The following is a 72,089-nucleotide window of genomic DNA, read 5'->3' as shown; positions in this document are numbered from 1 at the left end:
AGAGAAGAAAAGGTGAGTGGCACTACTATCAGTCCTGTGTCAGGCCAACAGTAACGCATCCTGAGACCATTCATGTCACGTGAGGTTGCTTCTCAGCCAAGGCGGTGCAGGGCTCACTCACAATTTGACCTAAGAACTCAGCCATGAATAAAGAATGGGACCAAAACATCCTCCGAGAGCAACTTCTCCCCACCATCCAACACCAGTTTGGTGACCAACAATGATGACCATAAGGCAAAAGTGAGAACATAACGTTGAAATTTGGGGTCCATGGCCAGGAAGCTCCCCATTGAGAAGTTGTGGTCAATCGTCAAGAGGCGGGTGGACAAACAAAAACCCACCAATTCTGATTCTGCAAGAATGGGCAGCTGCCATCAGTCAGGATTTGGCCCAGAAGTTGATTGCCAGCCTGCCAGGGTGAATTGCAGAGGTCTTAAAAAAGAAAGAAGGGCCAACACTACAAATATGGACTCTGAGCATAAACATAATGGAGTTGTCAATATTGAGAAGTCAAGTCAAATGACACCTTTTATTGGCTAACTAAAAAGTTTACAATTAAAGGTGCCACTTTGCTTGACGTCTCACTACATTCATAATGGCTAACATGGTACAACACCCTTGTCATTGTCAATAAAAACCTTTGAAACTTGAGAATTGCTTGTAATTCTGCTTCAGTACACCACAGAAACGCCTGAGAAAAAGATCTAAAAGCGCTGAAGCAGCAAACTTCGTGAAAACCAACACTTGGGTCATTCTCAAAACGTCTGGCCTACGACTGTAGAAGACAGTAGCCAACTTTGGATGGGGTGCTAGTTCATTACAGTGCCCCATTCACACACACTCAGTGAAATACCCACACAGGGCCAAAATAGCATCAACAAATAGTCTGTTATGGATTAAACAGATTTACTGAGTTCCACCACAATTTTAATTGGACTTGGACAAGCGGGCAGGTCAAAAGGAAGACTGATGACCGGTTCAGGCCCCATATGACCACAAAACAGCAATAACATCCATCCATCCATTATTCAACCCGCTACATCCTAACTACAGGGTAACGGGGGTCTGCTGGAGCCAGTCCCAGCCAACACAGGGCGCATGGCAGGAGAAAAACCCCGGGCAGGGTGCCAGCCCACCGCAGGGCACACACACACACACACACACATTCACACACCAAGCACACACTTGGGACAATTTAGGTTCGTCAATGCACCTAACCTGCATGTCTTTGGACTGTGGGAGGAAACCCACACAGACACGGGAAGAACATGCAAACTCCACGCAGGGAAGCAAACCCAGGTCTCCTAACTGCGAGGCAGCAGCGCTACCCACTGCGCCACCGTGCTGCCCCACAGCAATAACATAACAGTAAAAAAAAAAAAATGATGAGAACAGTCCATTCAGCCCAACAAAGATTGCCAGGTGTCACACACATGCACATAGGAGGCAGCTAAAGGGCCTAAATGGGGGTAATTCCACGCCAGACCAGGGGGTGGCGCAGTGTGCTGATCCTTTCTCTCTTTCCACTGCAGACCAGTTACAAGATATTCCGCCTGGTCCCGATGACGTTACTTCTGATGACATCACTTTGTGGTCCCGCCCCCAAGAGCAGCGTTTAGGGGTGGCAACTGGGTGTGACCGCTCCAGGCCCCGTGCCTTATGGCACCCCGTTTTTGAAGTCTGCATGTCCCATTTGAGCGGATTTGCCAAGTTATATTCTCCAGTTATATTTTGATAAAGTTCATGTGTTATCTTGCAAAAATGTAGCTGAATACTGTAATGAGAAAATCCAGTGTATGTTAGCATTATTTTTATTAAATTCAGACGCAAGTTTATACAGTCCACACATACCGGTACCAGCGTTTGATGAAACCAGCCTTGTGTGCGGTTGGTCAGCCCTAGGCCCCAACCACCCCTAAGACCTCTGCCCGGCCCAGTGATGACACTTATGGTCCTGGCCCTGATGACGCCACTCTCATTTCCAGACCCACTGACGTCACTTCCTCTACTCTCCCTCAAAACCGCCATCTCACCTCATCAATTCAGTTCTATTTTGGACTCCAACCAAGGAACAATTATATTGATGGCTACCCTGGATCTTTTTGTGGCTCCTAATCTCTCATCTTCTGAGGTGGGTTGGCACCTTGCCCGGGGTTTGTTTTCCTGCCTTGCACCCTGTGTTGGCTGGGATTGGCACCAGCAGACCCCCATGACCCTGTAGTTAGGATAAAGCAGTTTGGATAATGGATGGATGGATAATCTCTCATCTTTGACACAGTCCTATCCACTTAATCTCTGAGCTGAGTTTTGACGATTCCTAAAGTCCTGCTCTCTACCGTACTACTTGTCCCCCTAACTCTGTGTGGTTTTGATTCTCTATGTGAAGTTAAACATCCTAATGTTTGTGCAAAACTGACCCTTCACAGGTTTCCAACTGTGTCCACCGTGTTCTTGTGGAACTGATTTTAAGGTAAGAGCTGCGATCCACAGGACTAATATCTCAAATCAGTTGGTAGTCCATGATGGAGCGTTAGATAACCCATGGAGTGCGGTGTGGATGGAACAATTTGGAAGAAGGTATCAGGATTGTCGTATGATCGAAAAATTAAGGGTGGGTGTTAAAAGTAAGATTTTTAAGACTGGCAATGGTGTATGGACCTAAGACACGGGCAGTAAAGGGAGCACAGAAGAAGAATTTAGATGTGGCCGGAATAAGAATGTTGAGATGGATGTGTGGGGCAACAAAAAAAGGACAAAATAAAAAAAAATGAGAAAATCAGAGGTACAACAAACGTGAAAGAAAGACAGAATGTACAAGAAAGTAGGTTGAAGTAGTACGGACATGTGATGAGGAGCAACCATGAATATACGGGCAAAGAGTACGGGTGGAGGGAAAGCGAGGGACCCCAAAATGGAGGTGGATGAATAAAGTAAAAGAAGACCTGAAGGAAAAAAGGGTCTTCCTGGGGAAGAAGTGCAGGACTGAGTTATATAGAGCAGGATGATCAAGCCCATCAACCCCACCTAGAAGTGGGAAAAGATGAAGAAGAAGACTCATATCACCCCTAAATGTTCTTCTGCTTAAACTGAACTCCTTTAATCTTTCATAACTCATCCGCGGTACTCCCGGAATCAGCCAAGTTGATCTCCTCTGGACTCTCTCTAACACTGCTATGTCTTTTTTTATAGCTTGAAGAAAGTATAGTGAAATTTGGAAGTGCATGTCTGACCAACATGGAGAGCAAAACAGCATGCAGTACTCCAAGTGTGGCCTAACTAATGAATTATGAAGCTTAAGTAGAACCTCCTTGAACTTGCGCTCCACAAATCAGGGGGCCATATAACCCATCGCTCTGTTAGTCATCTTAACAGCTTCTGAACGCTGTCAGGATGTAATTTAGTGACAAGTCCACTAGGCCCATCTCACAAGCTGCGCTTTTCACGTTTCAGACCTTCCATTGTGCATTCAAATCTAACATTTCCACTTCCTACATGTAGTTCCCATTTACTTACATTAAATTTCACCTGGCACAGAGCCCCACCGGGAAATACCAGCCTAACACTTACCAAATACAGTATGTGCTCTTTGAGTTTCGATAAAAGAAAACATGCCTTCCGTGTTTCCAACACATTTTGTGACAACAAAAGGGATCTGGAAATAATCATTTTTTATCGCATTTTCCTGGTACTTTTTCTCTCGAGGTAAGGAGATGTTTTCGATTTCGTTTCTGTGAGCTCTCCTAGAAATACAAAAAGGAAATCAAAACACAACCCACCGCGTCCCTTAGGAAAATGTTACTGCTCAGAGGTTGAGCTCTGATGGCTCATGAGACTATAAAGAGATTCTCGTTTATGTTTCATTTCAGAATCGACTTTGTCACAGATGTTTCTCCTAAAACGCCTTTGGAGGAAAAGCTTTAGACAAAAAACAAAGGAGACATGAAGTGCAACTGAGGTAATAGGAATCAAAATCGAGAATTTGGTTTGTAAAGCACGTGCGATTCTGTGAAATCTCTTTCTAGTTTTGTTGTAATGTCTTTCAAGAAATTCATATTGTTTACTTATTTTTGGATTGACGCCTTCATCTAAGGTGACCTACAACGTCTGAGATATGGTTGGTGACATTTCCTTTATTTTTCTAATCATAGTAGAGGCAGATTAAGTGACTTGTTCATAGTCAGATGGTGTCAGCGGTGGGATTGAAACTCATAACCTCAGGGCTTGAAGTCCAATGTCAAACTGCCTGCCTTATCTTCCAGAATGACTGTGATCTTATTGGAGCACAACAAAATAAATAAGAGCAACTAATCGTTTTTTAATTGCAGTGTGAAGTGTTTTATTACCACAAAAAAAAGTAAATACATTTCACCATATACTGTATTACTGAGCATGCAATGCAAATACGTTCAAATTGTAAAATAAATGTCAAGACACGACTGAAAATCTGACCCCCTTGTGTGACTTGGCCGAAATTCAAGAGAGACCACCAAGGTATTTTTTCTTCAGGAGAAAAATCTTCGAAGTATGAGACAAAAGAACAGGTCTCGCTTTTATTTCCTTTGGATCTCATTGTTGTTTAGGTCAGGTCAGGTGAAGTTGGGGAGTATGCACTGGTACAACGCGTTGCAGCACCCACCACATGACAAAACAGCACGGCATCCTGATGGTAACCAGCCCAGGCAGACACACGGCCCAGTGCCACCCTCCAGAAATACAATACAACACAATACAATTTATTTTTGTACTGCCCAAAATCACACAAGAAGTGCCACAATGGGCTTTAACAGGTCCTGCTTTTTGACATCCCCACCAGCCTTGACTCTCTAAGAAGAGAAGGAAAAACTCCCAAAAAAAAAAAAACCATTGGAAGAAACCTTAGGAAAGGCAATTCAAAGAGAGATCCCTTTCCAGCTAAGTTGGGTGTCAAAAAAAGGGGGGCAAATACAACAAAAAACATAGAATGACCCTCTGTCTGCCGCAGTCAGGTGTTATGTGGGTGTCACCTTGGCCTGGTCCAGTCACTTGGGTCCTCAACAATGAGGATCTTGCAAGCCAGATCACCCTCTGGGAATCGCGCCACATGGTCGTTGTGCCGTAACTGACGCTCCCTCACAATGCAGGCCTCATTCGGGACTCCATGAGCAACACAAAGTCAAACCAGCGGGACCCAAGGATTCTCTGATGAGACACAGTACTGAAGGAGTCCAGTCTTCTTCTCAGGTCACTGGATTGCGTCCATGTCTCACAAACAGGAAGCACCAGGACTCTAAAGAGTTGGACCTTTGTCCTTTAGCAGAGACATCAAGAGCGCCACACACCCCTTTCCATGTGACCTCATGACCCCCCATGCTCTCCCAATCTGACAGGAAGAGTCACCAGAGTCATGAATGTCACTGCTGAGGTAAGTAAACCACTCGATGAGGTCAACACTCTCTTCACAGACAGACACACTGCTGATGGTTGTGCCCAAGACAACAACAACAACAACATTTATTTCTATAGCACATTTTCATACAAACAGTAGCTCAAAGTGCTTTACATAATAAAGAATAGAAAAATAAAAGACACAATTATAAAACAAAATAAATCAACATTAACATCGAATAAGAGTAAGTTTCAATGGCCAGGGGGGACAGAAAAAACAAAAAAACTCCAGAATATAATAAAATCTGTAGGGATTCCAGACCTTGAGACCACCCAGTCCCCTCTGGGCATAAAGAGGTCATTAAAGACCTGGCACTTTGATTTTTATCAGGACACTCGCAAACCCAGACACTCAGACTCCTCACTCAGTCTCTCGAGACCCCTGATCAGAGCCTCCATTGACTCCATGAAGATCACATCATCAACAGCAAAGTGAGGCCTCATCTGGAGTCCTGGGTGCAGTTTTGGTCTCCATTGAGAAGGACCTGGCAGTCATAGTGGCCTGCTAACTGTCTATGTGTAGGCAAAGGATGGAAGTGGTCAAAATGCTAATAGGATATTGGGTTATATAGCGCCATGATGTGTGGAGTACAAGTCAAGGGAGTTTAACTTTAAGTAAATGTAAAGTACTACATATAGGGGCTAAAAATGTTAAGTTGGAATACACAATGGGAGGTCTGAAAATCGAGAGTACGCCTTCTGAGGAGGACTTAGAAGTCACAGTGGACTCGACACTATCAACTGCCAGACAGTGTTCAGAACCCATTAAGAAGGCTAACAGAATGTCAGGTTATATAGCGCCTTGATGTGTGGAGTCCAAGTCACAGGAGGTTCTGCTGAAGCTTTATAACAAACTGGTGAGGCCTCATCTGGAGTCCTGGGTGCAGTTTGGGTCTCCCGGCTACAAAAAGGACATAACAGCACTAGAGAAGGTCCAGAGAAGAGCGACTCCAGGGCTACATGGAGGAAAGATTAAAAGAGCTGAGCCTTAAAAATTTAAGCAAAACAAGATTAAGAGGACACCTGACTGACGTGTTTAAAATTACGAAGGAAATCAGTCCAGTGGATCGAGGCGATGACTTTAAAGTGAGGTCCCCAAGGAAATGGGGACGCAGTACATTTCACACAAACACAAGGAATTTTTTCTTCACACAGAGAGCCACAGAAACATGGAGTAAGTGACCAAGTCTTGTGGTGGACAGGAGGACTTCATGGACTTTCAAAGCTCGACTTGATGTTACTTTGGAAGAGTTAAGTGGACAGGACTGGTGAACTTTGTGGGGCTGAATGGCCTGTTCTCGTCCCGATTGTTCTCATGTTCTAACGTCAAGGGCTACAACAACAACATTTATTTTTATAGCACATTTTCATACAAACAGTAGCTCAAAGTGCTTTACATAATAAAGAATAGAAAAATGAAAGACACAATAAGAAAACAAAATAAATCAACATTAATTAACAGCGAATAAGAGTAAGGTCCAATGGCCAGGGGGGACAGAAAAAACAAAAAAACTCCAGACGGCTGGAGAAAAAATAAACTCTGTAGGGATTCCAGACCATGAGACCACCCAGTGCCCTCTGGGAAATCTACCTAACATAAATGAAACAGTCCTCTTTGGATTTAGGGTTCTCATGGAAGGGCTTGATGATGATGATGGTCACGTAGACTTCTGCCTTTTAATCCATCCATCATTGTTGGAGCATCATGAAGCTTTGAGTAGGTGGAGGTGGCGCAGGGCTGCCATTTGGTGTAATGGACATGGTGTTACCTTGAGAAAAAAAAAAAGAAAGATGGTGACATCAGTTAGCTGAATGATGTGCTCAGTTCAGTCCAAACAGGCCAAGGAGACTCATGAGAAAATAAAAAGATTTGCGACTAGGAACATTAATGCATTAGGCGTTCCATCAAAGCTAATTTCCACAGACTCCTTTTCAATACTTCTGCTAATAGACATGTTCAGTGAAAAGAGTCAACTCTTGGCAGACCCTCTGATGCGGTTTTAACTGTCAAAATTATTTCAAAGTAGCTCTGTGCACACTTTTATTACAACCATATTTCTCAACACCCCACTCTATTGGCTCTTTTTGTTTTTTTTTAATCTAAATCTGGGAGTGATTACCATGAGAATTTTACTTCAATTAAATGCGTATAATAAGGCATCTGTTTCAAGCAAGTTAGTCAAATTTTAAAATGGTGGTACCCTCGGTCCTATCAGTCTGACCATCTAGCGAGATAATAAAGAAGAAAACTTCATTCATCTTCACAGATTTCTAATTTAGGGTCATTAGACGAGGACAGGCCATGCAGCCCAGCAAAATTGACCAGTCCTGTCCACTTAATTCTTCTGAAATAACATCACGTTGAGTTTTGAAAGTTCATAAAGTCCACTTGTCCACCACACTACTTGGTCACTTATTCTAGTTGTCTGTGGTTCTCTGTGTAAAGAAAAACTTCCTAATGTTTGTGCAAAATTCACCCTTGTAAATGTTAATATTGTTTTTATGAAATTCACGCACAAGTTTATACAATCCACTGTCATAGACGCCCAGGGACATTGCCCTGCCAGGACGCCAGAAGAAACAGGGGACCGGAAATGGGACAAAATTTTCCCTGGAGCGCAGATGGGTGGCCTTACTGGAATGCATGGGGATCACGGAGCTGTGAAGCTCAACCCTCTGCAAAGACGGAGTCACCGCCAGGGGGCGCCCGGACATGGTTGGAACTTTGGACGGCACCACTTCCGCCACACCAGGAAGTGCTGCTGGAAGAAATTCCATGAACAACCTGGAGTGCTTCCAGGTGCTCTCTTCACACTTCCGCCACACCCGGAAGTGACGTGAAATGGAGCACCTGGAGCCTATCCGTGTCGTTATAAAAGGGCCCACCTCCCTCAAGAAGCTGAGCCGGAGTTGGGAGGAAGGAGACGAAGCAAGTGAGGAGGGGAATGGTGATCATTTAGAAGAAGAGAAAGACAAAGGACTGAGATTGTTGGCGCAGTGCTACTGAGTGTTCAATAAACATGTGCATTTTGGACATTCTGGTGTCTGTCTGTCTGTGTCTGGGGGCATGCTTTTCACACCACACATAACAATAACAGCGTTTGACGAAACCAGCCTTGTGTGTGGTTGGTCAGCCCTAGGACCCACACACCCCTAAGGCCACCTCTGCCCGGCCCGATGACGTCACTTTTTGGTCCCAGCCCGATGGCATCACTTCCACTACTCTTAAAACCGCCATCTTTGCCTCATCAAGTCAGTTCTATTTTGGACTCCAAGCTGTACACAACTGCCCACAATTTTAAATGATTTTGCAGCCAGGAACAATTATATAGGTGGCTGCCCCAGATCTTTCTGTGGCTCCTTGTCTCTCATCTTTGACACAGTCCTAGCCACTTAATCTCCTCAAAATAACATCAAGTTGAGTTTTGATGAGTCCTAAAGGCCTGGGGCTTCAAGTATAATCGGTGTGTATGCACAAAAATGTTGCGTACTCCCATTTCCACACTCAAATCGCGATGTATAAAACCTAAACCTAAACCTAAAGCCACACACATTTCCACGGTAGCTCCAACCCTGGCGTACGCAAATTCTCCACTCAGTTTTGTAAACTGGTGGCACAGAGCGTCAAAACAGTGCTTTTGTTCCAGTGTGGACTTTAGGAGGCCCAGGCCCCTCATGGACCCTGCGATCATCAGAGGCGACTGTGTGCAGACCTATAAATACCTGGGAGTCCAGCTGGATGATAAACTGGCCTGGACTGCCAATACTGATGCTCTGTGTAAGAGAGGACAGAGCCGACTATACTTCCTTAGAAGGATGGAGTCCTTAAACATCTGCAATAAGATGCTGCAGATGTTCTACCAGACAGTTGTGGCAAGCGCCCTCTTTTACGCGGTGGTGTGCTGGGGAGGCAGCATGAAGAAGAGGGACGCCTCACACCTGAACAAACTGGAGAGGAAGGCAGGCTCTATTGTAGGCACGGAGCTGGACAGTTTGACATCCGTGGCAGAGCGATGGGCGCTGAGCAGACTCCTGTCAGTCATGGAGAATCCACTGCATCCACTGAACAGGATCATCTCCAGACAGAGGAGCAGCTTCAGCGACAGACAGCTGTCACCATCCTGCTCCACTGACAGACTGAGGAGACCCCACACTATGTGACTCTTCAATTCCACCATAGGGGGGTAAACATTAATATTATACAAAGCTATTGTCTGTTATACCTGCATTGTTATCACTCTTTAATTTAATATTGTTTTTTATCAGTTTGCTGCTGCTGGAGTATTGGAATCTCCCTTGGGATTAATAAAGTATCTATCTATCTATCTATCTATCTATCTATCTATCTATCTATCTATCTATCTATCTATCTATCTATCTATCTATCTATCTACAAGGTTAGCTTGAGTACATTTGTATAAGTAAAGTATTCCAGATTGTATGATTTTAGTGGACTCAGAAAGTCTTCAGACCTCGTCACTTTTTTATACGTGTAAAAGCCATTTGTCAGGTTACGTTAAATTCACAGAACGACAACAACATTTATTTCTGTGGCACATTTTCATACAACAACGTCGCCTAAAGTGCTTTATAAGATGACAAAAAGAAATTTACAAGCAATAATACTAAAGAATAAATGAGAAGACAGCAAGGGAAGGTCAGATGGCCAGGAGGACATAAAAAAAAAAAAAAACAACAAAAACATTTCGGCTGGAGAAAAAAAAAACAAAATCTGTAGGGGTCCCAATGGCAAAAGTCCATCCAGCCCCCATTGGGCATTCTACCTAACATAAATATTCTTAAATCAAACCTCATAGATGGGATTTGATGGAATTGGTCTCGTGGACAGCTGAGACCCCCACCTTCATTCCATCGTCACAGGGGGCTGTGTGGTGCTTTGATCAGATGGTGGAGAATAGTGGAGATTATTAGTAGAGATTAGCACAGATTACAGATCTCTGAAGAATATGATATGATATCTATGCCCATATAGTCTATCTGGTAACATAACTAAAATGTAGGTATGAAAAAGCCACATTAAAATAATGAGTTTTCAGCAGATTTTTAAAATGTTCCACAGAGTTAGTATGCGACTGGTAAATTTTCCAGATTTTAGTTGCATAACAGCAGAAGGCCGCCTCACCGCCTCTTTGATGCTCGGCTCTACGACTAATAAGCAGACCACCATTCGAGGATCTGAGGTGACGACTTGGGGTGTAGGAAGACAGGCATTCCAAAATATAGGACGGGGCGAAATGATTTAAGGCTTTATAAACCGTTAGTAGTGTTTTAACCCTTAAACTGCCACATACTTGGGGGGGTTAATGCACCCCCCGGAACGCCAAATACTTTTGGCTGCCCTTTTTAAGGAAACGTCACAATTCACCAAGAAAAAGTGAAATGTTAATGGAACACATGTTTTTATTCATGCAAAGAGCATCACAATTACTGAAACACAGATCATTTTACACACTGCCAATGAACTGTAAAAACTATAAAAACTACTGGACCAATCTCTTCTGATATGTACAAGGGGCAACTGACACCATTGATGAAATTCAGTAAATCAGCTGCGCTTGAATTGGCTGCACGCATGCACACAGAGGCCAACGCTAATACCAGCAGACCAGTCTAGTGCAGCGGCTCAATCTCAGGGACAGTGATACTGATTCACTAGGGGGCGCCAGTGGTCATGAGCTGGCTGCTCAACAAATGTACAGTGGAACCTCAGTTTACGAGTAACTTGGTTTACGAGTGTTTTGCAAGACGAGCCAAAATTTTTAATAAATTTTGACTTGATAAACGAGTGATGTCTTGCAATATGAGTAGTATGGTTACACTTTGTCTGCTGAGCGTCATGTGATCACAACTGAGCTGATGGTTCTTCTCTCTCTCTCCTTATCTCACTCGCTCACCCGCCCAGTGTCTCTCTCTCTCTCTCTCCTTATCTCGCTCGCCTGTCTCTCTCTCTCTCTCCTTATCTCGCCCAGCGCGTCTCTCTCTCTCTCCTTATCTCGCCTCTCTCTCTCTCCGTCTCTCTCTCCCGTCTCTCTCTCTCTCTCCTTATCTCGCCCAGCGCGTCTCTCTCTCTCTCTCTCTCCTTATCTCGCTCCGTCTCTCTCTCTCTCTCCTTATCTCGCTCGCCCGTCTCTCTCTCTCTCTCTCTCTCTCTCTCCTTATCTCTCTCTCTCTCTCTCTCTCTCTCTCTCCTTATCTCGCTCGCCCGTCTCTCTCTCTCTTCTCTCTCTCTTCCCTTATCTCGCTCGCCCGTCTCTCTCTCTCTCTCTCTCTCTCCCCTTATCTCGCTCGCCCGTCTCTCTATCTTCTCTCTCTCTCCTTATCTCGCTTGCCCGTCTCTCTCTCTCCTTATCTCGCCCAGCGTGTCTCTCTCTCTGGCAATCGTCTCCTATTCTCCGTCTGAGTCTGTGTGCCTCACTCATATAGTCAACATCTGTTTACGACAGCATTGTGACTGTGTGTGTGTGCTGTGAAGTGCGAGTCCCCATCTTGCTCCCCAAAACACAAAGCTGAGTCTCAGTACTTTAACATCACCAGTTTTATTCAGCTTGAAACAGCAACAGCGCTGCTATTTATTGTAGCGGGATCTTTATAATGGTCCTTGTATGACCCATTGACGACAGGCGCTTATAGCATGTCTGCGATCTTTTTGGATGCTCTTATGCGGTGAACTGCTACAGCGCTGGGAGACTGTGATTTGCTTTGGGACGCTCTTCCGTGTGTCGTCCCGTTGGGTGGAATCTCACATGAGTTTAGAAACTCACACCAGCCATGATTCTTTATAAAGGTAAAGTGCAGGTTAATTTGTTTTATGTATTTTACTTTATATTTTGTATTAATCATTTTTATATGAATAGTTTTGGGTTGTGGAACGAATCATCTGAGTTGCCATTATTTCTTATGGGGAAATTCGCTGTGATATACGCGTGCTTTGGATTACCATAGCGTTTCCGGAACGAATTATGCTCGCAAACCGAGGTTCCATTGTATAGCACGAACTGATTAGCTTCGGCCTACTGGCAAATTGCACTGGGAACCGACTAGAGCCGGTTTTGCGGTGGTTTAAGGGTTAAAGCAGTGGTTCTCAAACTGTGGGGTGGGCCACCCTAGGGGGGGGGCACAAAGTAACAAAAAGGGGGGTGCGAAGATATGAAAAAAAAGAAAACAAGAATCGAAAATATGAAAAATACATCTGTTGAAACCAAAACAAATTAACTTAAACTACATTCTGATACTAGAAAAATAAACCTAGAGTTAGATAAATGTCGACAAAAGTTAAGGAGGTATAATAAAATGTGCATCTATGATATATCATTAATTAAAAAGAACAAATTGGTATTAGTGGGCTCCTTTCAAAAATAATGAAAACTGGGGCTGCAAATACTTAAAGGTTGAGAAATGCTGGATTAAAGTCAGTTCTAAATGACATGGGTAACCAGTGTAATGACGCTAAGACTGGTGTGATGTGATCAGATTTTCTTTTTCTAGTTAAGCTTCTGTATTCTGCACTAACCGCATGGGTAACCAGTGTAATGACGCTAAGACTGGTGTGATGTGATCAGATTTTCTTTTTCTAGTTAAGCTTCTGTATTCTGCACTAACCGTATCTGTTTGATGTCTTTCCTCATCGGTAAATGGCCTGTATTTGATATAGCGCCTACTAGAGTTCAAGAACCCCCCTAGGCGCTTTACAACACAACAGTCATTCACCCATACATTCATACGCTGGTGATGATAAGCTACTTTGTAGCCACAGCTGCCCTGGGGCACACTGACAGAGGCGAGGCTGCCGAACACTGGCACCACCGATCCTTCCGAACACCACCAGCAGGCAAGGTTGGTTAAGAGTCTTGCCCAAGGACACAACAGCTGCATTCTCATGCCGGGAGCCAGGATCGAACCTGCGACCCTCCGATTGCTGGACAACCCGCTCTACCCACTGAGCTACTGCTGCCCCTCATTCTCCGAGAGCAACTTCTCCCCACCATCCAAGAACAGTTTGGTGACCCACAATGCCTTTCCCAGCGTGATGGAGCACCGGGCCATAAGGCAAAAGTGAGAACTGAGTGGCTGAGGGAACAAAACATCGAAATTTGGGGTCCATGTGTTATATATCTGCACTGTGATATTAATTGCAGGGTTCGATTATGCAGCCATGTGCGGTAGGTCTGCTGTTTGGTGAGATGAGCTTGATTGCTTTGGTCTGAAAGAGGAGAAGGAGAGAGGACAATAAAAAAGGTTTTGAAGTTGTTGCACTTACCAGCTGTCAGCGTCTCTCTTTCCTAGACATAAAACCACGGCCGGGAAACTCTCCATTGAGAACTTTTGGTCAATCCTCAAGAGGCGGGTGGACAAACAAAAACTCCACCAATTCTGACAAAATCCTAGCATTGATTCTGCAAGAAAGGATGGTCAGGATTTGGCCCAGAAGTTGATTGCCAGCCTGCCAGGGTGAATTGCAGAGGTCTTGAAAAAGAAAGAAGGGCCTTCACTGCAAATACGGACTCTGAGCATAAACATAATGGAGTTGTCAATATTGAGAAGTCAAGTCAAATGACACCTTTTATTGGCTAACTAAAAAGTTTACAATTAAAGGTGCCACTTTGCTTGACGTCTCACTACATTCATAATGGCTAACATGGTACAACACCCTTGTCATTGTCAATAAAAACCTTTGAAACTTGACAAATGCTTGTAATTCTGCTTCAGTACACCACAGAAACAACTGAGAAAAAGATCTAAAAGCGCTGAAGCAGCAAGCATAAATTTCATGTCATCATCCTCTTTAATAAAAGCCCTGTGTGCGTCCAGGTGTCCGCGTGTGTGTGTCTTCTGGTGAAGTGCGCATACGCGGGCCGCGCCGCACATTGTACTGTGCCCTGCCCATGCGCTCGGCACGTGGACGCACACACACTGGAAGCTGGGCACGCAGTGAATGGCCTAGCCGCCGCGCCGGGCACGATGAGCAAATAAGGCTCACACACTGGAAGCTGGGCACACAGTGATAAGATATAAAGGACACCATTGGGTAGTCGCGGCAGCGCACATAAAATCCGTCGTTGGGGAGACGCCACACAAAATAATCAGTTGCACATCCCCACAGATTAAAATACTTGCTGGGGTACTGCACAGTACCTGCTGGGGAGACGCCACAGGCACGATTATAAGCAGCACGCCACACATTACATCAGTTGCTGGGGACACTCTGCTGATTGCCCACTGTTGTGACAGAAAATTAAAGTCATATTACGGACATCAAAGCCAGTATTACTGTCAGAGAAAATTACAGGCATTTCATGGAAATACAAACCAGTATTACTGCGAGAGAAAATTAAAGACATATTAAAGGATGCATATAACAGCCACATACAAGCCAGTATTACTGTAGGAGAAAATATTACGAACGTATCTACTAACAACATGCCACCCAAACAAAGGACACGTCAAGTAGGACAAAAGACACAGACAATCCAATCCTATATAAGGAACATCTCCTGGAAGAACAGTCAGCTCAACAAGAATAGAAAAATATGAGCAAATAGATCGATTGAAGAAAAAGAAAATGACTGTCAGAAAAACGCTAAAAGAGTGTAAAAGGCGCTATATAGCGCCCGACTCGGCACAGACCACGCAGAGGCACGTGTACAAAACACACAGGCTTTTTTCTTTTTCTTCCCCGTGGGCGCACGTCTTACCCGTGGCCCCCAGAGCAACCAGGAAGGCGGCCCCCACGTGATCCAGGGTGGGCCTTGACCCATATCCAGTCCCTCACGGCGTCCCGGCCGGGTTGTTGCCCCTGGCATCCCTGACAAGAGAAAGACTCAGAAGAGCAAACCTTAGAAAAGGTCGGCATTTACTTGCCAGAGCCAGTATTCAGCCACGGTCAGTTTTATGTTGCATTATCAAGAGTCAGAAGTTTTCCAGATGTTCTTGTCAAGGTTGTACAGATTCCTGAACAAGGCAAACTCTTGCCAAACTCCGACAGAATATTTACACGTAATGTTGTCTGTAATGAAATTGTACAGAAAAAAGGTAAAAAAATAGAAAATGTCAGATATTGTGTCTTACAGATTGTTTTACACTAAGGCAATATTAATTATACTTACTGTATTGTCATGTACGTTTCTATTTTATTTTTATTATTATTTTACTTTAGGCTTCTTGAAAAAATATTTTTGACAAAAAAAAAAAATGAAGACAGGAAACAGAATGAGGTCAAGGTCCCTTGCCATTTAATATAGACTGTTCCTACTAATGTTCATGCACTACTGTTCTAGCGCCCGTTATTGTAGCAGGCTTAATGTCTAGTTGTCAATAAAAGCCTTTGAATCTTCTGAACTGCTTGGAATTCTACTTCAGTCTACCAGAGAAACATCTGACAGAAAGATCTAAAAACACTGAGGCAGCAGACTTTGTGAAAACCAACTCTTGGGCCACTCTCAGAACTTTTGGCCACGACTGTTCGGCACCCTTAGGACAACGTTACCGCTAAAAGGTTGATCTTTGATGGCTCACGAGACTTTAAGAAGATTCTCATTGATGTTTCATTTAAGGATCAACTTGGTCACAGAAGTTTCTTCTAAAGTTCCTTTGGAGAAAGAGCTTTAGAAAAAAAGGTGACATGAGATACAATTGTGCGATACAAATGTCACACTACCTGCCTTATCTTCAAGAATGAGTGTGGCCTACCTACAGCACAGAAGTATAATTTAGACCAACTGATTGTATTATGGATCAGACCGCCAAGGTCCCCGCCTTTGGCCACCACCAAACTTCTGGGTTTGGTGGACTCAGGATTGGGTCACTGCTTTTTGCAGATGATGTTGTCCTGTTTGCTTCATCAGGCCGTGATCTTCAGCTCTCTCTGGATCGGTTCGCAGCTGAGTGTGAAGCGGCTGGGATGAGAATCAGCACCTCCAAATCCGAGAGCATGGTCCTCAGCCGGAAAAGGGTGGAGTGCCCTCTCAGGGTTGGGGGAGAGGTCCTGCCCCAAGTGGAGGAGTTCAAGTATCTCGGGGTCTTGTTCACGAGTGAGGGAAGAATGGAGCGTGAGATCGACAGGCAGATCGGTGCGGCATCCGCAGTGATGCGGGCTCTGCATCGGTCTGTCGTGGTGAAAAAGGAGCTGAGCCGTAAGGCAAAGCTCTCAATTTACCAGTCGATCTACCTTCCTACCCTCACCTATGGTCATGAGCTATGGGTAGTGACTGAAAGAACGAGATCGTGAATACAACCGGCTGAAATGAGTTTCCTCCACAGGGTGTCTGGGCTTTCCCTTAAAGATAAGGTGAGGGGCTCAGAGTAGAGCCGCTGCTCCTCCGCATCGAGAGGAGTCAGATGAGGTGATCAGGATGCCTCCTGGGCGCCTCCCTGGTGAGGTGTTCCGGGCACGTCCAACCGGGAGGAGGCCCCGGGGAAGACCCAGGACACGCTGGAGGGACTATGTCTCCCGGCTGGCCTGGGAACGCCTTGGGATTCTCCCGGAAGAGCTGGAAGAAGTGGCCGGGAGGGGAAGTCTGGGCCTCTCTGCTTAAGCTGCTGCCCCCGCAACCCGACATCGGATAAGCGGAAGAGAATGGATGAATGGATGGATGATTGTATTATTCAGAAACAATGCCTACAGTTGTGTAATCGTATTAAAGTGTTTTATTACCACAAGAAACTGTCCATACATTTCATCAGATGTTACTGAGCAAACAATGCAAATACGTTCAGATTGCAAAAAAAATGTCAAGACACTAATTGAGCCCTTTGAGTGACTTTGCTGCGATCGCTGCTGAAACCCAATAAGAGACCCCTGTGAGACCACTGAGGTATTTTTTTCTTAGTTTTTACAATCGGAGGAATCCGTTCCCACCACACCTGAAACTCGACTCCTATAAGGCTTCTGGTCTTCTGCAGTTCCCCTCCAGAGGGTCCAGAGTGTGACAACATGTAAATATAAACGGCAAGTGTTTGCTGCAGGGGGGCTCAACAATCATCTGACAGCCCCTCAGCACTTTGACTCTCGGTGGCCAGAATTTGCATTTTAAACACTGGGTGTATCACACTGTAGATCTTCCATGTATTTTGGGGGGATGATTGTGCTCCGTTGTCATTGTGAAACAGAAATCCTTTGTCAGAAAACCAAAATATTCATTTTTGCCATTTCTGGAAAAAAATCGTCCGCAAAATAATATCCTTAATGCGATTCTTATTGCAGTAAATATTTTGCTAATTAAAACCATTGCATTTGCTGCTGAGGAATGGCAGGGCGCTGAATGCTCTTCACTCTGGGTTGGTGGTTTGCAGAAACTACTTAGTGGCTCGTGAAATTACTGACTGATACTCCACATCAAGCAGAAGATCATTCTTCTTCAGGGAAAGTCCACACCAGTTTGGTCTCAGGGTGTTCCACATGTCAGCTAAATAATCCAGACCACCACCCCGTGTTCCACTCAAGTTGAAAGATGCCTATGTCTACTTTTACAATAAGGATATATACAGTGGTGTGAAAAACTATTTGCCCCCTTCCTGATTTCTTATTCTTTTGCATGTTTGTCACACAAAATGTTTCTGATCATCAAACACATTTAACCATTAGTCAAATATAACACAAGTAAACACAAAATGCAGTTTTTAAATGATGGTTTTATTATTTAGGGAGAAAAAAAATCCAAACCTACATGGCCCTGTGTGAAAAAGTAATTGCCCCCTTGTTCAAAAATCACCTAACTGTGGTGTATCACACCTGAGTTCAATTTCCTGATTACTGCCACACCTGTTTCAATCAAGAAATCACTTCAATAGGAGCTGCCTGACACAGAGAAGTAGACCAAAAGCACCTCAAAAGCTAGACATCATGCCAAGATCCAAAGAAATTCAGGAACAAATGAGAACAGAAGTCATTGAGATCTATCAGTCTGGTAAAGGTTATAAAGCCATTTCTAAAGCTTTGGGACTCCAGCGAACCACAGTGAGAGCCATTATCCACAAATGGCAAAAACATGGAACAGTGGTGAACCTTCCCAGGAGTGGCCGGCCCACCAAAATTACCCCAAGAGTGCAGAGACGACTCATCCAAGAGGTCACAAAAGACCCCAGGACAACGTCTAAAGAACTGCAGGCCTCACTTGCCTCAATTAAGGTCAGTGTTCACGACTCCACCATAAGAAAGAGACTGGGCAAAACGGCCTGCATGGCAGATTTCCAAGACGCAAACCACTGTTAAGCAAAAGAACATTAGGGCTCGTCTCAATTTTGCTAAGAAACATCTCAATGATTGCCAAGACTTTTGGGAAAATACCTTGTGGACTGATGAGACAAAAGTTGAACTTTTGGAAGGCAAATGTCCCGTTACATCTGGCGTAAAAGGAACACAGCATTTCAAAAAAGAACATCATACCAACAGTAAAATATGGTGGTGGTAGTGTGATTGTCTGGGGTTGTTTTGCTGCTTCAGGACCTGGAAGGCTTGCTGTGATAGATGGAACCATGAATTCTACTGTCTACCAAAAAATCCTGAAGGAGAATGTCCGGCCATCTGTTCGTCAACTCAAGCTGAAGTGATCTTGGGTGCTGCAACAGGACAATGACCCAAAACACACCAGCAAATCCACCTCTGAATGGCTGAAGAAAAACAAAATGAAGACTTTGGAGTGGCCTAGTCAAAGTCCTGACCTGAATCCAATTGAGATGCTATGGCATGACCTTAAAAAGGCGGTTCATGCTAGAAAACCCTCAAATAAAGCTGAATTACAACAATTCTGCAAAGATGAGTGGGCCAAAATTCCTCCAGAGCTGTAAAGACTCACTGCAAGTTATCGCAGCGCTTGATTGCAGTTATTGCTGCTAAGGGTGGCCCAACCAGTTATTAGGTTCAGGGGGCAATTACTTTTTCACACAGGGCCATGTAGGTTTGGATTTTTTTTCTCCCTAAATAATAAAACCATCATTTAAAACTGCATTTTGTGTTTACTTGTGTTATATTTGACTAATGGTTAAATGTGTTTGATGATCAGAAACATTTTGTGTGACAAACATGCAAAAGAATAAGAAATCAGGAAGGGGGCAAATAGTTTTTCACACCACTGTATATATATATATATTTGGGGGACCCAAAAATAATGAGATTTTTTTGTAAATCATATTTCTCAGAACATTTCCAAAATCTAATCACCCATCAAAATACTCTCCCCGAGATGCAATACACTTGTCCCAACACTTTTCCGGTTGTTCAAAACTGTTCATAAACTCTTGCAAAGTGATAGCCTTCAGTGCCTCCGTCGTTTGCTTCTTGACCTCCTCTACATCCTGAAAGTACTCTCCTTTAAGGTCCCTCTTCATTCTTGGAAATAAGAAAAAAAACGCAAGGCGCAAAGTCCAGGGAGTGGGGGGGGACTGGGAAACAGTTATCATTGCGTTTTTCCTGAGAAACTGCCACACACTCGATGCTGTGCGGGCGGAAGCCACTCGCCTGATCACCACAACTCAGGTCGTTTTCTCCACACTGCATCACGCAATCGCTTCAAACATGCCACTGGGTCAAATGATGCAGAGGACAGTCTAGTACAGGCACCTGGTGACAAACTTAGGAACTAACACCCCTCCAGCCTCGTTATTTTTGGGTCCCCTCTCGTATATATATATATATATATATATATATATATATATATATATATATATATATTGTGGAGGATGGCCAGCCATTTATCCCGGCCAATACCCCCAAGCCGCCAGGTAGAGACCTCCTTGCAGCATGGAGGTCCCCAGAAGACCAGCAGGGCATCATGGACAATGGAGTTTTTATGCACCGTCCTGCTGGATGCCATGGGGGCCACAAGAGGGAGCTGCAGGAGGACCGAAGATTTCTTTGTGCCCTATGACCCGGAAGTTCATCATAGGAAGAGTAACGGGCTTCCAGGTTGAAGAAAAGAGCTTTTACCTGACCCGGAAGTGATTGAGAATGACATGGACTGGGGATTGGGAACACTTCCGGGTCAGGTAATATAAAAGGACTGTGGGAGCTCCCAGACGACGAGCTGAGCTGGGTGGAAGGGTGGCAACGCTTCTGGGAGTGGAGGATTGATTTATTGTGTAGTATTTGTGATGTATGAGTATTGTGGAGGAGAGTGTTCTTTGTACACTGTGGAAATTGAATAAAGTCGATTTGAGGACTTTTACCTGGTGTTTGGAGTCGTGGACAAGGGTTCAAGGGAGCAAGAGCGCCCCTATCTACCACTATATATATATATATATATATAAATATATATATATATATATTATGAAGAAAACACAGAGACACATTTTAAGGGTTGGGGATTCAATTCCCCATATACTTTAAAGCACTTCTTGTTAGAGAAAAATGGTCAGTCATCGAGTTCATAAAAGACAATCAGTAGGGTGAACACGAACACATTTATGAGGTGGGAACGGAAGTGGGAATGCTGGGAAAGGAAACGCTGAGGATCTTGGGACGGAGGTGATGTCATCAGAACAGGACCAGAGGAAACAAAGGAACCAGGAAGCGGCTTGGACATCTGGCTAGGGTTCTGGAGACAAACTCAAGGTGGTGTTTTCTCGTCTTTCCTGCCTTATGGTTTCGCGCTGCTCATCGGGTCCTGTAGTTGCTCCCTAATCGCTTGTGTGTGACTATATATATATATATATATAAATGCAATGCAGGAAAACAATACAAGTTTGAAATATCTTGCAATAAATGAAAATGGACTTACATTGAATTAATTCACTGATTTTTTGCGAATTCTCTATGTAAATAAACTTAATAAGTTATAGTGTAGTGAAAATTGCATAATTAGATCTGGACCACCCTATATATATATATATATATATAGTGTAATAGAAAAAAGAACTTTCACAACTGGAAAAGAGGAGGACCATCCCTGTATAATGTCCACAGGACAAACAGTTGAAAAGTGGTGATCAAAATACTTTTAGCAGCAGATGACAATGGCTTTTACAAATGGTGACTTTTTATACAAAACAAAGATGGTGGGTAGAAATGAGCTGGCAGGAAACAACGTTGAAACTGGCAGATGGATGTGACATCATCAAAATAACTGGAAGGGATGTCATCGTTGGGAGACCGGAAGTGTCATCATAGGTTGGAGTGGAAAACAACCTCATCAGATGATGTGCCGTTTCGGCGGCCATCTTGTAACCTGGAAGTAAGGTAGGTGTTCTAATTTTCTTCTTTTTGTCTGAAGAGAGAGGAGAGAAGATTTAATACCGCAGATTAACCCTTTGTCTCGCGATATTTCACTCACCTCCGGGCTTATTGACTGCCTATAGTGACGTATGAGTCACTGCTTTGCACCCAAAGGACGAGGCTAAGTCTAAGGATTTCAGGAGAACCAACTTGAAACAGGAACAGCAAGGTTATTTAATGCAGCGGGAGCTTCCTCTCAACTACACACAGACACAGCAAATGAGCAGCCCAGGTCAGTGGACAAGTTATAGTGTTCCCCACATCACCCATCGGGCAACAGACACGTTGTGGGTGGAAGCAGAGAGTTTGCCATTGTCATGGTGGCTCTGTGAACGTGCGGTTGCCTCAGTGGTAGACAAGTAGCCCTTGACAGAGGCATCAATCAGAATGTCACCTCATAGGGGAAGGCTTCCAAAGAGGTAAAAAATTTCACTATATATATATTGTGGAAGCCAGCCCCGGACACAGACAGACAGACAGACACTGGAACTTCTACAAAAAGCACACATTTATTCATTTAAAGTCCACACAGCACACCGTGCCACGGCACCACACACCCTCTCATGGGCCTTCAAATGTTCTTCACCGCCTCCAGTCCTCTCCACCAAGTCACTTCTTCCTCCTGACTGCAGCTGACGACTGGAGGGAGGTGCCACACTGATGTCCCCTGGTGGTGTCCCTGGTAATACGTCCACCAGCACCTCCGGATGTGGCAGAAGTGCTGACGTCCAGGGCTTCAGAGTCTTAAGGACAACCCCTGGGCCCCTATAGGGTTCCTAGAGTTTCCATGCTAAATTCCCGTGGCCCCCACACAAACCAGGGCGGCTGCCCTCTCCTGGTCCTTCTCGGCATCCCGGCCGGGCACAGCCCCCAGACACCCCTTACAATTTATATATATATATATATATATATATATATATATATATATATATATATATATATATATATATATATATATATAGCTTAGCCTATCCTACCTTATTTTATTTTACCTTTTGTCTTATTTGACTTTGTCATTTCTTTTTTTCTTATCTTGTCTTATTTTATGCTATCTTGTCTTGTGCTGCCTTGCCTTGTCTTGTCTTTCCATCTCATCTTTATCTTAGCTTAATGTTTCATGCCTTGTCTTACCTCATCTTTTCTTATCTTATCGTATCTTGTCTTTGTCTCGTCTTTTCTGATCTTATCTTGTATTGTCTTATCTTTTCTCGTCTTTCCTCTCCTTATCTTATCTGGTCTTGTCTTTGTCTTATCTTGCCTCATCTTCCTTATTTTATCTTGTCTTTGTCTTTTTGTCTTACCTTGTCTTGTCTTATGTTATCTGATCGTTCCTTTATCTTGAGTAATAGTGCCTTATCTTATCTTGCCTTGTCTTATCTTGTCTTGTCTCATCTTTTCTTGCCTTTGCTTACCTTTTCTCGACTTATCTTGTCATCTCGTGCCTTTGCCTTGTCGTATCTTATCTTGTCCTGCCTTTCCTTGCCAGATCTTATCTGATCTGATCTTATCTTGTCTTGTCGTATCTTTCCTTGTCTTTCCTCTCCTTATCTTATCTGGTCTTGTCTTGGTCTTATCTTGCCTAATCTTCCATACCTTATTTTGTCTTGTCTTATCTTATCTGGTCTTACCTTTCTATTGACTAATCTTGCCGTATCTTTTCTTATCCTATCTTATTTTATCTTATCTTGCCGTATCTTTTCTTACCTTGTCTTTTCTTGTGTTTCAGTCTGTTTTTTGAATGGCTGCTAAATTGATTTACTGGTGATTCCTGATGTTTTCATGTTGTTCACTCCTCATTCTTGTCACTAGTAACAACTGTCACGCATGTGCGCCTAGGTGTCAATTTATTGGCTCTTCTGTACAAAGTGCTATCACGATGACACAAGAGGCAGCCACACTCACATTAAGGTTTTCTCCCTTTCCACCTGCAGCCACGAGAAGCCACCAGGAGAGGGCAGTTGACCCGACCGCAGCACCCACAGTGACCCCACTGGTCACCAGAGGAGGTCATCTGTGTTTTGGACCTGAACCTTGGCTGTAGTTTGCTCCTTTGAGAAACCCAACCCTTCCTATTTTTGTGGAGTCATCCAATGTGCTGTGATTTTCCATTAACGGTGCCATCAAGCTTGGTTTTTGTTAAGTTTTATCAATTAAATGGCGATACCCTGCCTGCACCCCAGCATTTCTGCCCTCCCGGTCACACGCCCTACCATAATCATTTATTTGCTCACTGTCTAGTGCATTATTTTTGCCTTGCGTTCCTTCACTTTTGAATGTATCGGCACAATAGTCTCACTTCATTCCTTTCATTCTCAGCCTCCTAATGGACAGACAGGAGATTAAGCTGCACAAATGTTTTCACGTGAAGAGATCCAAAGTCATTTCAGTAAGAGTCAAAAACGTAAAGCGGACGGCTTAGCGCGTTGATTACCCTCACTCAGTCACACAGACGTGTTTACACAGGGGAGTGTGAACTTGAACTGCAATCATGAACATCTAACACGTGATGATGGAGATGTTGCCCTTATCGTCACACTTCAGTGGGTTTCAATCGTAAAACATATTTCATTGACATATTCAGACTAAATGAACTTTGAGTCAGTTACAAAAGTCTTTCTGAATGCACTAAAATACATAAGGCAGTGCAAATATAACTAACAATACTGAAAACAGTCAGCTGTCTCCAAACAGGACTATGGAAGGTAGGCCTGATAAACAGGAGCCATTAAAATAAATGCATAGTGTGCAGTCTGAGGACTTTTTAAAAAATATTACATTTAATATGCAACACCTTCAGAAAGTCTTCAGATGACTTCTCTTTTTCACATTTTGTTATGCTGGAGCCTTGTGCTGAATCCATTTTTGTTCCTCATTAAACAACATCCAATACCCCAGACTGGACTGACAAAGCGAAAAAGAGGATTTTAGAATTTATTAAATTATAAATAACAAATAATTTAATAAATACATAATTTAATAGATTTTAATTTAATTTATCGTCTTAGTGGGCCAGAAATAGGAGGGAGACTCCAAAAAGTTTGACGTCTTGAATCATGAGACATTAAGACGAGATAAAAGATAAATGACATGTGGAGGTTTTCTTGTACTGCTGAGTCAGGAGGTGCAGGACGACTAAAACTGAAAAGGGTGCAGAAGTAATTCAAATAAAAAAGAAAAATACACACACACACACACAACATTCTAGAGTAACGTTCTTGAAAGGAACCAACCACAAAATTAAATCCTGAAACAATTTGATAGTTGCGGTCATCCAAGGGAATAATGGGTCATGACAAAAAAAAAATGTTGGGGCATCAACCCGGCCATCTAAGTTATATTTTAAAAAATAATAAAGAAAGCAAATGCATGATGGCATCAAAACCAAACAAATTACAACCTCCTTTAAGTGTGGGGTAGACAAACTCAGTTATTCAGTAACAGAGGAGCCCCGTCTCTTTGGTTGCTCGGTCATGATGTGGTACCTCCTTCTGAGAGCTTGTGTTTTTAGGACAAAGGGACCAGAAAGGGTGGAGTCGGTTAACCTCACTGGGCGGATTCTTAGTACTGTGGGGAAAAATGAATAAAACATGATTAGCGGTAGCACCCCCTCTTGGCCCAGGGTGGGACTACATACAGTACATGGGAGGAACTCAGAGAGGACCCTCTGATGCTCATGCATGACAATAGACAGATATATATGAAAGGCACTATATAAGAGATAGATAGATAGATATGAAAGGCACTATATGATAGATAGATAGATAGATAGATAGATAGATAGATAGATAGATAGATAGATAGATAGATAGATAGATAGATAGATAGATAGATAGATAGATAGATAGATAGATAGATAGATAGATAGATAGATGAAATGCCTCATGTGATCCCCACATTACATGACTGCTGGTGACCAGTGTAACCATTATGTGGAGGTGTCTAAGCACACCCTTTGTGACCTGCTACCGTCGTCTCTTTGGCCCCTCATTCCCGGCTCCACCCTGCTTAATTCCGCTCCTTTTCCTTTTACCGTTTATTTTTAATCACTTTCATTTATACGTGTAATTCATTTAGTCCACTTTGCTGAGATTTGTTTTCACTCTGATATTAAAGAGTCTTTTATTTTGTTGATAAATTTCAAAATGCAAAATTCAATCAGCTGTGATTCACTGTTGAATAACAAGAAAATGTGAAAACTTCTAGGTTGTGAATATATATATATATATATATATATATTGTGGACTTGAACCCGGACACAGACAGGCGGACATCGTAAGTTCACCCAACTCACCATTATTTTCAATTATTTACAGTGCACTCCCCAGTGCCTCTTGCACCGTTCCCCCAAATGTCCAGGCTTCACAGTCAAAATGTCTCTCTCTCCTGGCCGCCTCCAGTCCTCTCTCCAGCTCCGTTTCTCTTCCACCCGACTTCCGCCAATGACTGGAGGGAGACAGCCCCTTACATGGGAACCCAGATGGGCTCCAGCTGCTTCCCGGCATTCGTCAGTAGCCACGCCCCAGTGTGGCGGAAGTGGTGGGCTCCCGGGATATTCAGGCACCGGGGCGCCGCCTGGCGGTGGCCACGGGTCCCTACAGGGCTGGGCTTCCAAGCCTTTTACCCGAGGCCCCCAACATAACCAGGGCGGAAGCCCCTTGCGGGCTGCCACAATATATATATATATATATATATATATATAAATATATTTTACCAAACTTGCATTGCAGCCACGAGGCTGGGGTTGAAGCCCCCATGGAGTCTGCTTGTTCTCCCTGCGTAACCATAACATGTGAATCTGTGGACTAAACGAATGGTCACAGGACCCCCTTCAAGACATTGCTGATCTCTTGCAGGGAAATAAAAAAAGAATATAAATATGTCTGGCTCAGTTCATTGGTGCACAAGTGACCCTTCCTTTCAAATCGGGTGTGTCTCAAGGCAGACGTCCAGACGGCGAGCTTCAAGAGTTTTCTAATTTATGGCTAACTTCCGTCCTCTTTTGGTAGCACATGTGTCCTGCCTCCTGAGAGACCATGTGAAAATGTCGTCCATTGGCAGAGTGCTTGTTTCTGCAGTGGGAAAAAAACATTTCTTTGTATTTTCCCTTTGAGTGAGAAGCCCGTGCGTATGTTTCTGGCCAAAAAGCAGCGCTTCCTTGTGCTGACGCAGAGCAGCGGCATCCAATACTTGAGGTAGCGTGAGCTTTAAGAAGGATGAAGGGAGGCCCAGTGGCCCGGCACCAGCAGATTAGCTTCAGATTAGAGGTTTGAGTGGTGGTCTTTACTGTCGCATACTCTGGCGCTTCTAGTATGGAACTATCTTCCTAAAGTAAATAAAACTTCATAAAAATTCTGAATGTAACTTAGATCCAAATATGGTACAATATAAAAATGTTGATTTAACAAAACATTGCAAAAAGCTTAGAAGATTAAAAAAGGAAAAGGAGTTGACCCCAAATCCTAAATTAGAAACCCTAAACAGAGCAAAGAGAGTTGATGAAACCAGCAATTCCAAAAAAATAATAAGGAAACGTTCACAGAAAAGATCCAACACTCCTCCAAACAAGCCCAGATTGAGACCCCCAGTCCACCCCTCTACAGTCCCCTGGGTGACTTAGCTGCGTTGACTCTACTTTTCATAATGCAGTACACGGGCTCCCACTCGTTTAATGCAGCGCAGTGTTTTCCCACCCTTGGCGCATGGAGACTCGATCGTTTCATCAGTCTGGAGGACGGTGTCCACTTTGCCTGCTTTGTCAGGTGGAGACCTTGCAGGGGAGAAGGAATTTTTTCCAAAAAGGCCCCTTACCTTCACGGGCCCCTGAGCACACCCTCCATGATGCTCTGATGGTAAACCCACTCCTGCCAACACAGCACATTCAATGAACCGCAAGGGACTGCACCTCCCAATATGCCTTTTAAAGGCTGAGGGCGGATCCTTGTAGTGTGGTAATTGGGGCCCCGCTTCTTGGGAGGCTCCACCCACAACATTTAAGGGACATAAGAGAACATGATAATAAACGTATAAACTAAATAACACATAGAATATGTAATTAATGTGATATCATCTACTGTTGAATTCTGTTCTGTACTTTCTATTATTATATTTCTATTGTACTATTATATTGTATTAAGGATTTCTTGTGTTCTGTTCTGTACATTGTATTGTATTGACCCCTTTCTTTTTGACATGCCCAACCTACCTGGAAAAGGGGGTCTCTCTTTGAACAGCCTTTCCCCAGGTTTCTTCCATTTTTTCCCTACAAGGGTTTTTTTGGGGAGTTTTTCTGTTGTCTTCTTAGAAAGTCAAGGCTCAGTCAAGAGGCAGGGGCCTGTTAAAGCCCATTGCGCCACTTCTTGTGTGATCTTGGGCTACACAAAAATAAATTGTATTGCATTGTTTGCCCTGGCCCCTGCATGGGGATTTGTTCCTGCATTGTGCCCTGTGTTGGCTGGGATTGGCTCCAGCAGACCCCCGTGACCCTGTGTTAGGATATAGTGAGTTAGAGAATGACTGACTCTATTGTATTGTATTGTAATTAGACTCTGACTAAATAATATTAACATAACCAATGGTTATTACAGAATTAAAAATGAACAAAAAATGTAAACGTTAACGTTAAACTTAACATTCAAACTCCCAGTAGGCAGAACGCGGGTATGGAAGTCGCAATCAGAACTCTGAAGCTTTGACGCTGCCACACAAACAATGGTGCCACCCTGTTCGAGATGCCACATTTCACGGCCATCACCAGGGCACTTTACAATTCAAACAAAGGATGTGCAGTCCTCCCAATATGATTGGCTAGCAGGGCTGGTGTGTTCTTATGCCACATAACTGTAATTTGCTCTGTGTGACAAAGCTAAGTGTGACAGGTGCTTTGTGAGTGGCTCTTTGGCGTGAAGAACGGTGCAGAAAATGCACTGCCCGTGAATCACTTTCACTTCCCCACACTGGCTTTATGTTTTGTTGCTTTTCTTTCAAGCCCTTAAGGTAATTCTCATGTCGAAATGAGGGCAATCCTTCTAATGTGTTGCCTGCGCAAGAAATCTTTCAAGCGTGTAAATACTGTGGATCAGTGACACATGTCACTTGGCCGACTCTCTGCATATTTAAAGCTGGCGTCATCCGTATCGGTCACATTCCTCATTCACGTTTGTGGTGTTTGCTAATAGCAGGATGGTTTACTAAACAGAGCGCAAAATGGATGTCAGGCGTGAATACTTTAAATAGATGAGCGTGTCATCTGAGTGTGTCTGGCTGGCATGGCTGCAGAACGCCTCCATTCCCTAAACATTACCGTAACGTTTAAAGGGAGCCATCAGTCGTTTGTGTCTCTGGCGGATGCGTCGTCACTATGTCACCCTAGTGGACGTGGAGAACAACCGGAGGGCGCACGGCAAAATCCACACGGGCGCTGGGGGAACATGCAGAGTGAAAACAGACAGGGCCTGAGTGGGGGGGATTATCAGCTGACGGAGCCGAAAAATCACTCCAGTAGCTATAAGTATATATGCCATCTCTATCTATTGTAGGCCACTAGGGGGCGAACCGCCACCTCAACCTGACACAGACGGGCGTAGGACACGAGTTTTATTTTTATTTTTCCCTTGTGGGCAACGTCTTCCCCATTCCCCACAAGCCACAGCACAGCCGCAATGCACAAGCATAACACAATTCAATTTGTTTCCTTTCCTTTTCTCTTCCTTCTTTTCTCCTCCAAGCTTTATCTCCCTCCCTCCTTCCCGACTCTGGCTTTTTGAGTGGTGGCTGCTGGCTCCTTTTATAACGCACCCAGAAGTGCTTCAGGTGTTTGATGACCTATTTCCGGCAGCCCTTCCGGGAGTTGAGGACAAAGAGCTGCACATAAGGACTCAGCAGCAGCTGCAGCAACCCCTGGTGGTGTCCCACCAGGGCTGCACCAAACTCCAACTCCCATGAAGCCCAGCGGGAGTCCGAGGCACCGCTGCAACCCAGGGTGGCTGCCAGCTAACGCTCCGGGGGGAGGCAACACTTTGGATAGGCTGGCTCTCCCAGTCTTTCCAGTGTGGAGGAGTCCTAGTCGGGCAAGGGTCCAGGCCATCCGCCACACTATATCTACAGTTGTGCTTGAAAGTTTGTGAACCCTTTAGAATTTTCTAGATTTCTGCCTAAATATGACCTAAAACATCATCAGATTTTCACTCAAGTCCTAAAAGTAGATAAAGAGAAACCAGTTAAACAAATGAGACAAAAATATTATACTTGGTCATTTATTTATTAAGGAAAATGATTGAATATTACATATTTGTGAGTGGCAAAAGTATGTGAACCTTTGCTTTCAGTATCTGGTGTGACCCCCCAATAACTGCAACTAAACGTTTCCGGTAACTTCTGATCATTCCTGCACACTGGTTTATAAGAATTTTAGCCCATTTCTCCGTACAGAACAGCTTCAACTCTGGGATGTTGGTGGGTTTCCTCACATGAACTGCTCGCTTCAGGTCCTTCCACAACATTTCCATTGGATTAAGGTCAGGACTTTGACTTGGCCATTCCAGAACATTCACTTCATTCTTCTCTAACCATTCTTTGATAGAAGACTTGTGTGCTTAGGGTGTTGTCTTGCTGCATGATCCACCTTCTCTTGAGATTCAGTTCATGGACAGATGTCCTGACATTTTCCTTTAGAATTCTCTGATATAATTCAGAATTCATTGTTCCATCAATGAAGGCAAGCCGTCCTGGCCTAGATGCAGCAAAACAGGGCCAAACCATGATACTACCACCACCATGTTTCACAGATAAGGTTCTTATGCTGGAATGCAGTGTTTTCCTGTCTCCAAACATAACGCTTTTCATTTAAACCAAAAAGTTCTATTTTGGTCTCATCCGTCCACAAAACATTCTTCCAATAGCCTTCTGGTTTGTCCACGTGATCTTTAGCAAACTGCAGACGAGCAGCAATGTTGTTTTTGGAGAGCAGTGGCTTTCTCCTTGCAACCCTGCCATGCACACCATTGTTGTTCAGTGACTCATGAACATGAACATTAGCCAATGTGAGAGAGGCCTTCAGTTCCTTAGAAGTTACCCTGGGGTCCTTTGTGACCTCACCGACTATTACACGCCTTGCTCTTGGAGTGATCTTCATTGGTCGACCACTCCTGGGGAGGGTAACAATGGTCTTGAATCTCCTCCATTTGTACACAATCTGTCTGACTGTGGATTGGTGGAGTCCAAACTCTTTAGAGATGGTTTTGTAACCTTTAACAGCCTGATGAGCATCAACAACTCTTTTTGTGAGGTCCTCAGAAATCTCCTTTGTTCGTGCCATGATACACTTCCACAAACATGTGTTGTGAAGAGCAGACTTTGATAGATCCTGTTCTTTAAATAACACAGGGTGCCCACTCACACCTGATGGCATCTGATTGATTGATAACACCGGACTCGAATTTCACCTTCAAACTAACTGATCATCCGTGAGGTTCACATACTTTTGCCACTCACAAATATGTAATATTCGATCATTTTCCTCAATAAATAAATGACCAAGTATAATATTTTTGTCTCATTTGTTTAACTGGTTTCTCTTTATCTACTTTTAGGACTTGAGTGAAAATCTGATGATGTTTTAGGTCATCTTTATGCAGAAATGTAGAAAATTCTAAAGGGTTCACAAACTTTCAAGCACAACTGTATGTAAACTGCTCAAAGATAGGAACACTTTGAAAACCCATTACATCTCAATGGTAAAAAGAATCCTGCTGGCTCTCTCTACTGCTATGGCCTGATATGGTGATGTGTTAGGAATGAAAGGATGGAAATCAAAATGATCAACCGACAGAGGGCCGAATTCAAAGACACCCCGAAAATCAAAGGGAAGAAATGAGGCAGCTGGCAGGCGAGTCCATTTTGCCCAAATTTCATTGCAGCAACTCCAAATCGTACTCAGTAGTTGGTATGGCTAACCCCCCCACCCCAACATCCTAATGAGACAACGGATATTGCCCTGGGGGATCTCCTCCCAGATCTGGACCAGGGCATCACTGAGCTCCTGGACAGTCTGAGGTGTCAGATGGACCGAAACATAACGTCCCACCCAGAAGTGTTTATTATGATTGAGGTCAGGTGAGTCAGCGTGGGGGGGGGCAGTCAATGGGATCAGTTCCTTCATCCTCTTGCCGCATGGGGCCGGGCATTGTCATGTGCCAGGAGGAACCAGCTTAGGGTCTGACAATGGGTTCAAGGATTTCATCCTGATACCTAATGTTAGTCAAGGTGACATTGTCTGGCCTATAGAGGTCTGTGTGTCCCTCCATGGATATGCCTCCCCAGATATACCATCACTAACCCACCACCAGACCGTTCATGCTGAACGACGTTACAAGCAGCATAACATTCTCCATGGCTTCTCCAGACCCTTTCACATCTGTCACATGTGCTCAGGGTGAACCCGCTCTCATTTGTGAAACAAACTGGACACCCACCAGTGGTGGACCTGCCAATTCTGGTATTCTATGGCAAATGCCAATCGGGCTCCACGGTGCCCTCTAGAGGACATCAGGCCCTCTGGCCAAGCTCATGAAGTCTGTTTCTGATTGTTTGGTCAGAGACATTCACACCAGTGGCCTGCCTGCTGGAGGTCATTTTGTAGGCTCTGCCAGTGCTCATCCTGTTCCTCTTTACCCAATGGAGCAGATACCGGTGGGTCCTGTTGATGGGTTATGGATCTTCTACGGCCCTTTGAGCAATTGATATATCTATGTCTACATCTATACCAATAGCTATATAGAGAGAGATATAGATATATAGTGAAAGTATTGTGACTACAATTTATATATTAACTAGCAGAATACCCGCGCTTCGCAGCGGAGAAGTAGTGTGTTAAAGAAGTTATGAAAAAGAAAAGCAAACATTTTAAAAATAACGTAAGATGATTGTTAATGTAATTGTTTTGTCATTGATATGAGTGTTGTTGTCATATCTATCTATTTATATATATATATATATATATATATATATATATACAAAATAGCTATTATAGATAGAAGTAAAAAGAAAAGGAAACATTTTAATAATAACGTAACATATTGACAATGTAATTGTTTTGTAATTGTCATGAGTGTTGCACACACACATATATACATACTGTATATACAACATATACATATCTACATATATACTGTATATACACATATATATACAAATCTACATATATATATCTACATATATATATTAGGTGGGACTCGATTAAAAAATTAATCCAATTAATTAGAGGCTGTGTAAGAATTAATCTTGATTAATCGTATGTAATCGACACGTAAATTTGCCCCAAATCGCAAATGTTTTTTTTTTATTTAAAACGGTTTTAGTGGGCTTACAGAATCAAATAATAGACATGGACATGAATATTGTAAACTGAAGCTGTTTTAATTTCTGAAAAAAAGCTTTAAACTGCATTTGAATTCAAAACAGAAACAAAAATATCATCCCTGGTTAAAATTGGGCAGACTTAAAAATAAAGTGGTAGTTTAAGTACTTTAAGTACATTTTCAGAATAGTATTGTCTTTAAATAATAATAACCAAAATTTCACCATAAAGTGCAGTTTTTCTTCTTAAAAAAATAAGTCAGAAACATAAAAGGTAATTTGACCAGCTTACTCTTTAAACTCTGAGTAACATTAGCCAAAATTATTTTGTACATTAGGCTAAAACAGTGTGATCATTGAACATTTTGTAATTAGATGTATTTAGAATTACTAACGGTCACGGAAGTCCAATGATCCCCAGTAAGAGCCACAAAGTCCGCTTTCTGTAATGCATCTAATTTTGCTTGCTTTTCAGTGTGCACAAAACCATGCTTTTATCAAGGCTTCGCTCGGTAGTCGAAATGATCAGTCGTAGGAACGCGCTTTATTCCGACTCTAACATTTTTGTAGCTGTGATGTGTGCATCAGTGTAATGGATGTACCAGGAAATCATGCATTGACAAAAGTTCCCGTTTGCTTGGAATTGAAAGTGTGATTAAATGCGTTATTTTTAACGTGTATGGAGTACATGCATCGAAGCTTCTCAACTGTGCTTGTGCTAAGAAAGGGAAAATTTTAAAAATAACGTAACATGATTCTGCGTTAACCTAATATTTTTCATACGTCCCAAACCAAGGAGATGGGAAGGTAAAATGAATCGGTAGCGCGTACATAGTCAGTACATCCCTCTCGAATCGAACCTCGAATGTCGGCGTTAGAGGCTTAAGACTCTACAATTGCGCCACCGCTTGTCTATGCTAAAGTATGTATTGTAGATCGGGCTATAGATATACATTTATATATATACCCGTGTATCGCAGTGGAGAAGTAGAAGTTATGAAAAAGAAAAGGGAACATTTTAAAAATAACGTAACATGATTGTCAATATACAGTAATTGTTTTGTGAGTGTTATTGAATGTTGCTGTCATCAAGGATTTGATTATCATTATTTCTTTCAATCAGGCTCGTATTTGTACGATGTGTTCAAGTTACATTCCGTGTTTGTCAATCGTTGTAAAGATAAGAGGTTTCATTCATCGATTAGTTCCTTACTGCATCAATAAACAGCTCGTCTTCCTTTTTATCTGTGATGTGACAAACTGCATGCACGGGTTTTTTTTTTACGCTGTCTTCCTTTAGCGGACATTGACTTTTTCCACCGTGTGCTTTGTTTCCACAGTAGCTGCATTTATGAATATGCTTATCAGACGCTTCATATTTTTTGCTGCCTTTTCAATTGTGTAATTCGGTTTTTGTTCAGCGCTCTTTGGAACTGTTGCCTTTTATCTGTGCACTGCGTCAGTTCACGTGAGCCACTCGGTGTACTTGCATCGAAGGTTCCCAGCTGTGCTGGTGCCATCTCGCTATGTCCATAGCTTTATTTAATGTTACCTTAGTCCTGGCACTTAAAACTTTCTCTGGCAGTTTCGCTGAGTTTGTGTCAAACACCACCCTGACCATCTCATCTTCCTCTCCATAAGCACAGTCCTTCACCCGTGAATATTTACCCGTGGCAGTTTGCTATTGGATTGCCGCTGACGGATGGCCTTATATGGGCAGGCACTAAATTACAAACGCCAGCGGCAGCCTGTCTATGAACTTAATTTAAAGTGTAGGTTTACATCGTGCTTTGTTTCCGAAGTAGCAGAACTCGCTGTTGTTTTCTTCAGCGCTTTTTTGAGGTCTTCCTGGTTTTCTATGTACTGCGTGATTACGTGGGAGGCGTGATGATGTCACACGAAACTCCGCCCCCACGGCGTTGAAGCTCATCTCCATTACAGTAAATGGAGAAAACTGCTTCCAGTTATGACCATTACGCGTAGAATTTCGATATAAAACCTGTCCAACTTTTGTAAGGAAGCTGTAAGGAATGAACCTGCCAAATTTCAGCCTTCCACCCACACGGGAAGTTGGAGAATTAGTGATGAGTCAGTGAGTGAGTGAGTGAGTGAGGGCTTTGCCTTTTATTAGTATAGATCTACATTAGATGGTGGCATACAGGACCAGGAGAGAGAGCGTATCCAGAGCAATACCTACCCTGGAGCGCTAGGTGGCAGGAGCCAGGAGCTCCATGGGAGTTGGAGTGGGATATAGCCACATTGGGATCCATGGGCGCTGCCAGGGGGTTCTGCAGCAAGCTGCTGAGCCCTTATGGACAGCTCTTCTGCCACACCTGGAAGTGCTACCAGAAGGAGGTCAACAAGCACCTGGAGCACTTCCGTCGGCCTTATAAAAGGAGCCAGCAGCCATTGCTACGGGAGCCAGAGTCGGGAGGAGGAAGACGAAGCTTACCGCCAAGAGGAGGAGGAGGAGAAAAAGAGAGAGAAAGAAGAAGAGAAATGTGTGTAGCGCTGTGCTTGGGAACTGTGTTATGCTTGTGGGAAACAGGGGGAAGCGTTTCCCATGAGGGAGAAAGAAAAATAAAACAAATATGTGTGTGCCTTGAATTTGTGCCCTGCGTATGTCTGTGTCGGGTCCGGGCGGCGGTGCGCCCTCTGCAGGTCACAACATACTCAATCTATTATCATTGAGAAACAACAGGACCTCGGACGGAATGTTGAGGTGTCAATCAGGCTCCCAAGTTTACTTCTTTGATGCACAAACTAAATAGCAAGCGTGTGACGGTTCCATATACAACAGAAATCAATATATGAGTAGCTGTCGCCTATTACAAAGTATATAACATTTCGTCGTCGAAGTTGTCAGGTTTGTCATTGGACTTCCTTCCCTTAGGTGGTGTCATCTTCCAAGTAAGCCATCACAGAAGGAAAAAGGTGGACTGTCCTCTCCAAGTGGGACTGCCTCAAGTGGAGGAGTTTAAGTACGTTGGGGTCTTGTTCACGAGTGAGGGGAGAAGGGATAGTGAGATTGACAGATGGATGGGGGCGGTGAGTGCAGTTATGAGGTCGCTATGCTGATCTGTAGCGGTGAAGAAGGAGTTGAGTCAGAAGGTGAATTTCTCAATTTACCAGTCGATCTATGACATCCCTACCCTCACCTGTGGTCGTGAGCGTTGGGTAATGACCGAAAGACGAGTTGCCAAAATGAGCTTTCATCGCAGGGCGGCTGGACCTTCTCTTAGAAATGGGGTGAGAAGTGCAGAGGTTAGAAGTAGAGTTAGTGACCCACCGCACTGAGAGGAGCCAGCTGAGGTGGTTCGGGCATTTGATATGGATGCCTCCTCCTTGTGGAGGTCTTACGAGCATGACCAGCTAGGAGGAGACCCCAGGGAAGAACCAGGGCTCGATGGGAGGATCATATCTCCCAGATGGCCCAAATAACCCCATGAGATCCCACACTATGAATTGGCAAGTGTGGCTATGGAATGGGAATTATGGTCCTCACCGCTAAGACTGTCACCCCCGTGATCCGGCTTCGGATAAGCGGTGGAAAATGAATGAATGAATAGCTGCTTAGGATGGCACTGAGAAGTTAACACTTGAGGAGACTCACCCGATTTTCATTTCATTCCTTCATGTTGTCACACAAGTGCACACGGGAGGCAGCTAAAAGGTCCAAAAGAAGGTAATTCCATGCCAGGCCAGGGGTTGGCAGGGTGCATTAAACCCCTCTCTTCATCTCTACAGACCAGATACGGGGAACTCTGTCTGATTCTGATGACGTCATTTTTTCATTCCCGTCCTGATGATGTCACGTCTGGCCCCGTCCTGATGACATCACTTTCGGGCCTGCACTGACGATGTCACTTTCCAGTTCCTGCCCCAAGAACGGTACTTCTTGTCCCGCCCAATGTGGTCACTTCCATTTCCTGCTCCAGATGACATCACTTCCACCGACCATCCATAAAAGAAACCCAACCACCTCTTTGCCGTCAGTCCTGTTGTGGACTCAATCTGTACACTTCTGCGCAACCAAAAGCCTAATTTTTGCAGCCTGAATCAAGTATAAGGGTGGTTGTCCTCAAACCTCTTTTGGTGTCACGGTCTCCTTATTTCACAACATTTATGATCACCTGCTGCTAAACCGTATTGTGAATTTCTAATCAGTGACATCACGGCTCTCCTGTTTCTGATCAAAGATGACATTTTTTTCCCCCTGCAATGCGCCCCACCGGGTAGAACCAACTTAATCTTGGTAATCTGAACGTCTTGACGCTCAGACAGATGAAGCTGCCGTGTGTCACGTGACCCGCTTCCTGCGCTTTTAGAACCAATAAAACGCTGTGACTCTGTGACACCACCGTGTAAAGTGGTAAAGCATTCACTCTGATAAAATACTCATATAAAGTTCCAGTTAGACCATGAAAACAAATCGGATTTTACTGCTTTCCTGTTAACACTTAATTGGTTTCCATGGAACTGCACTGAGCTGAAACAAAATATGGAGATTTCTGAGAAAGAACAAAAACAGCACTGGGAAGTATGAAGCCACAAACTGACACGATATTTTCAAAGCATGATTTGAATTATCATTTTGAATGGTATTACATAAATCTGAAATTAGCAATCCCCGACGGTTTGATAGAATTCAAAAGATTACAAACATTTACACGCCTTTAATTCTCCCATTTCCAAAGCAGAGGTTTGATCGACGTGGGCTGGATTCACCATTTTTATTGTAATATCATAAAGCACGGCCATAAGGTTTTATTATTATGATTTATTTAGCAGATGTCTTTATCCAAGATGACTTACAAAGCAGGTTATAATGCATACAGAATGAAGGTGCAGGCATCAAAGCAACAGAGAAGAGGATAGGACAAGGAGCAAGACGGAGATGTTCGACAGCTATATATACATATATATATAAATTGTGAGCTCGGGTCTGAACACCATCAGACTAACACCAGCACTTTGTCCAAACACACGTTTATTTACCATAAATGAAGTCCCTCACAGCACACAATGCCCCCAAGCACCAATCACCCTCTCCATGGGTCTCTCTTCCAAATGTCCGTGGGCTGCCTTTCCTCTCCCTACGAGAGCTTCGTCCTGCTCCCGCTCCCAACTGAGTGAGACAGCCCCTTTAATTCCCACCCGGATGTGCTCTAGGTGCCTGATGACAGCCTTCCGCCAGCACTTCCTAGTGTGGTGGAAGTGCTGCCATTACACCTGGAAGAACTCCGGGTGTCGCTAGAAGCATCTTCCCCCACCTTCCCTGGCGATCTCCCAGGCTCCACAACGCTCTGGGCGCCCCTTGGCGGTGGCCACAGGCTCCATTGGGCTTGAGGCTCCTTGCTCCTTCCCTGTGGTCCCCTCCACATCCAGGGTTGTTGCCCCCTCGTGGCCCGGGGGATGTATAGACCACCTCCCGGTCCTTCCAGGTGTCCCAGCTGTGTCTGACCCCCAGCCTTCTGTGAGGCTATAAATTATAATAAATGTCTGCAAAAAAAGTTAAATGGTTAGCAGACAGGCAGAAGAAGAATAGAGACTTCCTGAAGGGAAATATGGAGAGACGAAGGATTGGAGATATTAAGGAGCAGAACCGGTCAGAGAACTGTACGTCAAGACAAGATGTTTGAACTGGATCATTAGAACGTTGGATTGTCTAGAAATGTCTAGAAAAATTAGGAATGGTCAGCAGACAGACAAACGAAGAACAGAGACTTCTTGATGGACCGCATGGAGAGACCAAGGATTGCAGATGTTGAGGAGCAGAATCAATCAGAGATGTTTAGGTCCTGACAAGAAGTTTGAACTGGATCAATGAAACATTGGCCAGTCTAGGAATGTCCGGTAAGAGCGGTCAGCAGACAGGGAGAGGCAGAACAATGACTTCTTGAGAGGATGTGTGGAAAGATCAAGGATTTGGAGATATTGAGGAGCAGAACATCAGAGAACTGTGGGTCAAGACAAGAAGTTTGAACTGGATCATTGAAACATTGGATAGTCTAGAAATGGCTAAAAAATGAGGAATGGTCAGCAAACAGGCAGTAGCAGAGTGGAAACTTCTTGAAGGACTGTATGGAGAGACCAAGGATTGAAGATATTGAGGAGCAGAACCGGTCAGAGAACTGTAGGTGATGAAAAGAAGTTTGAACTGTAATGTTGAAAAAAGTCTAGGAATGTCTGGAAAAATGTTGAATGGCCAGCAGACACGCAGAAGAAGAATTGAGACTTCCTGAAGGGAAATATGGAACAACCAAGGATTTGGGGATATTGAGGAGCAGAACCGGTCAGAGAACTGTATGTCAAGACAAGAAGTTTGAACTGGATCATTGGAACGTTGGATTGTCTAGAAATGTCTAGAAAAATGAGGAATGGTCAGCAGACAGGCAAAGGAAGAACAGAGACTTCTTGAAGGACCGCATGGAGAGACCAAGGATTGGCGATGTTGAGGAGCAGAAGCTATTAGAGATGTTTAGGTCCTGACAAGAAGTTTGAACTGGATCATTGAAACATTGGCCAATCTAGGAATGTCTGGTAAGAGCGGTCAGCAGAGAGGGAAAGGCAGAACAATCACTTCTTGAGAGAATGTATGAAGAGATCAAGCATTTGGAGCAGCAGAACATCAGAGAACTGTGGGTCAAGACAAAAAGTTTGAACTGGATCATTGAAACATTGGATAGTCTAGAAATGGCTAAAACATGAGGAATGGTCAGCAAACAGGCAGTAGCAGAGTGGAAACTTCTTGAAGGACTGTATGGAGAGACCAAGGATTGAAGATATTGAGGAGCAGAACCGGTCAGAGAACTGTAGGTGATGAAAAGAAGTTTGAACTGTAATGTTGAAAATAGTCTAGGAATATCTGGAAAAATGTTGAATGGCCAGCAGACAGGCTGAAGAAGAATTGAGACTTCCTGAAGGGAAATCTGGAACAACCAAGGATTTGGGGATATTGAGGAGGAGAACCGGTCAGAGAACTGTACGTCAAGACAAGAAGTTTGAACTGGATCATTGGAACGTTGGATTGTCTAGAAATGTCTAGAAAAATGAGGAATGGCCAGCAGACAGGCAGAAGAAGAATTGAGACTTCCTGAAGGGAAATCTGGAACAACCAAGGATTTGGGGATAGGTGTGTTGCCCGTGGTGGCAGTAGAGAGGATGGAATGGAAGAAATGGATTCTGTGGACATGTGTGCTTTATACACATCACCAGCTGAGATTGAGAGTATCTGTAATTGATTGATTGATTGATTGATTGATTGTATTCGCCAATCTGTGGGAGCCAGAATTCTGGCTGGGTTGTAGGGGATCGAATTCTTATTTCTCTAAATGACATGCAAATCAGTTTCTAACTTTGATGTCATGTGTTTTTTTTTTGGATTTTTACTTGCCATTCTGTCTCTCGACATTACAATTAAACGACCATAAAAAATTCAAGACTGGTTCATTTCTTTGTAAGTGAGCAAACTTGCACATTCAGTAGGGGATCACATACTTATTTCCCCCTACTGTGCAATCAATGAATAAAAGCGAAGGGTCAAGGGCCATGCCAAGGATTTTGTCTCTGTCTCATGGTGAAAAGCATTGCTTTGAGACAAATCTGAGGAAGGAGAATCGCAAAGCAAACACAGGAAATCGGACTCTGACGCGATGATCATTCCTCCATGATGAGATGGCAGAGTGTCAGGCGAAGATCTGTGGCTGAAGACCACGGGTTGTAAGAGGAGAGATGAGAGGAAGGTGTGGGCATCATCAGGGCCGTCTGACTCCCCAGTGGTCCTGAGTTTGTCCACACCACGTTACCGCTTACAGTTGGCCATCTTTAAAAATAGCACGTACTTGATAGGGTTGCTTCAGTAAGCTTGTTTTGTATATCAGGTGTTGTGGTCTGGGATATGCTGGTCACAACCCCACACATTTATCGTTTCAAAGTCCCCCCTTTTGTTCTTCTAGGTTAGTTAAACTCATTTATTGTGAATGCAATACTATTTATATTTTGTATAGCCCAGAATCACACAAGGAGTGCCACAATGGTCTTTAACAGGCCCTCCCTCTTGACCGCCCCCCAGCCTTGACTCTCTAAGAAGACCAGAAAAAAACTCCCAAAAACAAAGCCCTGGTAGGGAAAAACAAAATGGAAAAAAACCTTGCGAAGGGCAGTTCAAAGAGAGACCCCTTTCCTGGTAGGTTGGGTGTCAAAAAAAGGGGAGCAAATACAACACAAAACACAGAATGACTCTCTGTCTGCCGCAGTCAGGCGTTATGTGGGTGTCTCCTTGGCCTGGTCCAGTCACTTGGGTCCTCAACAATGAGGATCTTGCAAGCCAGATCACCCTTTCCAGGTAGGTTGGGCGTGCAGTGGGTGTCAAAAGAAGGGGGCCAATACAATACAATACAATACAATACAATACAATACACAGAACAGAACAAATCCTCAATACAATACAATAGTGCAATATAGCAATAAATTACAGAGCAGAATTTAACAGCAGATGATATCCCATAATACTTTCGGCCAACTGAGCGTGTTGTAGCATCTCAACTCACCAACTACTTAACTTCTAATAATTTGATGGAGCCCCGCCAGTCGTTTTCAGGGCGCAGCACAGCTGTGAAGCTGCTCTGCTACGGGTAGCCAATGATCTGCTTATGGCAGCAGACTCTGGACAAACCTGCATATTCATTCTATTAGACCTCAGGTCAGACATGACATTCTACTGTCCACAGTGGCGGACTATGCATTTTACACCTAGGCCTTCAGCAGTGCTCCGTCTGAATCAACCTGCCCCTCAAAAACGAATTTATGGTTATAAAAACCATCTTAATATGCAGACATACAGTATAAAGAATCGCATCGCAGATAGATAACTCCTGTAGCCACAATAAACGCCTTTATTGGTAAATGGCCTGTATTTGATATAGTGCTTAACTAGAGTTCAAGAAACCCCCCTAGGCGCTTTACAACACAACAGTCATTCACCCATACATTCATACGCTGGTGATGATAAGCTACTATGTAGCCACAGCTGCCCTGGGGCACACTGACAGAAGTGAGGCTGCCGAACACTGGCGCTACCAATCCTTCCGACCACCACCAGCAGGCAAGGTAGGTTAAGTGTCTTGCGCAAGGACACAACAGCTGCATTCTCATGCCAGGAGCGAACCTGCGACCCTCCGATTGCTGGACAACCCGCTCTACCGACTGAGCTACTGCTGCCCTAATTGAATAGACAAACCAGGGATGAACAAGTTCCTTTCTACTGTAGCTACAGCCGCGACCACATAAAAAACATCAATAATAACTCATAAACTTGCAATATTATTTAGGAAAATCGCAACATTTTACTCACCAAAAATTCGGATTATTTGTAAACAAAATCCATCCTCCTCTCTTTCCGCAAAAACAGTTCAATTACTCTGTCGTGCGGATTATCCATGTGCTTCAGTTCCATCACGAAGTCCCTTTCTATCGCCATCGAAGCTAATGCTGAAAGTCGAACCTGCCCTGTCGTATTTCTGGCATAAGTTTTCATTCGCTTTAGGGCTGAAAATGTCCGCAGTGTACACGGGAATGCTCACCGCCAAATATACCAATGTGAACAGCCGCCCCGTGCTCTCATTCAGGTTTTTCTGATGAAGGAAGTCAAGGAGATCAGTGGGAGATTTTCCTGCAAAATCATCCATGGCATACATTACAGGCAGTTCTGTTTTTAGCCGAGACAGATCAAAAAGCGCTCCGTGGCTCTTGTGTTAAACTGGAGAAGGCTGCATGCGGGAAATGTTTCTTGTATTCCCGAAACTTCTGGGGCTCGAGGAGCGTGACAAACATCAGTTTTTCGTGGTCTTGAAATCCGGTCTGTGTCTGGCAAATAATATTGTCCAGAATCCTGCCATGGAGTTGGCGGTAGTGCGCGCGAGTTTCTCAAAATAGCTATTACACCATCCTATCCAATCAATGGGTCTGAATACGGTGACGTTGCCGTACGCCTGCTAGAGGGCCCTAGTGACACCAACTCCAAATCTGATTGGTTGAAGCACCAGTTTAATCGACATTTATTTTGTGTTAGAGGGCCTGCAGAACGGATTGTGAAGGCTTCTCTGCCTGGCAACAAATGATGGCTGAAATATGATTGGTTAAATGTTTTAAAATGAAAATACATGTCTGGAAGCAGCACAACCATCGGAAAAGCTATGAAAGGAAGCAGACAGACTATTTGGAATTATTCAATAAGCATTAAAGGACAAAATATAGTTAACATTAGTTTGTGATTCAGATATTTTTTTAGGCCAGCAGAGAAGGCCTTGCAGGCCCTAACGGCCCACCACTGACTGTCCAGAATGGAGAACATACTGAGTATCTCTGGCACTGCCCTCCCTCCAGTGGTTCAAGTCCTATCTGACTGATAGACAAGAGTTTGTTAGTCTGGGCAACAGCAGATCCAGCTTGGCGCCAGTCACACAAGGAGCTCCTCAGGGCTCTGTCCTCGGCCCTCTTCTCTTCTGTATTTATATGCCTCCCCTTGGCCATATTACTTGTAGCTTTGGACTGGGTTATCATTTTTATGCAGAAGATACTCAACTTTATTTCAGTGGTAAAAGTGGAACTTCATCAGAGTTTTCTCAGCTCACAACCTGCCTCAGTGAAATGAATACCTGGATGGAGCAGAACTCTTTAAAATTAAATTGCAACAAAACTGAACTCCTGCAAATTGGGACTAAAATGCAACTTAATAAAATGAGCTCCTTCTCAGTCCATCTTGGCGGTGATCTCATCAGACCTGCCTCTACTGCAAAGAATCTCGGGGTCATTTTTGATTCTTCTCTTTCTTATTCCGCCCACATAAATCCCATTAAGAAACTTTCTTCCTTTCACCTCCATCACATATCCCGTGTTCGCTCCTTCCTCTGCTTCTCTAATGCTGAGAAACTTGTCCCTGCTTTTATCACATCGATTACTGTAACTCGCTGCTGGCAAGCGCCCCCTTCTAATCTTATATGACAACTCCAGCTTATTCAAAACTCAGCTGCAAGAGTCCTTACTCGAACCACCAGCAGCAGCGAGCACATCACACCATCCTGCTCCGTCTTCACTGTCTCCCTGTGTCTTACAGAATCGAATATACAATCCAACTAAGAAACTACAAAGCCTTAAACAACCTCGCGCCAAACTGCATCAGTGACCTTCTCCATCACTATGTGCCTGTTGTGGCAGGTGGCCAGGGACCTTGCCCCACCGGGACACCTGGATCAGAGAAGGACCGGGAAGGGGGCAATATTGGACGCAAGAGGGCAGCCCCCCTGATTTCCATTCAGGACCACGACTGCAGAGTTGGGAAGCGCAACCCCGTGGATGGTTCCTGTGCCCTGGAGGACAGCACCAGGAACTGCTGCCACTCCAGGAACTGTGTATGCCCGGAGTGCTTCCGGGTGCAAGAGCAGCACCTCCGTCACACCAGGAAGACCATCATCAGCACCTTGAGCACATCCGGGACATGATAAAAGGGGCCGCCTCACTCCCTTCGAGGAGCCGGAGTCGGGAGGAGATAGACGGAGCTTGCGAAGGATGAGTGGAGTCGGCTGAAGAGAGAGGAAAAGGACTGAGAAAGCGTGAGTGTGGAGAAGAGTTGTAAAAGAGTTGAAGAAATAAACACGCGTGTTTTAGTCATTGGTGTCGTGTCTGTCTGTGGCCGGGCTATCTATTACACTGTCCTGCCCACTAAGGTCCTCTGACTCTGCCAATCTTGCTGTGCCCCACACTAATCTACACTCCATGGGTGACAGCAGGGCCTTCAGCTGTATGGCACCCAAACTCTGGAATGACCTACCAAAATGAATCAGGTCAGCTGACTCCATGAATTCTTTTAAAAAACAACTCAAAACTCATCTGTTCAGGAAGACTTTTAGCTCTACTTGACTTTATTACCCTTCTCTCAGTTTACCTCCATGTCAAGATGCTCATGTAACCTGTGTGTGTGTGTGTGTGTGTGTGCTGGACCATCAATTATGTTGTCTGTTAGGCTTTTTTTCTCTGAATTTACTGTCTTAATCTTCTTTATTTATTTATCTGGTTTGTACAATGCTATATACTGTATACCCTGACGTTCTTTCTTAAACTCTGTAAAGTGCCCTGAGTATGGGAAAGGCGCTATATAAATAAATTATATTATTATTATTATTATTATTATTATTATTATTATTATTATTATATGATTTGGATTTGTTCAGAGTCCTGGAAACCTCGGCCATCAAGCTGCCTCTCCCTATTGGCCATTCCACAGCTGAGTCAGCGCTGGGCCAGCCAATCCGATGAAAGGACCCCTCTACCTAACGATTCCTGTGATCCTCCATCAGAGATTTTTGTGCAGTGTAACCAATTTGGGGGAGCTCAGACCACCCGCCAGAGAAAGGACACCCCAGCCAAGCCATGAATAAAGGATTTATTGATGGGACTAATTCATGTGTTATTCATTTTGGGACAGACAAAAGGCAGCTCATCAGCCTCTTGAGCTCCATTATTTTTAATGCTATTAACTTGTTGTATGTGGCCAAGATGAAGGACAGGAATCCCCAGCCAGAATGGAGGATAATTTCTTCTGTTGTAGAAGGACAAAATGAGGAAGCCAGCCGAACGAGGAAACAACTTCATATACAGGATGGAGCAGTGGAAGCCAGAGGCCAGGAGCAGTTCAATCCACCATTATGACATGTGACAGTCCTTATTTGGAAACCCGCAGGTGTACATGGGAATTGGAGTCCAGATGTGCAAGCCTGTTGGGGTCTCTGGGTGTTCTTTTTTCTGTCAGAAGAGGACCTCCCTGGTTTCCAAGAAGACACGAGGTGGGCACAGGAAGCATTCCCCGGGTATGGCTTTAAAGGAACCCACTATCTCACATTGGGGAGTCAGAGTCGGGAGGCAGCGGGTGACGCTAAGCTGGAGGCAGAAGGAGGAAGAAAAGAAATTTTGGCTGCAATTTTGTGTTTGAAAGTGTCGGTAGAAAATAAAAATAATTTTATTTGAACCCGGAATTGTGTTGGGTAAAATTGTCGCTGAGATTTTTGGGCTCAGTGGTGCCACCTTGTGGCCACATTGTGTACACAATGGATGCAAAAACAGATTGCAAACATTTACATGCTTTTAATTCTCCCATTATGGAAGCAGACATTCGGTCTGGGCCGTCGTTTAAATCTCATTGTAAAGATTTGCCGCAAGGTTTTCCACTTAGGCATCGTATCTGTAAAATAAGAGTAATGAGGACCCCAAAGAGGAGACGTGCTGTGAAAACTACAGTGGGGGAAAGTGTGAAGCCGGTAAGATCCAAAAGTCGCCTGCAGAGATGACAGCTTGTTTTAATAAAACGATGAAGCAGCGGTCATGCGGCACTCAGGGGCTCCAATAATTGAATCCAATAAAACGGCTTTTCCTTGAAATAACGTTACTTGTATTGGATAAAAAAAAAAAAAAATTACAAGAAGAGTTCATCGGGTGTAAAACACGAATACGTGAAGGAAGTAGGGTTTGCTGTAAATTATGAACTTCTTACAACAGCCACCAACCCGTCATTTACTGAGTGAGCCCGACGATGAGAGGGACATGAGGAGTCATTATGGACTGTATATCTGTGCCACGCTAAGGAAACGACGGGAACGTTATGATGGGTGATTTCATTTTAATTTAATTTTTCTGCTTCATTAGAAATGCTTTAAAACTTTGGAATTTATTGTAGATTAAACCATAATTTGAATTAAAAAAAAAAAGAAATTGCTCTGCTCTGCCCTGGTATTACATGTTCTAGCATTTTATTATGTGGAGAACTGTAATATTTTCCCATTGTTGCCTCTTTAATCATTTTATTGGAATTTAAGAACTTTTAAGCATGGATGCATAATTAAGTGTGGGGTGGAGGGGGGGGGGCAGAGGGTCACGCTGTCACAAATATTTATTTTTATACAGAATTACATGGAAACACATTCTATAAAAAGAAATAAAAGCCATATGCTGATGAGAAGAACAGTCAGTCGTTCCTCAGTCGGGGGTCCACAGCCACTTTAGGAATTACGGGGGCCCACGCCTGTCAGGTGCTTGAACTGCCGAGGTGAGGTTTAGGCATGACTTTCAAATCCTCTGTTAGAAAAGCCATAAAGATTATTGGTGCCTTTCACCCTCTACTGGCAGTCTGATATACAGCAGTGACTGCAGCGGGCAGCTGGGGTCTTACACGCCATCACTGAAATTTGGGCTTTACCTGACATACAACACCTATGCAGTATATAGCCGGGATGCCTAGAAGAAACAGGAGAGGGACTACCCCTTCCCTGGACCACGAGAGGGCAGCTGCCCTGGTTTGTATGGCGGCCATAGGAACTGAGCATGGCAGCTCAACCCAATATGGGCCCGTGGTCACCTCCAGGGGTCGCCCGGATGACTGTAAAGCCCTGGCATCAGCACTTCTGCCACACCTGGAGGTGTGCACTAGGAAGTGCTGCAGGAAGCTCTTCAGGGGGCACATGGAGCAGTTCTGGTTGGGAATAAAAGGGGCCGCCTCCCTCCAGTCAGAGCTGGAGTCGAGAGGAAGAGGATGAAGCTTGGAGGAGATGAGTGGAGGTGGTGAAGCAAGGGAAGGATCAATGGAAGGCCTGGACTTTGAGGGTGATTGGTGCAGGGGCATTTTTTGTAAATAAAATGCGTGTGTTGGAACCATTGGGGTCTACCTGTCTGTGTCCGGGCTGAAGCTCCACTATATATACAGTGGTGTGAAAAACTATTTGCCCCCTTCCTGATTTCTTATTCTTTTGCATGTTTGTCACACAAAATGTTTCTGATCATCAAACACATTTAACCATTAGTCAAATATAACACAAGTAAACACAAAATGCAGTTTTTAAATGATAGTTTTTATTATTTAGGGAGAAAAAAAATCCAAACCTACATGGCCCTGTGTGAAAAGTAATTGCCCCTTGTTCAAAAATCACCTAACTGTGGTGTATCACACCTGAGTTCAATTTCCGTAGTCCCCCCCAGGCCTGATTACTGCCACACCTGTTTCAATCAAGAAATCACTTAAATAGGAGCTGCCTGACACAGAGAAGTAGACCAAAAGCACCTCAAAAACTAGACATCATGCCAAGATCCAAAGAAATTCAGGAACAAATGAGAACAGAAGTCATTGAGATCTATCAGTCTGGTAAAGGTTATAAAGCCATTTCTAAAGCTTTGGGACTCCAGTGAACCACAGTGAGAGCCATTATCCACAAATGGCAAAAACATGGAATAGTGGTGAACCTTCCCAGGAGTGGCCGGCCGACCAAAATTACCCCAAGAGCGCAGAGACGACTCATCCGAGAGGTCACATAAGACCCCAGGACAACGTCTAAAGAACTGCAGGCCTCACTTGCCTCAATTAAGGTCAGTGTTCACGACTCCACCATAAGAAAGAGACTGGGCAAAAACGGCCTGCATGGCAGATTTCCAAGACGCAAACCACTGTTAAGCAAAAAGAACATTAGGGCTCGTCTCAATTTTGCTAAGAAACATCTCAATGATTGACAAGACTTTTGGGAAAATACCTTGTGGACTGATGAGACAAAAGTTGAACGTTTTGGAAGGCAAATGTCCCGTTACATCTGGCGTAAAAGGAACACAGCATTTCAGAAAAAGAACATCATACCAACAGTAAAATATGGTGGTGGTAGTGTGATGGTCTGGGGTTGTTTTGCTGCTTCAGGACCTGGAAGGCTTGCTGTGGTAGATGGAACCATGAATTCTACTGTCTACCAAAAAATCCTGAAGGAGAATGTCCGGCCATCTATGGCCTTAGTGCTGCAACTGATGCTCCCTCTCAATGCAGGTCATGTGTCTCATTTGGGACTCCATGAGCAACACAAAGTCAAACCAGCGGGACCCAAGGATTCTCTGAAGAGACACACATGAAGGAGTCCAGTCAAAGCTACAGGTCTGGCCAGGTCAGGTTCAGGTTGGGGACCATACGCTGGTCATGAAGGGAAGATCCTGCTGTTACTGGCTTCCATGACCTTCCTAGGTGTGGCTTATTTGCAGATTTCCTGACCTTACCAGAGAAAATGAGGTGATGACAGAAGAAAGGGATGGTATCTTATGGCAGACTGTAACTGTGTAGAATTTGCAGGTGATACACAGAGTTGCTGTCCTGAGGTATCTGAAGCCCCTCTATTTGAACCTGGGGGCTTTTCCCTCTGCTCCTGCACTGGGCTGAACTCTGACTGCAGTAAGTATTTTCCATTCGATTCCCCCAATCCCACTAAGCAATCCCTGGCTTTGGCTTTGTGCCTTTTCCTTATTTTTGCATTGATCGAATGCAATTTTCTTAAAAGAATTTTATTGCCATGTTAGCTCATCTGAGAAACATCACCCTTAGCAAATAGTTACAGTAATGAACTGACTCTAAACAACTTTGTCTGCATTTTATTTTCGCACTTTGAAATTGCTTGTCAGATATCTTAGATTTAGATACTATAGCCCTGTTATGTTCCTAATTTTGCTGAAATAATTCATTACCATTTTGAAAAACCACGTGTGTGGCCAATAGAAATGAGCTCAGAACCCCAAACATTTCTTGTGGTTGAAAAGTGTCTGTTTCCTTTTACAGAATATTTCAAACGGATACATAAAATATAAAAAATGGAGATGTTTTTCATTTCTTTAGCTTATAAACAGAAAGCTATTAGTTGGTGCTTGTTATCTGTTTAAACACTGGCTAGTGTGGGGGTACGCGACTGAGGGCCATAAAGACCCCCGTGTCCCATCCTGGGTCAGAATCTCAAACTAAAGGAAGCAGGTTCAGGTACGTAAATGGCTGGAGGGAGGGACGGTCAGACAGACAAACTGTGGGTGGGTGGACGGATGGATGGATGGGTAGACAGACAGACTGCAGGTGGATGAATGGATGATGGACAGATAGACATTCAAACAGATGGGTGGATGGAAAGACAGGCAGACAGCTAGGCAGTCCAAAGCAGAAATGCTCAGGTGAGGTAAAGATGGCGGCGTTAAAGCAAGGCAGAGGAAGTGATGTCATCGGGCCCGTGACCGGAAGTGACATCATCGCAACAACAAAAACACAACCCACTAAACCATGGGCCCAGAAGTGACATCATCAGGGCCAGGCAGAATTTCCCGCAGCTGGTCTGCAGTGGAAAGAGAGAAAGGACTAGCGCACCGCCACCTACTGGTCTGGCGTGGAATTACCCTCATTTGAGCCCTTTAGCTGCCTCCCATGCGCACGTGAGTGACACCCCTTATACAAATCTTCGCTGCCATTGCCATTTCCTTTGGCTATTCGAAAGAGAACACAATGAGGCTCATAAAGGGTCTGGGGCACCCGTAGGCAAACCCCATATATTGAAAGGGCGCAAAATGCATAAAAAAAAAAGCGTGGCAGGCGCTTAAACTGGGACTAGTCCTGTTGTGCTGATCGAGTCAGCTCCAAGATTGCGGTGTCTGTGGTTATGATGTTTCCTGGGAGGAAGTGTCCGATACAGCTCGGTTGCTTCTGGAAGTGACGTCATAGATGGTGGCACGTCAGTTTTCCTTTCTACACTGTGAAAGAAGAAGAGATATTGTTACAGCTTAGTGCCCTCAGGTGGCCCAGAGTAAGATTCTCATCAGCTAACGCTGTAAGTTGTTTCCCCAAGCACACGTGTGTGACACTATTATCACACAACGCTAGGTGTTCCTGATCGTCTCACTGACTGGCTGAGAAGAGAGTCTTGGCTACCTGGCACTGTGTGACGGCCACACCAATCTCTACTCCATCACTGCAGAGTCAGGTCAGGTCAGGTCCAGTTGGCGAGCTCTGCTACAGCACCCACCACACAATGAAACAGCTTGGGATCCTGGATGGCAACCCCCCCAGTACCACACTCTATCTGCCACAGCCAGGTGTTATGTGGGCACCCCACGGTCTGGTCCAGCCACTCGAGTCATCAGCAATGAGGGTCCTGAGAACTGGATCACCCTCGGGGAATCGCACCATATGGCCTTAGTGCTGCAACTGATGCTCCCTCTCAATGCAGGTCATGTGTCTCATTTGGGACTCCATGAGCAACACAAAGTCAAACCAGCGGGACCCAAGGATTCTCTGAAGAGACACACATGAAGGAGTCCAGTCAAAGCTACAGGTCTGGCCAGGTCAGGTTCAGGTTGGGGACCATACGCTGGTACAGCGCATAGCCGCACCCACCACATGACAAAACAGCTTGGGATTCTTAAAGGCGGACCAGCTGTCCAGTCCCACACTCCAGAAGTGACCCTCTATCTGCTGCAGCCAGGTGTTACATGGGCATCCTCTAGGCCTGGTCCAGCCACTCAGGACCTTAACAATGAGAACTGCGCCACATGGCCGTAGTGCCGTAACTGACGCTCCCTACACAATACAGGTCATGTGCCTCCTTTAGGACTCCATGAGCAACACAAAGTCAAACCAGCGGGACCCAAGGATTCTCTGAAGAGACACACATGAAGGAGTCCAGTCTTCATCTCAGGTCACTGGATAGCGTCCATGTCTCACAAACAGGGACCACCAGGACTCTAAAGACTTGCACATTCATTCTTTTGCAGAGATATCAGGAGCGCCACACACCCCTCTCCAGTGACCACATGGCCCCCCATGCTCTCCCAATCTGTCTACTGTCTTCATAGGAAGTGTCACCAGAGTCATGAATGTCACCACTGAGGTAAGTAAACCCCTCACAGCACTCCTCCTAGTCTATGAAATTCTCTAAAGGGGGATGATGTCCGTGGTGCTCTGCAGCACTTTGGCACTTTTGTTATCTTGTAACGGCCGACTTCCTACCCAACCGGCAGCCACACTACCAGGACCTGTGGCCTGGATGAATTACCGAGAATAACCGATCAATACCAAGCCGTACCTCTAACAAATAATCATTTTCCTCTCCTCCCCAATCGATGGTTAAAGACTAGCAAATGAAAGTAAATAAGTCAAATAAGTGTGGAATATATTAAATACAATACAATAACAAAAACACAAGAATATAAATCCATCCATCCATTATCCAACCCGCTATATCCTAACTACAGGGTCACAGGGGTCTGCTGGAGCCAATCCCAGCCAACATAGGGCGCAAGGCAGGAAACAAACCCTGGGCAGGATGCCAGCCCACCGCAGATATTATATTATATTATATTATATTATATTATATTATATTATATTATATTATATTATATTATCCAACCTGCTATATCCTAACTACAGGGTCACGGGGGTCTGCTGGAGCCAATCCCAGCCAACACAGGGTACAAGGCAGGAAACAAACCCCGGGCAGGATGCCAGCCCACAGATATTATATTATATTATATTATATTATATTATATTATATTATATTATATTATATTATATTATATTATCCATCCATTATCCAACCCGCTATATCCTCACTACAGGGTCACGGGGTCTGCTGGAGCCAATCCCAGCCAACACAGGGCAAGGCAGGAAACAAACCCTGGGCAGGATGCCAGCCCACCGCAGATATTATATTATATTATATTATATTATATTATATTATATTATATTATATTATATTATATTATCCATCCATTATCCAACCTGCTATATCCTAACTACAGGGTCACGGGGGTCTGCTGGAGCCAATCCCAGCCAACACAGGGTACAAGGCAGGAAACAAACCCGGGCAGGATGCCAGCCCACCGCAGATATTATATTATATTATATTATATTATATTATATTATATTATATTATATTATATTATATTATATTATATTATATTATCCATCCATTATCCAACCCGCTATATCCTCACTACAGGGTCACGGGGGTCTGCTGGAGCCAATCCCAGCCAACACAAGGCGCAAGGCAGCAAACAAACCCTCTGGCAGGGCACCAGCCCACCACAGGTGACACACACACACACACACACATTCACACCAAGCACAATGTAGTATCACCAATGCACCTCACCTGCATGTCTTTGGACTGTGGGAGGAAACCCACGCAGACACAGGGAGAACATGCAAACTCCACGCAGGGAGGACCCGGGAAGCGAACCCAGGGCTCCTTACTGCGAGGCAACAGTGCTACCCAGTGCACCACCGTGCCACCCAGAATACAAATCCATGATGTAAAATGTATCTACTTATATAAATATATCTATATCCCTCCACCAAAGCAGCTAAGTGAAGCAACGCCTGTGCAATTACAAAACCTCCCTTGCTCACACAAATAATAGCGATGTATGAATATTGAATGACAATGAATATGAAACTAAGTCCAGGTAAAATCACTGTCCAGAATACTTATGACTGATCTAAATGGATGTGTTTGAATCTCCCGATAAAAAAAGAACCGTGCTTCCTCGGCGGATGGTGGAGTATAATGTCCAACCCCGAGGTTTCTTACCGATGAAGGTGTTGATGTGATTTCAGCAGAGTGAGAATCAAACCCGAACCAGGCGTGATGAAAAAAATTGCAGAATGATGTTGATCGATTGTCTGTACTTGAAATCTCCGTCTCTCTCCCTCTCTCCTCCTCTTTCCCTCCTGTTGGTTTAAATAATGATGAGCCGGCTGTAACTGTTAAAATCAAGGTCCTGACGTGTCCAGGGGGTCGCTGCCTCCCTGCAGCACCCTTCCCCATTTCTTATTACGGGGATGACATTTAAATACTGCAGACACACATTAGTTTAAATGGGGTGCTGAGATGAGACACGACTGGGTGCAACACAATAAACAACAATACCTAATGTATGTGGTCCCGCTACAATCTTTTGGATGTCTGTCAAAACTACAGGTCAGGCCATGTCAAGTTCAGGTTGGGGAGCATCCACTGGTACAGCCCGTTGTTGCACCCATCACATGATGAAACAGCTCAGGATCCTGCTTGGCAACCCCCGAGGCAGACGCACGGTCCAGTCCCACCATCTGTCTGCTGCAGCCAAGTGTTATGTATGCGTCCCCTTGGCCTGGCCCAGCCACTCGGGTCCTCAACAATGAGGATCACCCTCGGGTAATCGTGCCACATGTCCGTAGTGCCGGAACTGACGCTTCCTGACAGTGCGGGTCATGTGCCTCATTCGGGACTCCGTGAACAACACAAAGTCAAACCAACGTTACCCAAGGATTCTCCAAAGAGACACAGCACTTGAAGTAGTTCACTCTTCATCTCGAGTCACTGGATAGCATCCATGTGTCATAAACAGGGAGCACCACGACTCTAAAGACTTGGACCTTCGTCCTTTTGCAGAGATATCAGGAGCGCCACACACCCCTTTCCAGTGACCTCATGACTCTCCATGCTCTCCCAGTCCATCTACAGACTTCATAAGATGAGTCACCAGAGTCATGAATGTCACCGCCGAGGTAAGTAAACCCCGCACAGCACTCCCTCAGTCTATGTAATTCTCTAAAGGGGGATGATGTCCGCTGTGCTCTGCAGCGCTTCTTCCTTTTGTTATCTTTTGCTTCGGTTCAGCGCACAGAGGGGCTGCTGGCTGGCTGCGGATGAACATCTGTTTGTGCAGCGTGGAAGCTAGCTTTGATGAAAGCCAAGACGTTCGTACGGACTGCTCGAGCTAATCATTTTCATTCCTGTTTGAATATCTCCGTGCGGAACCAAAAGTTATTTTGCTTTGATTCCCGTTGCTGTGACTACATAAAAATAAAAAAAATAACTCTCAGATTCTTTTAATGCTTTAGCTGGCCTTTAACGGCTTATATCTTTGGAGCTTTGATCAAGAAAAGTTTTCTCCTAAAATGATCGGCTCATTGATGGATAAATGGATCTTAATGAATGGAAAAACAAGAAGGCTCGACGGCGTAATTTCAGAACTGCCATCCTAATCACCGTCTGTGTTCAGATAGACGTATACAGTATGCTTTATTCAGCACTGCTGCCTGGTACCTCCAGACCTGGGTACAAACACAGGCAATGAGACCTATCCCATAATTCAATTCATATTGCGATATGGGCTTAATGATTCAAACACACAATATGAGGGACCAACACAAAAAACTGTGCCTCATTCATAAAAACGGTGTAAGATAAGTTCACAAACACCGTCAAAGGTTTGGGTTCCCCATATACAGTAGCGCCAACAAAGGAAATGACGTCTCCACAGACAGAGTTCAAAACGGAACTGACAAATAAGAAACTGGAGGCGGTATATACAGACATATGAAAAAGTTTGGGAACCCCTCTTAATTGTTTCTCATTGGCTGAGCTTTCAAAGTAGCAACTTCCTTTTAATATCCGACATGCCTTATGGAGACAGTAGGATTTCAGCAGTGACATGAATTTTATTGGATTCACAGAGAATATGCAATATGCATCATAACAAAATTAGACAGGTGCATAAATGTGGGCACCTCAACAGAGATATGACATCAATACTTAGCTGAGCCTCCTTTTGGCCTCTCAACGTTGTCCTCCTGTAGCCTGTGATGAGTGTCTGGATTCTGGATGTTGGTATTTCTGACCGTTCTTCATACAAAATCTCTCCAGTTCAGTTCAATTTGATGGACAGCCTGCTTCAAATCATCCCACAGATTTTCAATGATATTCAAGTCAGTGGACTGTGACGGCCATTCCAGAACATTGTACTTCTCCCTCTGCATGAATGCCTTTGTAAATTTCCAACTGTGTTTTGGGTCATCGTCTTGTTGGAATATCCAACCCCTGCATAACTTCAACTTTGTGACTGATGTTTGAACATTATCCTGAAGAATCTGTTGATATTGGGTTGAATTCATCCGACCCTTGACTTTAACAAGGGCCCCAGTCCCTCAACTAGCCACACAGCCCTACAGCATGATGGGACCTCCACCAAATTTGACAGGAGGTAGCAGGTGTTTTTCTTGGAATGCGGTGTTCTTCTTCCACCATGCAAAGCACTTTTTGTTCTGACCAAATAACTCCATTTGTGTCTCATCAGTCCAAAGCACTTTGTTCCCAAATGAATCTGGCTTGTCTAAATGAGCATTTGATACAACAAGCGACTCTGTTTGTGGTGTGAGTGCAGAAAGGGCTTCTCTCTCATCACCCTGCCATACTGATTGTGCTGAATTGTAGAACGATGTTCAGATACACCATCTGCAGCGAGATGTTCTTGCAGGTCTTTGGAGGTGATCTGTGGGTTGTCTGTAACGATTCTCACAGTCCTGCCTCTTCATATGACGCTCCTGGTTGGTTGGTTTGAATCCTACCTGACAGGGAGAAAATATTTTGTTAGTTGTGGGAATTACAACTCGAAGACACATGATATCCAATATGGTGGTCCACAAGGCTCTATCCTGGGTCCGCTGCTCTTCTCAATCTACATGCTTCCGTTAGGTCAGGTTATCTCGGGGCACAACGTGAGCTACCACAGCTATGCTGATGACACACAGCTGTACTTATCAATAGCACCTGATGACCCTGATTCTATTGATTCACTAACAGAATGTCTGACTTGTACCTCAGAATGGATGAATAGTAATTTTCTCAAGTTAAATAAAGAGAAAACTGAAATTTTAGTTATCAGCAATAATGGATACAATGAGGCTATTAGAAATAAACTGGATACATTAGGATTAAAAATCAAGGCGGAGGTAAAAAGTTTAGGGGTAACTGTTGACTGTAATCTAAATTTTGAATCGAATATTAATCAAATCACTAGGACAGCATTTTTTAACTTAAGAAACATAGCAAAAGTTAGACCTCTTATATATCATTGAAAGATGCAGAGAAATTAATTCACGCTTTTGTTTTCAGTCGACTAGATTACTGTAACGCACTCCTCTCAGGACTACCCAAAAAAAACATCAATCGTTTGCAACGAGTGCAGAATGCAGCTGCTAGAATCCTAACTGGGAAAAGAAAATCTGAACACATTACTCCAGTTTTAATGTCACTACACTGGTCACCTGTGTCATTCAGGATTGACTTTAAAATTCTGCTTATGGTTTATAAAGCCTTAAATAATCTCGCCCCATCGTATATATCGGAATGTCTGACACCTTATATTCCAAATCGTAACCTCAGATCTTCAAATGAGTTTCTGCTTAGAATTCCAAAAGCTAAACTTAAAAGAAGTGGTGAGGCGGGCCGCCTTCTGCTGTTAGGCACCTAAAATGTGGAATAGCCTGCCAATAGGAATTCACCAGGATGATAAAGTAGAGCAGTTTAAAACACTGCTGAAAACACATTACTTTAACATGGCCTTCTCATAACTTCACTTTAACTTAATCCTGATATTCTGAATGTTCAATTCATTATAATAACTATTCATGGTGGCTCTAAAATCCGTGCTGACCCCTACTCTCTCTTCTGTTTCTTTTTCCGGTTTCTTTGTGGTGGTGGCCTGCTCAAAGCTTCATGATGCTCCAACAATGATGGATGGATTAAAAGTCAGAAGTCTACGTGACCATCATCATCAAGCCCTTCCATGAGAACCCTAAATCCAAAGAGGACTGTTTCATTTATGTGAGGTAGAATGCCCAGAGGGGACTGGTCAGGGGGTCTCATGGTCTGGAATCCCTGCAGATTTTATTTTTTCTCCAGCCGTCTGGAGTTTTTTTTGTTTTTTCTGTCCCCCCTGGCCATTGAACCTTACTCTTATTCGATGTTAATTAATGTTGATTTATTTTGTTTTCTTATTGTGTCTTTTATTTTTCTATTCTTTATTATGTAAAGCACTTTGAGCTACTGTGTGTATGAAAATGTGCTAAAGAAATAAATGTTGTTGTTGTTGTTGTTGCTCCTGTACTTTTCTTGGCCTGCCAGACCTGCTGGGTTGGTTTAACAGCAACTGTGCCTGTGGCCTTCCATTTCCTGATTCCAGTCCTTACAGTTGAAACTGACAGTTTAAACCTCTGAGATGGCTTTTTGTCGCCTTCCCCTAAACCAGGAGACTCAACAATCTTTGTTTTCAGATCTTCTGAGAGTTGCTTTGAGGATCCCATGCTGTCTGTCACTCTTCAGAGGAGAGTCAAAGGGAAGGAAGCACAACTTGTGATTGACCACCTTAAATACCTTTGACCACTCATGATTGGACACTCCTGTCTATGAAGTTCAAGGCTTAATGAGCTCATCATACCAAGTCATCAGCATTGAGCAGTGATAGGCATTCAAATCAGCACAATGACAAGGGGGCACACATTTGTGCACAGCCAGTTTTTCACATTTGATTTAATTTCATACGACTAAATACTGCGTCACTAAAAATCTTTGTTCAGAAAACACCGCAGTACTCTGATGTTTCTAGGAAATGAAAGACAAGCCGCTGTTATCTTTATTGTTGAAAGGAGAGTCAATTATTATGCAGGGTGAGAGGGGTTCCCAAACTTTTTCATATGACTGTATGTACAAGGTGAGCCAAAATGAAGTACCACGTTCCTCAGGGTGATTGCATGAGTTTGAGGCAGCCGAGTGGGTTAAGATGGGGGGGGTGTGCTTTGATAGGTGACCCCTTGCAGTTTTCAGTCGGCCACATGTCTTGGTCCGGTGTACATCGTGCTTTCACTGTCAAAGTGTTCTTCATAAACAAGGAATCCATCATCACCACGCAAGGCACTTCAGGATTCCTCCTAATGGTGACGTCTCAAATCAGAAAACAATTCTTCAGTGGGTGGCTAAATTTTGACAGACTGGTACAACACTGAACAGAAAATCTCCAGGCTATCCTCGGACTGAACGAACACCTGAATTCATCCAAGCTGTAAGGGCATCAGTTTTGCAGTCTCCCAGACTTTCAGCGCGCATTTCTGCCTTCAGCATTTCCAACATGTCTTTGATTTTGTACGAGGACCTTAATTTCCATCCATACAAAATGATGGCAGTGCAGGAACTCACTGAGAGAGACCGGGAGAGCCGTAGAGAGTTGTGCGCCGACATTCTGCAAGCCGCTCATCGAGATGCCATCGTCATGTGCAGCGATGAGACACATTTCCATTTCAATGTTTGCGTAAATTAGCAAAACTTTCACTATTGGGCAGAAACCAACCCCCATGAACTTCATCAGAGACCCCTGAACAGTGAGCAGGTTACAGTTTGGTGCGCCATTATAAAATTTTGCATTGTAGGCCCATACTTTTTTCAGGAGGGGGGAGCAACAATCACTGTCACTTCAGAACGTTACATTGAAATGCGGCCCCAAATGGAAGAAATGGATGTGGTGGATGCCTGGTGTAAACAGGATGGAGCGACAGCTCATACGGCCTGCGCGGAGATCCATGCAAGTGTGGGCGTGTCTTCTTGTGGGCGTATCCTGTTGTTACAGTGCTATGGAGCGTAGTCAAAACCATCCATCCATCCATCCATCCATCCTCTTCCACTTATCCAAGATCGGGTCGCGGGGGCAGCAGCTTGAGCAGAGATGTCCAGACTTCCCTCTCCCCGGCCACTTCTTCTAACTCTTCTAGGGGAATCCCGAGGTGTTCCCAGGCCAGCCGAGAGACATAGTCCCTTCAGCGTGTCCTGGGTCAACCTCTCAGTTAGATGTGCCTGGAACACCTCACCAGGGAGGCGTCCAGGAGGCATCCTGATCAGATGCCCGAGCCACCTCATCTGACTCCTCTCGATGCGGAGGAGTAGCGGCTCTACTCTGAGCTCCTCACCTTATCTTTAAGGGAAAGCCCAGACACCCTGCGGAGGAAACTCATTTCAGCCGCTTGTATTCGCGATCTCGTTCTTTCGGTCACTACCCGTAGCTCATGACCATAGGTGAGGGTAGGAGCGTAGATCGACTGGTAAATTGAGAGCTTTGCCTTACGGCTCAGCTCCTTTTTCACCACGACAGACCGATGCAGAGCCCTCATCACTGCGGATGCCGCACCGATCCGCCTGTCGATCTCACGCTCCATTCTTCCCTCACTCGTAAATAAGACCCCGAGATACTTGAACTCCTCCACTTGGGGCAGGATCTCTCCCCCAACCCTGAGAGGGCACTCCACCCTTTTCCGGCTGAGGACCATGGTCTCGGATTTGAAGGTGCTGATTCTCATCCCAGCCGCTTCACACTCAGCTGCGAACTGATCCAGAGAGAGCTGAAGATCACGGCCTGATGAAGCAAACAGGACAACATCATCTGCAAAAAGCAGTGACCCAATCCTGAGTCCACCAAACCGGACCCCTTCAACACCCTGGCTGCGCCTAGAAATTCTGTCCATAAAAGTTATGAACAGAATCGGTGACAAAGGGCAGCCCTGGCGGAGTCCAACTCTCACTGGAAACGGGTTCGACTTACTGCCGGCAATGCAGACCAGGCTCTGACACCGGTTGTACAGGGACCGAACAGCTCTTACCAGGGGGTCCGGTACCCCATACTCCCAGAGCACCCCCCCACAGGATTCCCCGAGGGACACGGTCGAACGCCTTTTTCAAGCCCACATGTAGACTGGTTGGGCAAACTCCCATGCACCCTCCAGGACCCCGCTAAGGGTGTAGAGCTGGTCCACTGTTCCATGACCAGGATGAAAACCACACTGTTCCTCCTGAATCCGAGGTTTGACTATCTGACAGACCTTCCTATCCAGGACCCCTGAATAGACTTTTCCAGGGAGGCTGAGGAGTGTGATCCCTCTGTAGTTGGAGCACACCCTTCTTAAAGAGGGGGACCACCACCCCAGTCTGCCAATCCAGAGGCACTGTCCCCGATGTCCATGCGATGTTGCTGAGACGTGTCAACCAAGACAGTAGTCAAACCCTTACTGTGTAAATCACCTGACATAATCATGAAATCTAATTGGCTGTTCAGCAGAGTTCCTGAATTGCTGAACTCCGGGGGTCTGCAGCTAAACCCTTCTCCCCTTTTGACCTTGCTCTTGTGTTTGGATACCAATGGTGTGAAGTGTTTCTGTTCTTTACCTCATCTCCCGTGTTTTGAGTTTTTTGCTTGTTTTTTTAATATCTTTGTGGATGATGTACTTGTCTAAATAAATGTTTTTTTACCTTCCAGCATGCTGCTATGACTGTTGGAAAAGAGCAGCCAAAAGCTGGTTAAATTAAATGGCCTGGGAAATGAAAATTGGATGTTAAGGACAAAGAACAGTTAAAAAAACAAGCAGGGGTCAGAAAACAACAACAAAAGGAAATAATCGAGCAGCAAAACCACAAAATGTCATCCAAATTCCCAAGTGAGAATGCTCAGAGCCTGGGCCATGTACTTTCCCCGACTCCAAATCCTAAAATATTTCAGAAAATTTTGTATTTAATTGGATATCTGAATGGCAGGAAATCAAGCCGATGATTTTTAAAGGTAAGCATAAGTGATGCCACCCGTTGTAATGCTGGCAACCCCGTGAATGATGTAAGAAGAATAACGAAACAGAGAGAAAGTGACCATGAGAGAATATGAGAAATCTAACAAATGTGCAAGTCTACCACAACCTCATAATCGCATACGTGCAAAAGAAAGTGCGAAGCTCCTTAATATTAGTTTGCCGTGGTCTAGAAAAGGGATCCCGTGTTTGCAGTTGTCTGAGCTATAGCTCAGGGGAAGGAGGATAAAATTAAAAGTGCTTACTTTCAGTTGAGGCAGAAGCGCAGTCAGCGTCTCAAAGGCCGGCACAGCTATGCACGCACGCCGGCTGCTCGACTTTTATAGTACTTTTGCAGGGCAGGAGACGCCACTTTTTGCAGACACGTTCACGTGATCAAAAGTCTCCGCGCTCTTTGGAGGTCTTGCTTGTTCTCTGCGTACTGCTTTCACAGTCAGTTCACGTGAGCCGCTGGGAGAACATGCATCGAAGGTTCTCAGCTGTGCTTGTGCTATCTCGTACGATCTTGCCATGTCCACGGCTGTAATTAATGTTAGCTAAGACCCGGCACTTAAACGTTTCTCTCGCACTTTCGCTGAGTTTGTGCCAAACACCACCCTGACCATCTCATCTTCATTTGCATAAGCACAGTCCTTCACCCGTGAATATTTAGCGGCAGCGTGTCTATTGGATTGCTGCTGACGGACGGCCTTATATGGGCAGGCACTCAATTACGTGGGAGGCGTGATGATGAGGGACGCAACTCCGCCTCACACGGCGACCGAGCTGCAGGCTATGGCTGTATATATGTACGTCAGTAGGTTCCAGTTATGACCGTTACGTGAAGAATTTCGAAATGAAACCTGCCTAACTTTTGTAAGTAAGCTGTAAGGAATGAGCCTGCTAAATTTCAGCCTTTTACCTACACGGGAAGTTGGAGAATTAGTGACGAGTGAGTGAGTCAGTCAGTCAGTGAGGGCTTTGCCTTTTATTAGTATAGATATATACTAAAAAAAAATATATATATATATTTTTTTGTCAAATAATTCAGATGTTTCCTCAAAAAAACTTAATAAATTAGTTTGGCAGAACATTTCTCTCATGAACCAATGCTGGTTGCTTTTTAGAATATTATATTTTTGTTTAGGCGATTTTCTAACTTATTTCTTATTATAGTTTCCATAATCTGCCTTCTCACATTTGCGACTTTCCAGTTCTCAGGTAGTTCTCCCTTCTCAGGTGACGGCTCTAATAGGCTGCAATAAGAGTTTAGAGATGACCTCTTTCATTTTTTTTTAATACAACTTGTAAAATCCCATCCTGTCCGGGGGTTTTATTAGTCTTCAGCATATTGAGGGTCTGAAGAACATCTAACTCTGCTATTTTAAAATCTATGGACTCAGAGTTTGTTTTGACATCTGCATTAGGAATTCTAATTTTTTCTTCTTTTATAAACCAAGGACTATATGGTCCAGTTGAATCAGGTTCCAAAAAAATGACATACATATATACACAATAATAAAAATAATAATAAAATAATAATAATCAAGGTTAATGATATTCAAGGTGCGAACCAAATGTTTTTAGGTGAGTAGTTAAAGGAGTGCTGTGCGCTACATCTAGAAGCCGACACTGTAACTACAGTATGTTGTACTACGCCTCATGAAAACATGTCATTCATCAAGAGTGTGTCCCTGAAGAGCAGAAAGTCATTGCAGAATTGTACGCGGTTATTTTGGATTGGCTACCGAAGTGAATTTGACGAGTTTGAACGGCCAAATTCCAATCCAGTGAGTGGTTCCTTCTTCATAATGACACGCCTTCTCATAACGCTGCAATTGTAAAGACATTTCTGGCAAACAGGAACATTGCTGTTCTTCATCACCCACCTTACTCACATGGGGGCCTCATGTATAAATGGTGCATACGCCCAAAAATGTTGTGTAAGCCTGTTTCCACCCTCACATCACGATATATAAAACCTAAACTTGGCATAAAGCCACGCACATTTTTGCGCCAGCTAAATGCTTGGCATACGCAAGTTCTGCATTTGGTTTTGCCAACTGTAGGCACCCAGCATTAAAGTAGTGCTACTGTTCCAGTGTGGTTTCCCATTTTTTTTTTCAGATCCACATCCCTGACGCGACTTTATAAATACACTGAAATTAAACGCATATCGTTTATTAGTTTAAGGCATCTGATTGTAATTAACCTGTAACAATATAATGGTCCACAGAATGGCCAAACTATTCTAAATACCATAACTGCTTTAGCGTTGTTACTCTCACTGCACCTTCTTCTTCTCCTTTGAGATGCTCCTATTAGGGGCTGCCACAGCGGATTATCTTTTTCCATATTACTCTCACTGCACCACTCGGAGTATTTATATCACTATATCTGAGTGTGAATCACAGCAGCAAAGAGAATTATCAGCATACAGCATCAAGCACACGCTGCCTCAGTCATGTGCACAGTCTATTTGAACTGCGCCCATACGACAAACGCTTCAGAGCCTTTCCTGTACGGACGTCGCAGTTCAGAAACAGTTTCATCCCAAGAACTCTAAACGCACTCAATCAGTCCATCAAGTGCTTCTTGTAGAACTGTTTGTACTTATAAGTACTATAATCTCACTGTAAACTTGTGATACAGTTATAATATCGCACAACCTGAGCCACTTTATAAAGCGCGTATTTACATATGATGACGATATCATTTTTAAGATGAAATGCAGGAAAATATGTTAATTACATTATACAGATAAAATGTCAACATCATTGAAATAATTTATATTGTGAATAATTAAAAATGTGAGGACACGGTGCCGCAGCGCACGGATTGTTCCTGCCTTGCGTTGTATTCTTGCTGAGACTGGCGCGACATTGGAAGGTTAGAGTAATTAAACATGTACTACGAAGATATTTCAATGTTCCTTAAAAGTTTTGAAGAATCAGCATTCTAAGCTTACAGATGGCTTAACGTCTATGACAGAGCTGATTGTGTGGTGATTGCTTACTTGGAGAAAGAAAAGGAAGGACAGGAATTGGAGGTTAGTACGTTTGAAAGAGACAGCACTGCTGCAATAAATAATTTCATCGAAGGTCGCGCAGCAAGCATCTTGTGGGAGGCATGAACTGGACAGGGCGCCAGCAAATGACTATCACTGCGCCACCGTGTTCCCATGTTTAATAACGTGCTTTAACTCCGATCATCATGAAAATGATATCACATATATATCTCAGTATATAAATTATTCCGAGAGCTGTAATATCACAAATGTAATGGACTCTGTGTCCTGTCGCAGGAAGAGAAAGGCCATTTAAGAAGCACGTAGTGATTCACACACAGAGAGCACATAGAAGATCAAATACAATACAAAGCATTTAATGTGCTCCTTTAGTTACGATGGGATTTGAGAAACTAGTAAATTAAATGATTTAAAGATGAAGTTTATGATCTACTTTCATTTTTAAAAAAAAGTACGTGATTAAAGTGGAAATTTCTAAATTAAAGTTGACATTTCATGCTTTTTTTTTTCCCTGTACCGTAATAAGCTTTCATATGACACTCAGACGGTGGGCTACAACTCACCTTTTCACGGTGACTTTGATATCTGACGTCTTCTTTTTTATTTCAAGAACTGTGTGACTTTGTGAACATGCGCTTTCGAGTTTCTCCAACACTCTGTGCCCCTCAGTTAGCTTCCTTTTGTTGTTTATCACACTGTTTAAACCAACAAATTCTTTGTCTCCACTTGGTATTCACTGAAATTCTTCTATTTCCCCCCGGTGCTTTTGCTATTGCTTTTTCAACGCTGAACTTAAGCGCTATTTATATTGATTTGCAAATTCAAAGAGGCGTAATTCTGGGAGAAGTTTGGGGAGTGGCAGCAGGCGAGTGTAATGTGCGTTACTTTTTACGCTGACCGGGATTTATGGATCAGAGGAACGTGGAAGTTGCCGTTCGCACAGATTTATGCATCTGGATTTTTTGTGCGTACGCACATTACCACTTTTGTCCGTACGCCAAGTTTTAGTGTGAATTCTATGCACGCCGTTATGCAGGAGGCCCCAGACCTGGCACCTGCTGACTACTTTCTCTTCCAAGTTAAAATTTCCCTTCAAAAATGGATAATAATTCATTTTTATTCTTCAAAATACATTCCTCCTTGATCCCTTCACTTGTCTGCACGTTTTTTCAACTTCTTCATGCCCGCATGTTGTTAAGCTCCCTCTGTCACTACACACTGAATTTCTTCCACTGTTTGAAAATGCCGCCCCATTTATGGGACATATTGGTGTATTTTTTTTTTTTTTCCAAAAATGACACGTTCAAACGTTTTATCAATATGTGTGTGTAATCCCCCACAGTGATCCAGTTTGGTATTTAAATTGGGTTTTTCCCAACCCCACACTACCCGTGGTCTGCCTACAGGGAGCCAGTGTATGCATGTTTGCTAGGTATGGTGCCCAGGATACTTTTGGGGTTTAGAATTAGAGAACCACCAGGGTCCCATAAGAAGATGGTGTCCGAGGATCTGAAGGGGAACCCTAACCCTGGAAACAGTTAGGGAGCTAACAGCCCCTTGAGCCAGGAACTGCCGTAAGCTTAGAATAGGCCAAGAAGCAGTGGAGCTTTGTTTAATCTGTTAATATTGTCCTTGATGACTCCTTGTTTTCATTCCCTTCCTTTGTTCTTTATTTTTGTCAATACAGACATTGTTTTTATAACTTCGCTTGAAAGTAAAATTCCCCCAATAAAATCCTCCTTTGCTTTTATATTTGGCTCATGGATGCCCCGAGGGCACTTCAGATCATCTACACACTGGATGACGAGTTTGCCAAGAAAAGCATATGTCGAGAATCGACTCATGTGACCTTCCTTTTCAACTGGCTCGCTTACTCTTTCACTTTCATGCCCGTTTTATTGTTGTCTGTCTGTCTGCCTGTCGAAACCTCTAACAATGATGCTTTACTGCGCCTTTTTTAAGATGGAGGTCCTCCTCCGACAGGGATACCCCTTCACTGTATGCACCAGGGGCATCTCGGTGGTGTAGTGGGTAGCACTGCTGCCACGCAGTTAGGAGACCTGGGTTCGCGGAGTTTGCATGTTCTCCCCGTGTCTGCGTGGGTTTCCTCCCACAGTCCAAAGACATGCAAATTAGGTGCATTGGTGACCCTAAATTGTCCCTGGTGTGTGTGTGTGTGCCCTGTGGTGGATTTGTTCCTGCCTTGCATCATGTGTTGCCTGGGATTGGCTCCAGCAGACCCTCGTGACCATGTAGTTAGGATATAACGGATGTATGGATAAAACACTTGACTAGAATAACAAAACTGAAGTCCTTCCTTTTAAATAATACAATTAGTTGCTCCAATTAATATCACTTTTCTCCATTTAATTCATACTCCTTTTTGGCAATAAGGCAGACAGCATGACATTGGATGTCAAGCCCTGAGGTTATGTGTTTCAATCCCACTGCTGACACTATCAATAAAGTATCTATCTATCTATCTATCTATCTATCTATCTATCTATCTATCTATCTATCTATGTAATCCTGCCAACTACGCCACAATATCTATCTATCTATCTATCTATCTATCTATCTATCTATCTATCTATCTATCTATCTATGTAATCCTGCCAACTACGCCACAATATCTATCTATCTATCTATCTATCTATCTATCTATCTATCTATCTATCTATGTAATCCTGCCAACTACGCCACAATATCTATCTATCTATCTATCTATCTATCTATCTATCTATCTATCTATCTATCTATCTATCTATCTATCTATCTATCTATCTATCTATCAGCAAGTCACTTCACCCGCCTGTGCTACCATTAGAAAAACAAAAGAAATGTCACCAATCACATTTCCCCCTGTGACCCTGTGTTAGGATATAGCGGGTTGGATAATGACTGACTGACTGTATGGAGCGGGAGAGCAAGCCTGGTCATGACAGTAGCTCCCCCAGAATGCTAGATGGCAGCCCCCCTGGTTTGCAGCATTGCCTAGGATTCCCGCAGGGTTTCATGGGAGTTGGAGTTTGATGCAGCCCTCTTGGATCCTGTGGGTGCCACCCGGGGGTGCTGTAGCTCCTGCTGAGCCCTACAGACCAGTTCTTCTGCCAAAATTAGGCCTTCAAGCACCTGGAGCACATCTGTGGGGCTTATAAAAGGAGCCAGTAGCCACTACTCCGGGAGCCAGAGTCGGGAGGGAGGGAGACGAAGTGGTGGAGAAAGAAAAGAATTACGATTGTGTGGCATTGTGTGCGGGACTGTGTTGTGTACACTTTGGAATGGGGAAGATGTTCTCCATGAGGGCAAAAAAAAAAGGAAATAAAAGTCCTGTGTGCTTTGAACTTGTGTCCTCCATCTGTCCGTGTCAGGGCTGGCCTTTACAAGGGCTACACAGAATAATAAGGCATCACAGGGTTTGTTTAAGGGTCAGTATGGAAGGACCCCTCCTGAGTTAATAGAATAAACCCCCTGTGAATTCTTCCATAATTGACTCTGATCCTTTTGTTGCTTCCTCATAGAATTCCAGCATGTTGGTAAAACACGACCTGCCCCATCTGACCCCATGCTGACAGTTCAGTAAAACTCCTGTCCTTGCCAGGTGCTGCTCAATCGTCTCCTTTAATAATTCCTTCCATTAATCTCCCTGTGATGGACATTAAGCTGACTGGTCTACAGTTACTTTTGATTTGCCCCTTCACTCTTTTTATATTACGGGATGATATTTGCCATTTTCCAATCCATCAGAGTTTCCCAAGAGTGCAGTGAGTTCTGAAAAAAATACGTCATGGGCTTGTATCTAAACTCACTAAACTCCTTAAACACTCGAAGATAAATATTATCTGATCCTGGAGATCTGTTTGATTTCCGCCTATTTAATCACAGCAGCTCTTCTCTCTCTACAATTCTCCAAATCCCTCAGTACCTCCTTAGTAGTCCCTGTTAACGCTGAGAGGTGATCTACTCCCTCACAGTTGAAGACCTCAGAAAAATGTGACTTTATTCCACTGTCTCTATTCTTTATTTCCCCTTTACTATTCTTGACACACTTCACCTCTTTCTCAACTGTACTTTTACTACTAATTAACAAAAAGCCTTATCTGCCAAATCTTCTTATATAATACGCTACTGTGGCTGTCCGTTTGTCTGTCCAGGATTTTAAATCACCTGTAGCTCACAAATGCAGAGTGGAGGCTCTGAGGCCAGGGATTTGAACTGGTTGCCGGTTTGAATCCAAGAACTGTAATGCCAGGCTGCTGTTTGTGGACTACAGCTCTGCATTTGACACCGCCATCCCATCCCAGCTCATCGCTAAACTCCTGGATCTGGGGCTTAGCTCTTCACTGGGCAACTGGCAGAGGTGGGTAGTAATGAGTTACATTTACTTGAGTAACTTTTTGAAAAAATTGTACTTCTAAGAGTAGTTTTACTGCACCATACTTTTTACTTTTACTTGAGTACATTTGTGAAGAAGAAACGCTACTCTTACTCCGCTACATTGGGCAACACTCGACTCGTTACTTTTTTCCATTTACACATTACACATTTTTGCCAGAGAGAAGTCGCCAGTGGATCTACTGCACGACTCTTTCACCAATCAGACGTAGCAACAATAATCACATGATTTCGTTTCACCAAATAGACGTAGCAACAATAATCACATGAATCAGACATAGCAACAATAATCTCATGACTCCATTTTACCAATCAGATGTAGCAACAATAATCACATGATTTAGATGTAGCAACAATAATCACATGACTTCGTTTCACCAAATAGACGTAGCATTAATAATCACATGACTCCGTTTCACCAATTAGACGTAGCAAGTTGCCAGTGGATCTACTGCATGACTGTTTCACCAATCAGATGTAGCAACAATAATCACATGACTCCATTTCACCAATCAGACATAGCAACAATAATCATGACTCTGTTTCACCAATCAGACATAGCAACAATAATCACATGACTCTGTTTCACCAATCAGACGTAGCGACAATAATCACATTGGCACCAGCAGACCCCTGTGACCCTGTAGTTAGGATTTAACAGGTTGGATAATGGATGGATGGATGGATAGATGGATGTACAGGGTATCTTGTCACTGTAAGTAGTTTGCACTGTTCAAACATACATGTTACCTACTGTAGGTGTCGGCTTCAAAAGCTTTGTTGTGAAAAACTGAGATTTGGAACTTCAAAATCTGTATTTTTTCCATACATTTCCTAACTACAGGGTCACGGGGGTCTACTAGAGCCAATCCCAGCGTGCAAGGCAGGAAACAAACCCTGGGCAGGGTGCCAGCCCACCGCAGGGCACACACACGGAACAGTTTAAGATTGCCAATGCACCCAACCTGCATATCTTTGGACTGTGGGAGGAAACCTACGCAGAAACGGGGAGAAGATGCAAACTCCACACAGGGAGGACCCGGGAAGTGAAACCGGGTCTCCTAACTGCGAGGCAGCAGCGCTACCCACTGCACCACCATGCCACCTCTTTATTTTGTAAAGATGTTATTTATTTTTACTCATTTTTTATTTTATTATTTGAAAATAGCAGAACTTACACATTATTTTATATTTTTGTCTGTCTTATTACAACATTTCTAAAAAATAAATCATTTATTATGTTTAAACAATTACTCTATTACTAGTACTTGAGTAGTCTTTTCACCAAATACATTTTTACTTTTACTTACTTGAGTCATTTTTTGGTGGACTACTTTTTACTTCTACTTGAGTAATACTATTTTGAAATAACGCTACTCTAACTTGAGTGCAATTTTTGGCTACTCTGCCCTCCTCTGGCAACTGGGTACTGGACATCCTCACTGGCAGACCTCAGCGAGTGCTGAAGGTACGCCCATCCGGGTTGCCTGAGAGCCCCACAGTCGACTGATGTTTTTAAATGAGATTTAAAAACTTATCTTTTTAGAAAGATATTTTATTATTGAAGTATTTTTTTTTTTTGGTTTTTTTTTATTGCTTTATTTTACTCTGTAGCACTTTGAGATTGTTTATATAAAGTGCAGTATAAATAAAATGTATTATTATTATTATTAAGTGCGCATTGGTGGAAAAGTCTCCTCCATCATCACCATCAACACTGGCACCCCACAGGGCAGCATGCGGAGCCCCCTGATTTACTCTCTCTACACCCATGGCTGCGTAGCTAAGTACAGCTGTAACACCATCCTCAAGTTTGCTGACGATACCACTGTAATAGGTCTGACCAGCGAGGACGATGAGACGGCCTACAGGAAGGAGGTCAGACCCCTGGCAAGAATGGTGTCAGGACCAACAACCTCGCCCTCAATGTTAGCAAAACTAAGGAGATGATTGCAGATTTCCACAAACAGGTAACAGAGCACAGGCCCATCTACATCGGAGGTGAGGCTGTGGAGCAGGTCAGCAGCTTTACAATACAATACAATTTATTTTTGTGTAGCCCGAAATCACACAAGAAGTGCCGCAATGGGCTTTAACAGGCCCTGCCTTTTGACAGCCACCCAGCCTTGACTCTCTAAGAAGATGAGGAAAAAAACCCTTGTAGGGAAAAAAATCGAAGAAACCTTAGGAAAGGCAGTTCAAAAAGAGACCCCTTTCCAGGTAGGTTGGGCGTGCAGTGGGTGTCAAATAAAGGGGGTAAATACAACACAATACAATACACAGAACAAATCCTCAATACAGTACGGAGTCCTGGAGTTTTGGCCATTCCACAGCTGAAACAGTGCTAATCCGATGAAAGGACCCCTCTTTCCCACGATTCCTGCGATCCTCCATCAGGGATAGCTTTACCTTAGGCAGGCAAAACAACTTGGCAGGTGGGTAGTGGTACCAAGTGGCACATTTGAGTACTGAGAAGAGAAACAGAATAGGTGAGGGTTAGTAACAAACTATAACTATCGTGTTACTTATGTTTTAGTGCTAATGACTAACAACAGAGATGGAGTCTGTACAGTTAATCAGCAGGTCTAGTCAGGGTGACCTAAACTGAAGTAGTGAGTCTTCAGCCTGAGAGTGAAGGGGCATCTCTTATAGTAGCAGGCAGACCACTCCACAGCTGAGTCAGCACTAGGCCAGCCAATCTAACAAAAGGACCCCTCTACCCGACAATTCCTATGATCCTCCATCAGAGATGACTTTATCTTAGGCAGGCAGAACAACTTGTCAGGTGGGCAGTGGCACTAAGTGAAGAGAAACAGAATAGGTGAGGGTTAGTAACAAATCCTAACTATCATATTACTTATGTTTTAGCACTAATGACTAACAACAGAGATGGAGTCTGTAGAGTTAATCAGCAGCTCTAGTCAGGGTGTGCTAAACTGAAGTCGTGAGTCTTCAGCCTGAGACCGAAGGGGCATCTCTTATAGTAGCAGGCAGACCACTGCACAGTTTAGGGGGTCCTGTAACTAAAAGCTCGACCTCCTCCTGTTATTTTATTAATCCTTGGAATCCTAAGCAGACCGGCATCTTGAGATCTTAATGTGCGCTCAGGTTTGTAAGTCATGATAAGTTCAGACAAAAGCCAGACCTCGGCCATTTAAGGCTTTATATGTTAAAAGGAGGATTTTGAAATCTGCTGTGAACGCTGGCCCCAGCACAGACAGACGGACGACATATTTTGCTCCACACACTTTTATTTACAATATATATATAATATACAAAGTCACGTGCACTCACGAAACCCCAGTGTCTCTCGCACTGAATCCCCCAAAAGTCCAGGGCCCACAGTCTCTGTGCCTTTGTCCTGGCCGCCTCCTGTCCTCTCTCCAGCTCTGTCCACTTCCACCCAACATCCACTCAAA

Source organism: Polypterus senegalus, chromosome 7, assembly GCF_016835505.1.
Source record: "Polypterus senegalus isolate Bchr_013 chromosome 7, ASM1683550v1, whole genome shotgun sequence".
NCBI classification, from domain to species: Eukaryota; Metazoa; Chordata; class Cladistia; order Polypteriformes; family Polypteridae; genus Polypterus; species Polypterus senegalus.
Note: the sequence above shows the minus strand (reverse complement) of the source record.